The sequence below is a fragment of the Paramisgurnus dabryanus genome, chromosome 15 (assembly GCF_030506205.2).
Source record: "Paramisgurnus dabryanus chromosome 15, PD_genome_1.1, whole genome shotgun sequence".
Lineage (NCBI taxonomy): Eukaryota > Metazoa > Chordata > Actinopteri > Cypriniformes > Cobitidae > Paramisgurnus > Paramisgurnus dabryanus.
Window position 1 is genome coordinate 28590451 of NC_133351.1, and position 72089 is coordinate 28662539.

Below are 72089 nucleotides of genomic sequence, written 5' to 3' on the forward strand. Positions count from 1 at the left end.
TGGGCTGCGTTCCAGTTCTTTTTATTATGACCTTCACTCGCTAACTTTGTCTCGTTGACTCGGATGTACGTCATTGCTTACGTTGTATGAGTGCCCCCTACTGGTGGAACACTTGAAGTGGGTTTAAATGAAATGCCCTAACTTACAGGTGTGATCTACTTTTCCCTCCACCATGAACTGTGCAAAGTGCGAGTGACGTGACAGTGAGCTGCTGAAGTGACATCACAATCATGTTGCATTGTGGTATATGGAGCTGCCTGAAGTGTACATATGAAGGGTCTGTCCATATAAACTTCTCTCGTCCACTTGACGAATGGAACCCCCTTAAAATTGGTGACAGGGATTCCCCCGAGGGGAAGAGTTTAGGGAAGTCCGCGAGTGTGAGTCTTAAACTGGAGTGGAACCGTTCAGCCCCGACAAAACTTTGCACAACGTTTTTTAAACAGAAACAGTGATGATTTGAACACCCTGTTTTGATGACGCAAGAGTTGCAACTACAGTAGCTAAAAAGGCTTTACTTTGTGTTCTTTTTTAAATGTTTCCAGAGCCCGATGAAATCTTTATAAATACGTGTTTAATACTGTATAATACACTTGATGTTACAGTCATTGCCCTTGCCGTCCAGAATGAAAGAAAACTTTCCAACTTGGACCCACTGGTCTCTTTAGTACCACGTGGTTTATTTACATCTTGCTGTTGATTGGACTGCAGTTCTGACACACCCACCAAACAAGAGAAAATGTATCTCAAACCCAGTTGCACACTGGTGCACACCGTTTCCAGAAAACATGTCATTCAACCTGGAAAGTAGCAAAACATTGCCCACCGGTTTGAACTTGAACATGCCCCTGATATCATAAACAAGACTTACTGGACAACATGCAGGACTTGAACACACCAATGTCGCTCCAGTATAGTAGGTACTGATTTAGAGTTAGTAAAAACTTAACAAGCCTATAAAAGTATGTGTGTAGTATGAATAAAATCCAGACATACTGTACTCACAATGCTTTCATTGTCATTTGACCTACCAACGTCAGTTGCATCACGTCGTCTCCATTCACAAATACACTCCCATAGCCTTATCATGGGATATTAAATTGCATTGAATGCACACTTCAGAATCCAGCCTGAAAAAGTACTATGAATCTAGACATACTTTTGTTACTTTTGTTACTAGACATACTTTAAGACCCCTACTGTATCCGTTAGTTTTCTTTTTTTTATTATTATTATTATTCCTCCACCATTGCGGTCTATGGCAGCCCATAGAACCGTACGTAGGAAAGTTATGAAATTTGGCACACTGATAGAGGAGAGTCCAAAGAATTTTCACAGCAAATTTGGTGTCTCTATCTGAAACACACTGTTCTCACATATACTATATAGTAGGAAAGTATGCGGTTTCGGATACAGCCAATGTGTATAAATACCCCAGTGTTTTATTATTAGTCCCTTGTTGTTCTCTTTGTCCATGCTCTTTGTCCAGCCTGATCTCACAAGAAATGGTACGTTTTTAACAAGTTGACTAATTCGTATGATTTCGTACAAAGTAAATTGTACAAAAACATAAGATTATCATGCAAAACAATGATAAAATCCCACCCCTAACCCTAACATCACAGGGGCAAAAGCAAATCGTAAAACAATGTTCAAATGTGGTCGTCCGAATAAGCCACCTCGTAAAATACATATTAATTACTATGAGTTAAAGTTGCATTGTCAGGTTTACGTTTTGTAATCTAGTTTACCATTTGGATTAATAAACCTTAGTTTATCTACTAATATATATAGTAATACTTGATTCTTGTCATGGGATTTTGATCTTTAGGCCTGACCCTGAATGTCGGATGGCAGGAGCTACACAACAATTCATCAAAGTTTCTTTCACAAACAGCACAAGGGTTTGGATGAGTAAATAATAATTTTATATAGTTTTTCTGCCCTCAGTGGTCAGTGCTTCTGTAAACAATTGAAACAAGCAAGCAATGAATGTTCATCTGAGAGAGAAAGAGAGGAGCAGTGTTACTGAAACAGTGACATAGTCATACACTTTAGCAGTCTGAATGAATCACAGATCTCACTGTCTCAACCTCCTACAATCAGTTTCTTTCACATCTCTCTCTCTCTCTCTCTCTCTCTCTCTCTCTCCCTAACTCTGTGTGTGTTTGTTTTAACACAGTCTCACCCCATGTCGTCAATATTTGACGACACTTGACCATTCGTCATATGTTGACGCGAAGGGTATACCTTTCGCGTCATTTTTTGACGAACTGGGGACTTCAATACTATTACGTCCGTTGCATTCTCTTTCCTATTTTCTTACCATTTCCGCGTCGGTTTAGGGTTAGATTTACATAATGACATTCCTACCCAAACCTAACTCTAACCCCAACGCCAGGTGACAACTGTTTAATTTCGCGTACACTGTTTAATTTTGCGTAATCTAACCCTAAACCGATGCGAAAATTGTAAGAAAATAGGAAAGAGAATGCAACGGACGTAATAGTATTGAAGTCCCCAGTTCGTCAAAAAATGACGCGAAAGGTATACCCTTCGCGTCAACATATGACGAATGGTCAAGTGTCGTCAAATATTGACGACATCTGCTACTGTACTTCAGTCCTACCAGCTGAAATGAATTTTTTTTTCTCAAAAAGCCTGATCAGAATATTATCATCATAGGAAATGCTACTAGATGTTGGTTTTAGACAAACTGCAACTAGCACCCTAAAATGATGTTATATACTAAAAACAGTGAGGCTTACCATATACAGTGAGGCAACTTGTGGCGCTCTTGGTCCCATCTGGGTAAGTGTGAAACTCGCAGGTGTAGCAGCCTTCATCTTCAGTTTTGACCGGCCATAACGTAAGCTGTGTGTCAGATAGTGAAGGGCTCAGACTCAGACGGTCCATGTACTCTTTTTCAATTACGGGGTCACTCTGCTTGGCAAAAAATGCAACCTCACGGGTTTCAGCCTTGTTCACGATCTTCTTCCAAAATAACTGCTTGACTTTCTCTGGCAGACCGTACCGACAGCCCAGAGATGCTTCTTTACCACCCACAGCCGTCTTATTACCACCTGATATCACTGTTGCTGTAGAGATGAAAAAGACTATAATAAGGCTTTTTCAAAGTAGGCTATATTGTTTTATACTATACTACGACCTTATGATTTATAGGTAATACACTATGTCATATTACAGTATGTTATCTATTAGAGGGAGTAAAGGACAGTTGTCCCAACTGCATCCTCTCCAGATATGACTAACAGGTATACAGAACCACTAATGTGGTGTACTGTAATTCACTTTGGATAAAAGTATCTACCACCAAATGCATAAATGTAAAGTTTCCTTTATTACATGATGTGACTCACCTGTGACAGTAAGGCAGGTCTGTCCCTCCCGTGAACCCTTGGAAAAAATATCAAAGATACAAGTGTAACAGCCCTCATCTCTGTAGCTGACTCTTTTGATGTTGATGGCGCTGGCATCACGCGAAGGGGCGGCGAGCTCCACATGCTGTTGACCGCTCACACTGTCCGGCTGACCAGGCTGGTAGCTGATCAAGGTCTGGTTCTGTGCATCCATCCAGCGGATCTGATGAACCGTTTCTCCTTTAGACTTGACAAGTGTGCAGCTTAAAGTGAAGGGCTGGTCAACTTTAGCCTCAAGGCGTGCTGGAGTTGAGACCCTGCCTAAGACAGCAATATTGAAACCAGTGAAAATGCAAAGCTTAAAAGCAAACAAAAATAAAAGTACTGCAAAGAACACACCTTGTAGTCTGGACACCATTAGCAAAGACACACACATCTGTAGACATCTCGACAAGGAGACCACAAACATCTTCGCCTAGTAGAAAGGAAATGTTATAAAATGTCTCATTGACTTTAATATCAGGAGGGGTTCAATAACAGAGATGTCCCCATGGTTCGAGGCAAGTGTCACTTCAGACTATATGATGAAATATATGTCTTTTGCAAATTTGTTAGTTACAGTGTGTAAAAAAAAGCGAGTACCCTGTATATTGAGAGGGCATTTAACTTTCCAGGTCAGTCTTGACGTGATGATTTTTGTCAATTAGTGTTGCTTCCAACATCTTACTGAAGGGCCGCCATCTGTGTATTATAGACAAACAAAAATACACAAACATTAAAGTAAAAATAAAATATAAAGATATCTGGTCTGAAAGTTCAACATTTTTTATTTTAAATAACACATCTCACATGAAAAAAATACAGTTGTATATTGTATTATTTACTATAGTGAACTGTAGTAAATTCCTAGATTTTATAGCATTTTTAAGCTTACCACAGTAAATATTATATGACAGTTGGTATTACTACATAATACTTTTATATACATTAAGCAAGTGTGGTAGGCCTTATTATTACTATACTATACCACAGTATACTGCAATTCCCTACAATTTATTATAAAAAGTAACTTTAAAAGTATTTTTCATGATTGAAATAAAAGCTAGATATTGACTTAATTTCTAGTTGACGACAAAATCTAGCATTTATTAATAATTAAAACAACAACATATAGATAAAATAAGTAAATAAATTATAAAATCATTTGACATCTGGAGAAAATTATAAGAACAATGTTTAATATTAAAGTAGACTCAAGTAACTGAGTGTAACTCAGTCAAACTCTTAACGATACTTATTAACACAGTTTTCAAAATTAATGGTGGATTATAACATACCTCTGGGGTGTAGATTTCCTCTGGTCACAGCTGTAGATACAACAACACATTCATCTACAAGCAACTGAACTGGAGGAGAATGAATCCTTTCTCCGCCTATCACATTTCAAGGGACATACCGACGTTAAGCACACGGTGGCGCTGCATAGACGCACAGTGCTGTTCATAGATTCCTTTTATTGAACATTTATATAATCTACAAACTCAGCAATAATACACAAATGAAAATATAACAAACTGATTTGTATTTAAATCTTTAGTAGTTTATTTACCACTTGTGTATAGACTCATAATAATAAACTTTATTTTGTATAGCACCTTTAAGGTTATTCTCAAAGTGCTTTACAGAGTACAAAGTTAAAACAGATAAAATAATAACAACATATAAAAGAGCAGAAATAAATATCTAAATAATCAAATAAAAGTTTGAATGATGTTAAGTCATAAGTTTGAGTGATGTTAAAGTAAATATAAAACATACAATCAATACAACAATATCAAAGAGGGTAAGTTAGGAGGGAAAATTATTACATCTTAAATATAAAGGGGTTTATATAACTTCACAATTCAGAAAGGTATTGGAAAATGAGTATTGTGTCCGGTTATTCTACTTGCTTTATGTATATGATTTTTACCCATTATAAAAATAATGTTAGTTTAGGGACGTGTGTCCAAGTGTGCCACACACATTCTGAAATGTAAAGTCTAATGCTATCTGGTGGTAAAAGCAGCACAGGCAGATTGGGTCTGGATATACAGGCTACTACATCTACAGCTGATGTCCAAACCTCCAGTTTAGGCAGTTTGCTGAATTTTGGTAGTTCAAACAGCATATAGGCCAACATATGTGCTTCCTCCTTATGGTCATCTCAAGTAATAACACAGCATCATGTCAGCCAGAGTCGTCATGCATTCAAACTGAGGGTACACGTGGCCCATTAGATTTTGATTCAAGTGGATCTTGCATGCAACCTTAAAATCTACGAAGCATCTATTCATCTGCTACTTGCTTTTATCGGCAAAATATTTTCATTTCTTAATTCTTCCCTTCTCTAAGATTTTTTGCCATTTTAATCATGTTCTTCATTATGGACGCTATTAAGGGAGAGCATGTTAAAGGCGTCATGCCCATTCAAACTGAGGGGGCAGTTGCCCAAATGGATTTTGCATGCAACCTCAAAATCAAAGAAGCGTCCTTTAATTTGTTACTTGTCTTTTAATCTGTTTAATGGGCAAAATATTATTAATTCTGTGCTGCATTCTTGTCACTTCTCAGAGATTTTTGCCATTTTGATAGTGTTTTGATCGTGTTACTTTATTCTGGCGGCAGGCGCCGCAGTCAGCGCAGTCGCAGACGTCATCAGCATCTTAACGTGCTCAAGCTCTTGCTGTTGCTGCTGCATTTTGCTATCTGAGGAATTAAACGTGTAAGAAATGCTCACAACATTTCCAAACCCCAGTATGGTAATGTGCAGTTAACCTCCTCTGTGTGGAAAATGTATGGTTTAAAATGTGACTGTCTCGACGTTATATTAGTAGAGATTTCTAGATTCTTCTCCTTGGTACAACGGCAAAGTTCGTCAGAGTTCACGGGGGCGCGGAATCACACATGCTCACATATGAGGTAAAATTGAATGCAAAAATCCGTTCCTCTAATAATTTTATCTAAACTTTTCTTAATTATTATTGAACATTAAACTCAATCACGTGGCTATTAGCTTATGTCATTTTCATTGTTTATATAGCCTACTTTATGGATTTTAAATTACATTAATTTTATAGGAAAATGCAGTTGTTGTGCAAATTGCATTAATGACACAATTAAACAAGTCATTAAACAAAACATAAAATAAACAAAACATGCCGTTTCAGATATGATGCCAATATGTCATTATTCCGATTGAATAGTGATATGAAAGTTAGTCAACACTTTTATTTTGAGGTTTTTGCATGAAGGCAGGGGCGCTCAAAATAGTGCCATGGAAAAGACTGAAAGCTCTATAATACTTCGTTTGATGTCTGTGTATGCACAAATATCCGTGAGCTGTGCACACTTTGTCCCCTTACAAAAAATTGATGCATGACGCCCCTGATAGACAGATATATTTTTGCTGTGGTGAATAACTCACCATTGTGGTCTATCAATACAAGGTGAAATTTTGAACAAATGTAAAATGACTTTCACTTTGAACATAAGTAGCACATTGTTACAACAGAACAATATAGATTTTTGTGTTACACCTGTTTTTAGTAAATATACATGACCTTGTTAATATGTAATTGCAAACATATTTTGTCGTTTATCTTTGCAAAAAAATACTGAAATTACATTTTCATTTTAAATTTCAGTTTCATCAAATGTTTCAAAAGCAACCCGACAGTACACACTTAAAAAAATGAACAGAATAAAGCTGTCATAGTTTGAAATGCAAATGTAGTCATGGCTCTGAGAAAATAGCTTTGTTACTTTCGGCAGGGTTCTCCCCTAGCGCTAGCACCATTATCTGTTTGCCGCATCTTCTGTTACTAAGCATTAATGTTTCTTGATTTGTCAATTAGTTCATTATATTGACAGATAACAATTTAATAGATAGATTGAAATTTAACAGATGACAAGTTGACACATCACTTCGTCCTCACTCTCACCAGCTCTGCCCCACATTTCAACTGGTTAGGGTTCTGCCTTAGGCCTCCTGTCCAGGGGTGTCAGCCATTCATGGGTATTCATATTTTTATTCGTCCATTTGGCTCCACCTGGGTTTTCACCATTCCTGACTCCACCTTGGTAAGCCTGTCCCCATCGCTGAGGCTTTACCTTGGCTGCTCCCAAGCTCTGTCAGCTCCCTCCACCTGCTCTTCATCGCTCTCTCCCTCCTCCAAAACACATGACCCCCCTTCCCTTTATCCCAGACACGCCAGGGCGCAGTAACACCATCAGGTGCTGTTAGTGGAGAGGGTGACAATTCCCTAATTAAAATAAACAAGAGTTAAGGGTTAAAGTTAATCTTTATCAAAACATTTTGAATAATTTTTGATGCTATAATGTGATAACCAATATGTTATTATATGTTATATGTATGAATGTTTAAAAAATGACGTTTAGGAAAAGAACGTGTGAAAGTGAAAGTGAATATCCATATGTGGGTTACAACGTTAATAAAAAAGTTGATCCCTTCTCTTTTTACAAGTAAGGCAGACATTAAATAATAAAGCATGTTTTCTGAAAAGGGGATGTCCATGTCACAACTCATTTTAAGTGATACTATTTTAGCATCAGTTTTTTAGCTCTAGTCTACATCACATATTTAAGTTAAGTCCCCAGGTTCACTGCGTCTCAAACACCTATTTCACTAATTCATAAAAGAGGAATCACTGTGGGGTCATCTCAGGTTTTGATATGGAGATAAAGGTTATAGTGGTGGTATTTTGGGTAATTCTACAGCACACTGTGAGTGTATAATAGTATTGTCTGTGTTTGTTTTGGCCATCTGATAGAGCGTTTGGACCGGGAAGTGGTGTCAGACTTTTCAAAAGAATGAGGTCAGTTAATCTATGTACCACAGAGCCACTATTACCAGCAATGTGACATAGATTTGCAAGGTTTATAGACCTATATAATTGTGTTTGTGTGTGAGGTTGCTAAGGTTAGTTTGCTCTTGTTTCAGTGGAAACTTTAAAGACAGGAAACTTCGCAATGTTAACTGTTGCAGAATTTCCGCTAGACTTAGTCAGACACTCCTGAATTAGACATTTCCCTCTTTTAAACTTCATTCTACAAATACATCTGCACACACAGAAGATTCACTTTAAACTCCCAACAAACTCATCAGTATGCATTCAACAAAAATATAATTTTATTCGGGCATCCAAAAGGCAAAGCGTATTATATTCAACAGTGAAAATAGGTGAGATCTGCAAAAAATATTTAATAAAATAATTAAGGAAAGTTTTTGTAAGATTGCTATATACTGTACATAAAATAGGTGGAAATCAATAATGGGGGTCCAAGTCAACAGGTTATTATGTGCACAGAATTTGCACACTAAATTCTGCTGTGTTATTTTTTACCCAATGCTGGGTAAATATTAGACAGAACACATGTTGGGTTATAAACCTATGATGGGTTGTTGTTAATATGATACAACCAAGCATTGCATTTAAACATCCAACCATAGATTTATTTATTTACCTAACATGTGTTCTGTCCAATATTTACCCAGCATTGGGTTAAAAATAACCCAGCAAAATTTAGAGTGTGGGTTGCATAACTTATCACACTCTTCCCACCTGTGATCTTTTATTTCCTTGACTTATGAACAGCTGCTTTGTTGATATAGATGGGTTCTTCTGAAAAGCAAATGAAAATATTCATGTAAAATAGTAGGATTTTTTTATGTGTACATCCAGATTATGCATTACAAAAAAGTCTTATTCCACTGGCAGGTTTTTTTGTTGTTTTAAGCACAAATACGCTTAAATTTGATATGTTTTGTTTAAAAATTAGACTTATATTATATTATTTATATTATTCTTAGGTCATTTGCTCATCAAGAAAATACATCTTGATTTAAGAATTTTTTGATATTTCTACTGAAATCAAGACAAAAATACTAAGTAAGAAAGTCATTTTTTTGCAGTGTAATGGAAGAGCGCGAGATCAATCTCCAGAAAAAAGTAAAACTGTAACTAGACGTTGTCTATCTGAGGTAAAGACACAAAATCCATTGACAATAGAGTTTGCATTAATCTGCCTTCATGCGTTTATTACACAAGATGGTTTTAGATACACAATGTCATGAGTTTCAATTCAGATTTTTACTAATATTTTTTTACATTTTTTAACACCAGTCACCACTGGTTAAAATAACCCAGCATTTTGGGTTGAAACAATTCAGCATGGGTTAAATTACAACCCAGCAGGCTGTGCTCATCTCTTTTTGCCCAGTGCTGGGTTAAAAATTACCCAGCATTTTTTGTGTAAGAAACAGCTACTTAAAATATATAATATGGGAACCTGCCTGTATAATTCACTCTATAATCCACTCTTATAATATCTTATCTTAAAATACTAATTTTGATCAAAATCTTGAAATCTCACTCATTGATTTAATTTTATTTATGTTTTCATTGGCAGGGTCTCATATTACAAGTTAAGAACAATGCAATCACTAACCTGAAGTGTAAGAACACTTCTTTGCACACATGAAGATGATAATGACCACAATAACACATACAAGTGCGAGCACTGAGCATAAGATTATTACAGTCGGCATAGGAACACGAGGCTCTATGAGGAAAGACAACAAGAAATATAAGTCAATGTACAATGTTTAGTACACATAGGGGCAGTTTCCTGGACAGGGTTTAGATTAATTCAGGACAAGGCCTTAGTGATATAAAGACATTTGAGAAGTTTTTACAAACATATCTTACAAAAACAACACTGGTGTGCATCTTGAGACAAAACAATGGCACTGATATGTATAGGGCAAGATGTTATTAAAATAAAAGCAGCTCAAACATGGATATGCCCTGTCTGGAAAACCGCTCCATAATGTAATCAACACCTTTCTGGCATTTTTGGATAGCAATTAAGTTTCAGGCAACAGAATAAAAATGCTATGCAAATTTAAATAATATGAAGAGTATGTAGTGGTACCTGCTGGTTTAGTTGAGTTGTGCACAGGACTGCGTTCAGGGTCTTGAGTTGGTAAAAAATCTGAAATAATTAAGGACACTATGATATGTGATCCTGCCTTAAAAGTAAAACCAAACTTTGATGTCACCATTAGATTATGAGAATTGGATTTCAAAGGCAGGGTCACATTTTGCTATTGACTAGACATAACAACTTTATAATAAGAAATCATGAATTTGTAAAAGAATCATAAGACAAAAGGTACCATTAAGTACTTGGAGATAAAACGGTTGTTTTTTTGTTGTGTGATTATAAAAAACGATAGTGCAAGAGTAGTTCCCAGAATCCTCATCATTAATATCTTCCATGCGAAGCATCCCGTTCTCCATTATGTACATGCCAGTCCTTTTACTGTAAATTTTGGAGTCATTCTTCTGGTCATTGTTTAGAAAGATCCTGGCCAGCAGTTTGGTTTCATTGCTTGTATGACGTTTCCATTCAATCTCGCTAATGTAATCCGTCTCTGGAATCCCTAGTAGAAGAAATGTAAAAGTCTGTCCCTTCTTTAAAGTTGTTTGCACACCTTGATAAGAGAGAAAATCAGGTTAATAATTAGGGTAGGACTGTACTGTACACTGTCGGAAAAGAAATGGATGAAAATATGTACCCCAGATGTCACTGGGGTGGTACCCTTTCAAAAAGTACAGCTTTAGACCTAAATAGGTGGTTTCCCTGACAAGGCTTATCTTAGTCCCTAGACTATGATGCATGTTTGAGCTGCTTTAATTTAAAAACAGCTTGTATTGACAAATCCTAACATAAATCACTGCCGTTGTTTGGTCTCAAGATGCACACCAGTATTGTTTGTTGTAAGGTTTGTTTGTAAAACCTACTTAAATGTTAGGGGTGTGCATTGGCACTGTCCTCACAATTCGATTCAATTACGAAAACATCAAAAGCAACAAGTAATGGGATATTTTCTACCCTGATTTTGAGAAATGCTCCATTTGATGGGCGGACCACATTGAAGAACTGGACGTAAACGCCCACTGCTATGATTGGATTCAATGGAATCATTCTTTGTCATTACATGTGGGGAACTGTTTTGAAAACCTTAAAACGAACACATATATGTTCGAGTCACAAAAGCTTCTGAGTGCTAGAGATGATACACATAAATGAAAATGCGTATGGTGAAGTAGCAACAAAACTTTAAACCTGACGTAAGGATCAGAATCTAAATCGTGGCGAGTAAGTCCTTATCATTAAAGGAATAGTCTATCCATTTTCCATTTTAAACTATGTTATTACCTTGACTAAGAAGAGTTGATACATCCCTCTATCATCTGTGTGCTTGCACGTAAGCGCTGGAGCGCACTGCGACACTTCGATAGCATTTAGCTTAGCCCCATTCATTCTATGGTACCAAACAGAGATAAAGTTAGAAGTGACCAAACACATCAACGTTTTTCCTATTTAAGACGAGTAGTTATACGACCAAGTTTGGTGGTACAAAATAAAACGTAGCGCTTTTCTAAGCGGATTTAAAAGAAGAACTATGTTTAATGGCGGAATAGCACATTTGGGGGTACTTCAACTCGCCTGAAAAATCCGCTCCCCTTCTCCCTCTCATAATGGGAGAGGGAGGGTGTTACTGCGCCGAGTCGAAGTACTCCCAAAAGTGCTATTACGCCATAAAATATAGTTCCTCTTTTAAATCCGCTTAGAAAAGCGCTACGTTTTATTTTGTACCACCATACTTGCTCGTATAACTACTCGTCTTAAATAGGAAAAACGTTGATGTGTTTGGTCACTTCTAACTTTATCTCTGTTTGGTACCATTGAATGAATGGGGTTAAGCTAAATGCTATCGAAGTGTCGCAGCTCGCCCCAGCGCGTACGTGCACGCACTAAGATGATAGAGGTATGTATCAACTCTTCTTAGTTAAGGTAATAACATATTTTAATATGGAAAATGGATAGACTATTCCTTTAACTTTGTATATTTCTAATGTGCTTGTGAGGTTGCTTTTATGAACACGTAAAGTTAAATACCACAGTACAAAAGCTTTGTTTGTTAAGTGTTGGACTTTTCAAACGCAACTTATTTTAATGTTGATGACACAACCATCTTGAGCCTCATCTCTGATTAGCTTAGTACACTTTCAAATGAATATATGAGGAGTTCGGATGCAAAACCCTCTAAGGGGGTGTGCACACCAAAGCTTTTAAATGTGGCTGAAAACGCCAGGTGGACGTTTTTTTTTTGCTGTGATACTGTTGTACGATGCGCCAGCTGGTTGTTGTAATATTTATCCCAACCCCCCTCCACTGTGATTGGACGGCCATGTGAGAACTGACATTGACGAGCTGAGTTTTTCACCCAAAGTTGAATATATTTGTAACTCTCAGAGCTGGAAAAACTGCAGAGCGCTGGCTTTTAGCGTGGAAAAACGCCATTGGAAACAATTGAAAACATAAGCCAGCCGACGGCGTAAAAGCTTTGGTGTGCATGCCCCCTAAGTGTGTCTGACATGTTTTCTTGTAAATTAGCATTTTTATCTGACTCTAATGTTTAATTTCAGTAATTTCACTTAAATGAAATACACATAATTCACATAAATAATACCTGCAAAATAATAAAGCTCAAAATTCAATGCCAGGCAATATATTTTCTTTAATAGAATTCACTTTTCAAAGCCTACAGCGAATGGCCTGTTTGGACTACAGCCCTCTACTTCCCGGTTGAATGACGTCAATATAAGAGTTTTTGACTAATTTCCGCCCACAGGAATATGTCAGTCACCAGCTAAGCTCAAACTGCTCTTGCTAAGCTAAGCTGCTGTCGAATCACAACACACTTAACAAACTACACAATCAGAACTCGTAACATATTTCAATCTTTCATCTTTCCTGCACCTAGAGGCCAAGGCATTTAGCGGTTTCTGGCAACAAAACGATGTGGCGTTTAATGGATTCTGATAACAGAGCGCTATTTCTGAATGGCCTGAGGCTCGTATTAAGCGTATTTGAAACGTTTTGGATCAATATATAATACATGCAGAGAGCATTCAGTCAATACATCGGTTTCCCGTTTACAAACATTACAGGGTGTGTGTGCATCCTGCAGACAGAAAGCCCGATCGGTGACCTGGTCCACTACTGCAACAACCTTAAGTATTGAAGCTTTCTTTGTTGTTTGTATAAAACGTCTCGGTTACGGATGTAACCCTCGTTCCCTGAAGGAGGGAACAGAGACGTCACGTCGTGACCGACAAATTGGGAACTCGCTTAGAGAGACCAATCTGCTTCGAATACTACTAAAACACCAATGAACTTGGCATTGAGATATTTGCATAATGCTGGCGCCGCCCCGCCAGGTGCGTATATAAGCAGCAGGTGCAAATAGGGAAATATCCTTCTTTTTCGCTGAGAAAGACGGAAAGTGTGACCGGCCGTAACAGCAGGTGGCAGCACCTGTGGCGACGGGACGTGACGTCTCCGTTCCCTCCTTCAGGGAACGAGGGTTACATCCGTAACCGAGACGTTCCCTTTCAGTCGGTCACTACGACGTCACGTCGTGACCGACGAATTGTGAATCCCTACCAAAACGCCACTAGGGGCTGACCTCTTCCAGTGTCTGCGTAAAAGCCCTCCGGTTCCACTTAAGGAGGAGGAGATAGGTTTTAGGGCAGAAGGCCGGGCACTAGATGTTCCTTTAACCCCACAGAAGTGCCAGCGACTGGGAAGCGCCCTACCTGAGCGGGATAGGAACGCTGCGGAAGCCACCGCCCGTCTTAAGGGCTAATGGTGGGCGAAAGTCAACCGTAGTTGAGGAATAAAGACAGCCGTGGCTGTGTAAGCAAAGCAGTGCTCTGCTAAGGGAAACGTGGGCTGGTAGGATTAACCCCACGGAAAAATACTCACAAAGGAACCCGGTGGGACACAATGTGGAGCCCGAGCCAACACGTAGGTTCGCGAGGATACAGCTAGTGAAGGCTGACAGCCAATGCACCGCAACAAAGGCTGCCAAGGCAGCGGAGGAAGAACAATTCAAACCATTACGCATTTTTGCTCTGAAGGCCTTCCATACTGACACAGTTATGAAGCATCAGTTGGAGGCTGCAAGCTGACCTGCGAGACTGCTCTCCGTGCTCCCCCTGGTGAGGAAAGAACACGAGAGGATACAGGCTCGATACGAACACTGTAGAATCTAATGAACGTATTAGGTGTCGCCCAACCAGCAGCTCTGCAGATTCTGTCAGCGAGGAACCACGAGCGAGAGCCCAAGATGAGGCAACACTCCGTGTGGAGTGCGCTCTCAAATTAAAGGGGCAAGGAATACCCTGAAGATTATAACCCAGGGCGATAGTATCAACTATCCAATGAGACATCCTCTGCTTGGTGACAGCCTTCCCTTTCTGCTGGCCACCATAACAAACAAAGAGCTGGTCTGAGGTCCTGAGGCTTTGCGTGCGGTCCACGTAGAATCGCAGTGCACGTACGGGGCACAACAAAGCCATGGTTGGGTCTGCCTCCTCCGGGGGCAGCGCTTGCAACCTCACTACTTGATCTCTGAAAGGAGTGGTGGGAACTTTGGGCACGTAGCCTGGTCTGGGCCTCAATGTTACGCTCGAGGCAGCAGGACCAAACTGAAGGCACGAATCGTCAACAGAGAATGCATGTAAATCCCCTACTCTCTTCACTGAAGCCAATGCTAGCAGGGTCAGAGCTTTCATTGATAAAAGCTTCAGACTCGCAGACTTCAAAGGCTCGAACGGGGGGGCCTGAAGGGCTTTCAGCACCATGGACAGGTCCCAGGGAGGAATAGAAGGAGGGCGCGAGGGGTTTAGCCTACGAGCGCCTCTTAAAAATCTAATAACCAAATCATGCTGGCCAACTGATCTGCCGTTGATAAGTGAGTGATGAGCAGAAATAGCAGCGATATCAACTTTAATGGTGGAGGGTGACAGCCTACCGTCTAACCTATGTTGAAGATATAAAAGCACGATGTTAATAGGGCATTCTCTGGGGTCCTCGCGTTGCGAAGAGCACCAGGTGACGAAAAGGTTCCATTTAAACGCGTAAGCCCGTCTTGTGGACGGACCTCGTGCCGCGTCGATTGTATTAGATACCGCTTGCGGTAAATCACCTAAACCTTGCGTGCGCTCAACGACCACACATGGAGATCCCACAGGTCGGGGCACGGGTGCCATAATGTGCCCCCTCCTTGAGAAAGAAGGTCCTTCCTCAGGGGAATCCGCCAGGGAGGGGCTGTCGCGAGGAGCATTAACTCTGGAAACCAATTCTTGCTCGTCCAATATGGGGCGATCAGTAAAAGGCTCTCCTCGTCCTGCCTGACTTTGCACAGTGTCTGTGCAATTAAGCTCACTGGGGGGAATGCGTATTTGCGCATCCCCCGAGGCCAGCTGTGTGCCAAAGCGTCCACGCCGAGGCTGCCCTCGGTTAGTGAATAAAATAGGCGACAGTGGGTATCGTCCGGCGACGCAAACAGGTCTATCTGCGCACGACCGAACTTCTTCCAAATTAGCTGGACCGTCTGGGGGTGGAGTCGCCATTCGCCGGGGCGCGCAGCTCAAGAAAGCGCGTCTGCTGCTGTATTGAGCGAGCCCGGAATGTGAATGGCACGAAGGGACCTCAGATGCTTCTGACTCCAAAGGAGGAGATGACGAGCGAGATGCGACAGGTGACGGGAGCGCAAACCGCCTTGACGGTTGATATACGCAACGGTCGCAGTGTTGTCGGTGCGTACTAGTACATCCTTCCCTCGCAGCTCCGTAGCGAAGCGTACAAGTCCCAGATATACTGCCCACAACTCTCGGCAATTGATATGCCAGTGCAACTGGGGTGCTGTCCACACCCCTGAAGCTGTAAGCTCGTCGTACGTGGCACCCCAGCCCGTGTCGGACGCATCTGTATGTACAACAGCATGCCGAGCGATCTGTCTCATGGACACACCGGACCTGAGAAACGCGGGGTCCGACCACGGGGGGAATGTTAGGCGACACGCAGGTGTAATAGTTACACGATGGATGCCGGCGCGCCACGCTCTCCTCGGGACTCGATCGTGAAGCCAACGCTGAAGCGGTCTCATATGGAGCAGCCCGAGCGGTGTCACAGCCGCTGCTGCTGCCATATGCCCCAGGAGCTTTTCAAATTGTTTCAGCGGGACCGCATTCTTCCCTCGAAATGAACCGAGGCAAGTCAGAATTGACTGGACGCGCTCTTCTGTCAAACGCGCCGATAAATCGATCGAGTCCAGTTCCATCCCGAGAAAAGAGATCCTCTGCGTGGGACAGAGTTTGCTCTTTTCCCAGTTGACCCGAAGACCCAAACGGGCGAGATGCCAAAGCGTTAAATCTCTGTGCTCGCAAAGCGTCTGCCGAGAATGCGCTATTATAAGCCAATCGTCGAGGTAAGCTAAAATGCGAACACCGCTGTCTCTGAGGGGTTTTAACGCCGCCTCCACTACTTTCGTGAACACACGGGGAGAGAGAGACAGCCCGAACGGTAAAACTTTGTACTGGTATGCCCGTCCCTCGAACACAAACCGGAGAAACGGTCTGTGACGAGGGAGAATGGACACATGAAAGTACGCGTCTTTCAGGTCTATTGCCGCAAACCAATCTTGGGGGCGAATTGAATTGAATATTTGCTTCGGTGTTATCATCCTGAAAGACCTCCTCTGCAGAGATTTGTTCAGAACGCGCAAATCCAAGATCGGTCGCAACCCCCCGCCCTTTTTGGGTACTATAAAATACGGGCTGTAGAAGCCCGACCTCATCTCGGTTGGAGGGACCGGCTCGATCGCGTCCTTCGCCAGCAGGACTTCGACCTCTGCACGCAGTACATGTGCATCGAACGCTTTCACCGTGGTGAAATGAATGCCCGAGAATTTGGGTGTGTGCCGGCTGAATTGTATTTCGTAAACGAGGCAGACAGTGCGTAAAACCCAACGAGACGGGCTGGGAAGCTGAAGCCAAGCCCCCAGGGACCGTACGAGGGGAATTAACGGCACTACCGGGGTACCCGCGGGGGGGCGGCGGAGCGGGACAGGTGGTACTGCCGGTACGTCTGCTGAGACAGCATAAGTATCTACATTATGTGTGTGTGTGACACTGACCTGAGCCCACTGAGGGTGACGGTCGTCTGGTCTCCTCAGCGGAGAGCACAGACTCCGATGAGGGTGCTGGTGGTCCCGTCTCCTCAGCGGAGAGCTGGGACTCCTCAGGACACCCGCTGGCGATAGAGGAGAGGGAGGAAGAGCATGTGAATGCCCGCTCACATCTCTCTCGATCCTCTGAAGACCTGGAGAAGGAATAGGAATGCACTCTTTTTGTGGTTTTGTGGGTGCCGGCTGAGAAGCCGGCGGAACAGAAACAAAACGAAACCAAAGATTCTCCACCCGGCCCTCTACCGGTGGAGGGAGCGATGCCGTCACCGTCTCCCGAAGAGTGATCCCATCCAAATCCAGGTCGCCCGTCTCAGGGCCGCTTCGATTTCCGTTTACCACGGGAAGCGGGTGGGGCGGGCAGGGCGGGCTGCCGACGGCTGTTCCCCCTCCGTGGCCTGGAAGATGTTCTAGTGGGGGGGGTGGAGGCAGCCGCCGCAGGGCGCCCTTGGCGAGGAGCAGACGGGCCCGCCGGCGCTGGAGGGCGAGATGCAGGTCGCTTGCGCCGGGGCATGATCTGAGCGATCGCCTCCGTCTGCTTCTGGGCGGCGGAGAACTGCTGGGCGAAGGACTCCACCGACTCACCGAAGAGGCCAGCCTGGGACACTGGAGCGTCCAAGAACTTATTCTTCTCCGCATCCGACATGTCCGCCAGACATAGCCATAAGTGGCGTTCCTGGACCACCATCGTGGACATGGCACGACCAATCGCCTGCGCTGTCACCTTCGTAGCGCGAAGAGCCAGGTCAGTGGCAGCCCGGAGCTCCGAAAGGACAGGCGAGTCGTATCCTCCCTCGTGCAGATCCCTCAAGGCCTTCGCTTGGTTAACCTGCAGCAACGCCATTGCGTGCAGGGCTGAAGCCGCCTCTCCACATGCCTGGTGGGCAGCGCCCGTTAAACCGGAGGACTGTCTGCAGGCACGAGAGGGGAGGGTTGGGCAGTCCTTCCAAGAGGGAGCGTTAGCCGGACACAGCTGCATCGCGACCGCGCGCTCCACGGGAGGGATCCCCGTATAACCCTTAGCGGCTCCGCCGGTGAGGGAGGTGAGGGGGGAGGGCTGAAACGGCCGTAATCTGGTAGAAAACGGCGACTTCCAGGTTCTAGTCAGCTCCTCGTGCACCTCGGGGAAGAAAGGCACCGGTGGAGAGGGTTGTGACACCCGGGCAGCTCCCAAGAACCAATCATCCAGGCGGGACGGCTCGGGCTGAGGGGGGGAACCCACTCTAACCCTACGGTCTCCGCCGCTCGAGCGAGCACGGCCACCATCTCTGGATCGAACTCCGGCGTCCCAACCCGACCAGAGGGAGGAAGGGCGTCGGGGTCCACGTCAGGGGGAGGAGGCCCACCCTCGGATGCTGCGGCGTCGGTGGACCCGGAGGGAGGCACGATGGATTCTAGAGACATCGTAGAACATGACGCTGAAGTCTCCATCGGCACATCAACCGGCTGTGGATGAGGAGGCTGAGAGCATGAGGACGAATCCCCCGACCGGCTCAGCACAGTGATGCGCAGGTCGTCCCTTGAGAGCTTCACAGCCGCACCGTGGCGGCGTTCAGCACTCGCACGACGAGGGTTGTGCTTTTCCCGGAGGAAAGACAACCGTCTACGCAAATCCACAAGGGACATGTTCTCGCAGTGAGAACACTTACCCCCAGCGAACGCTGCCTCTGCGTGCTCGATGCCCAAACACGAAAGACAACGCTCGTGACCGTCCTTCGGACCCATATATTTGCCGCACCCAAGATCGCACCGACGAAAAGCCATCCTGAAAAGGACGCTGATGTCCGGATATACGAGAGAGTGGCTGCCTTTAACAAGGCACAAAGCTCTCTCGTATCACTCTTTTAGGGAAATTCACTCAGATGCTCAGTTGATGATGCGCACAGGGAAGGCAACACACACACTAAACTCAAAACAACAAACAGGTGTAGAGCCGTGGAATTAAGCGAAGCGTCCGCTGTGGTACTGCTAGTCCAACCAACTTCAGCAATCAAATCCCAACAGAGTAAAGTAGCTTCTCAGTAGCAGATACTGCCGGCTTTCGAAGCGATAAAAAGCTAATTTCCCTATTTGCACCTGCTGCTTATATACGCACCTGGCGGGGGCGGCGCCAGCATTATGCAAATATCTCAATGCCAAGTTCATTGGCGTTTTAGTAGTATTCGAAGCAGATTGGTCTCTCTAAGCGAGTTCCCAATTCGTCGGTCACGACGTGACGTCGTAGTGACCGACTGAAAGGGAACTGCTGACTAAATAAAACGTGATTTTGGTTGGATCTGTTTTTCTGTCTTTAATTTTGCAGTGTTACTGTTATACATGTATGAATTATCATGTTAGGCTAGTAACAGTAATAGCCGCATCTACTGGTATGTTAACATCAGGTACCCAGCACTGGCTCTGTTGGTACTATTATCCACGCAACAACTCCTTGGCATTTTGACTTACAGACAACACTACTAGCCTACAACACGAGACACGTTTCTTATTTCTGCCTCTCGGTTGCGTACGCAAGCAGTGATGACTCATTTTTGATGGAGTTGGCGTTTAGCGGCTTTTGTATCTGAGCTTTTCACTTCTATCTGTATGGAGCTAGTTTTTCATGAACTTCCAATACAATATATTTTGCATTTTAAAGCAAATCTGTTACAGATACCTTATGTTTTTAAATCACACATGTTATATTTTGCACTGTAAACACAATCAAAGCTTCAAAAAGAACGGGACCTTTAAATATAGTTTTCATGTCACTAATATGTCATTGAGGCTGTTTAACCAAATCCTTTAGATGCCTGGGAAAAGTAGAGAACTTTAAAAAAGCATATTCAATAAAATGAAAAGGTACGGAAGAGGATTAGGGCCACTGGTGAAAAAAATGTGAATTCTGACTTTATTCTCAGAATTCTGACTTTAATCTCAGAATTCTGAGAATAAAGTCAGAATTCAAAAAAAATTTCACCAGTGGCTCTAATCCTCTTCTGTATAAAGGCAACCATTGCATTTCATTATGGCAAAGGCACATGTGACCCTGGACCACAAAACCAGTCATGATTAGCACAGGTATGTGAAGTAATAGCCTGGAAATACATTTTATGCCAAAAAACATTAGGATATTAAGGAAAGATCCATGTTCCATTAAGATATTTTGTGAATTTCCTTCAGTAAATATCTAAAATATTTATTTATCATTAGTAATATGTGTTGCAAAAGGACTTCATTTGGACACATTAAATGCAATTTTCTCAGTATTTTGATCACAAAATATTCCTATCACAAATAATGCATCAATGTAAAGCTTATTTATTCAGATTTCAGATTATGTATAAATCTTAATTTCAAATCAATTTTCAAAATTCAATCAAATCTCAATTCCATGTCAACACAAGTTACTGTTAATTCATAAATAAACCTTTGTTCTTTGTTATTATTGCTGTTTGCATTAACCAATGTTTAATTATGTTGCTTGTAAATGTAAATATAAATGTAAATAATGTATTACTTTTACAAATTAACATTAAGATTTATGAATAGTAATTTATAATATTAATATTTGCTAATTCATGTTATTTCACTGTATTTAACATAAACCATTGAACCATGTGACTGTAAGTGTAAACAGCTTCAAAACATTTTTTGACAAACTGTCAAACTGAGAACTAAGCCAAGTTAAAGTTTTTAAGTCTCACCTAAAGTCAGCTGCAAGATGGTTAAAAAGATGATGTAGTGACTGTTATTCATTCCTCCTGAAATCCACCATAAAATCTCTGTGTTTCAGTTTGGCTCTTCTGCACGATTTTTGAAACAAACCTTTACATTGCTTTATACACCAAACTGCTGCTGACAAAAGAAGAAGTGATGCTAGACAGGATCTAAAAGTACACAGTGACTGTGATGACCCCTTCCACACTTCTTTATCTTTTAAATCAAGTGACAAGATCACCTACATATATACTTAATTTAAGTTATGATTTTACACCATTGTACTGCCCTCTACAGTACTAAAGATGACATTGCATGCATGTAATATTACTCTTCAATGAGCAAACCTTCAGCCTCTTAAAGTTACTAATGAAGTCAATGCCAAATCATTTTAATATTTGCTATTGTCACACAATACATACTTGGATTCCAGCATTAGATTGTCAATAACATTTAAAATTTTAGCCTAACATAGACAACCTATCAAGAAACATGATGGAAGAGTAATGTTTGTGGTCTTGAAGGAAATGCTCAACTTCCTGCCCCACGAGCAGAAACTGCCAGAGCCCTACAGTAAATTAGTCAGAACATGCGTCAAACATTTGAGTAACTCTTTACTAACTTTTCAGTTACTGACTGTGGTCTACTTCAGAACGGCATAACTTGTTTTCCAACAGCATAATGTCTGAAATATATGTGTTGTTAGTGTGCTTTATAAAGCAGAAGTAAACATAAGCACATATATTATTTTTAGAAAGATGTTATCTCTGCATCTCTGCAACGTTTTCCTGGTAGATATGGTAGATGTTTGCACATAAATCATGTAAAAATCTCATATAAAACATAGGAAATGAATGTGTGCTGAAACAAAAATGAGATGTATGTTAACAAAACCAGTAGGACCGATCATATAGCTGTCGAGGAATTACTCAAAACAAACCTAGAATAGTAAGCAGAACATAAGGCAAATAGGGGTTATGCACAAGCACATGCATTAAAATTAGCATGCACTAAGAGGCAAATGAAAACCACAGAATACAGGAAATACAGACGAAATACAAGCTCACTGTTGTTCGGCTGAACATTGAACTTTATCCTCTTCTGCATCTGTAGGCTTGTGTCTTACAGTCTGATAGACAGGTTTAAAACCTTGTGTTCAGCATCGTACAGAACTACACTATAATCTGTGAATATAGGTCTAAGATTTTCTTCACAGACAAACAATTTAAATCTTGTTGAAATTATGGGAAATTGTTTAACGCGATGCTCATCTACAGAGAAAAGGTACGTACTGGAGACATAATCAAACAATAATCTATTTGTCTGTATATGTGCATGTATGCACCTCTATGTATGTATACATATGTTGTCATATGTCCTGATCAGTAATAGTGGATTTTAAATGTATAAAATGGTTAATTATGTGTGCTTTCTATGATTTAAATGACATCTTTTTTTCTTCAGCAAAATGAAAGAGGAAACTGGTAAGATAATTATTTTGTTTATAAACATTGAAAGATTTGTGAAAAGCGTGAATGCATTTTTTATGACTGTATAACTTTCTTTTTAATTCATTTGTCTTGTCAATGTTCATGTCACACTTGGACAGTTTTTCTCTTTTCATGCACACACTTCTGTAACTTATTGAATATGAATAGTTCCTTACATTGTTTATTTCCATTCAGTAATGCTCTGTTCTGTTTATTTTATCTAGCTGATAATGAGGACCAGAGTGACACAAACAAAAAGGTAAGAAGGTATTCTGCTAAACAGTCACATTAAAGAGAGATTTATCATTGTGATTTTTTTGGTTACACCTTATTTTACCACACATTACACTCGAAAAAATGCTGGCCGTTGGGTGACGGCCGAATTTGTCTCTTTCTGATCAAATGTTGGGTTGAAAATAACCCAGCATCCTTTATAGTATGCAATTACACTACAAATTGTATTAACTGCTAAATTACTAATAACATAAATGATGTGTTATTTCATGCAGTTAACCATAAACCAAACCCTACATGTTGTAAATCATTATTATTCAATAATTAAATGTTTAAAATAACAGTTACACCTTAAAATAAAGTGTAACCACTTTATCTGTATTTATCAGATTGTCTGTTAAAATGAGACTTTCTTCTTTATTTGCAAACATTTGGTTACGGCTTTATCCAAAGCAACTTACATTGCATTCAATCAATCTATTTGTCAGTATATGTGTTCCCTAGAATTAAAGAAATTACCTTTGCATTGTCAAAATGAAGACAATACAAAATAAAGGCTTAACAAAGATGATTAAATTAATGAGTATAATCAGCTTTGTGTCTTTGGGCCCTAATTTAAATATGTTATATAATGTGTAAACTTTATCATGGTTGTTCTTGATCTTCCGCCTAAACTGGTGACTCAACAGCATTTTATGTGTTTGCTTGTTTTGCATTTTATGGCATCAAATCTGCTATGAATAAGTCTGTTGAATGCAATATGCAAATGACAAACTGTATTTAGTCACAGTAGCCTGTTTGTTTAAATGTCAGGATGATACTATAATAAGATATCAATGAAGCGTTAGATAACACAGGGTTGGAAATGTCAAGTTTACACAAAATGCTTCAGATACTTTACTGTACAAGAATACACAGACAGGTGCATTAACTACAGATATGCACAGTAAGAAACATGTCCTCCAACCCATACGATTGCTGTGGTCGTTTGTCCATTTCACCAAATACGACCAACAGAAGCGTTTACTAAATTAGCGCCTTTACTGGCAGCACGTGAAACTTAATATATTAGAGTAAAACATTATATTTTGGAGAATAATTTTGCTATTATGACTTTTACTGGAATATGATTTTCAATTAAACCACCAGGATTAATTGTATTTTATTACACATTAATCAGGCATCTAGGGCAAATAACATACCCATTTATTCATAATATGATATAAACACAGAATACAAATCAGTCACAACTTGTTTTCAAAAAGTACTTAAAATATTCCAAGGGTACCAAGGTCAAACGATCTATTTATTTGAAGAAAAGATGCAAAAGTTATGACAATCCGCTGTAAATATCATGATCTGGTGTACTCGTTCAAAGAAGTGATGATACCATTGGCTCTCGTGTGTCTCGTGTCCAAGCGCTTTTGTCTCTTGTGGCAGATTGCGTCATGCTCTAATGTTCCCGTTTATGTGTGAATGAGATCTGACTGTGCATTGATGTTCATATAAAGTAATCATTTGGCTTCAGTTCGCAACGTTTGCAACGCAAATTGTTTGTAATACTGTTATACTGTGACTGTACCTTTACTTTTGGTTGAGAAGCGATTGGGTTGGGGGTAAGGTTGGGGTTAGATGCTCCTAAATATCTTTTAAATCATAAATGTTTATGAAACCATTTTAACGTTTTCAAATGAATAAAATTTGTATATTCTGACTTATAACGCAAAAAATACTTAAAACGTAACCCCAGGTTGTATAACATATTTGGGTAACACTTTAGAATACTGTATCTTACTTACTGTATAACTAATAAGGAATTACTGCAGAATTAATCGTTAGTTCTTCATTAACACTCAAGTCACTACTATTAACTACTAAGGAATATGTGTTAACTAATCAGTATGCCATAGCGGTTTTTAATTATGTTAAGTAACTATTAGTTAATCAGTAACTAATCAATTCAGTCATGCCTCCTGAAGAACTACGATTAAGTAACTACTAATTCCGCTTCAGGAGGAATAACTATTAAGTAACTATTAATGAACTGTGATGCTCAGTATCAGGTTATGGCATGTCTTCTTTACTACTAATGTTAGTTGATTTACTTAGATTTATGCCTACTATACTGATCACATTCAGGTTAAAGTTTGAGCGCACACATGTAATATCTGTGAGTTTTGTAATATCTCCCACTTTGAGATGGGACTGGTGGTTACCAACTGTCAGCGGAGAGGTGCATCGCGCTGTCATTTTAACAATGTGCTGTCGACACTTAAACCAAACACAGATACCACATTAATGAACTGTAAAAGTACAAGAAAGTTGCATCTCAAAGCTGCAATAAATGTTTATTCATTTAACGTTATGTTTTTAAAAAGAATTGTGAATTCCTCTTGTTTTTCCTTGTGCTGGACAATTTCCGTGGATGGCGCTTGAGTGTTTTTTTTTTATTCAAGTGTTGTCTGCATTGCAACCAGAAAATCAGGATGGAGCCATGACCTGCCAATACCTCAGGTAGCCTATGTTTATGGCCATATATATATTTTGTGTGTGTTTTTAATCAAGATATTTAATAAATCACTATTATAAAGTGATGACAATTGAATTCTGTATTCAAGGCAATCATCACAGAATTACCACATCATTCTCAAAGAATTACGATGAACCCATTGATAATTAATAAAGAATTACCACATCATTATCAAGGAATTACTAAGAACCTGGAACAGTATTCTAAAGTGAAAACAATGGGAACCCTTTGATAATTATTGTAGAATTACCACATAATTCTCAAATAATTACTTTATTAATTAACTCATTTGCACCTGATTCTGCGCGTCGAAACATAACATTTAATGCTGCTGCACGCAGGATCAGGTGCAAATGGTAAATAGTGGGTAATTATTTGAGAATTATGTGGTAATTCTTAATTGTCAATGGGTTCCCATTGTTTTCACTTTAGAATACTGTTCCAGGTTCTTAGTAATTCCTTGATAATGATGTGGTAGTTCTACATTAATTTTCAATGGGTTCAAAGTAATTATTTTATAATTTCCTTAAATACAGAATTCTTTGTCATCACTTTATAATAGTGATGTGAAATATCACACAAAATATATAAGGCCATAAACGTACCTGAGGTATTGGCAGGTCATGGCTCCATCTAAGTAAATCAACTAACATTAGTAGTAAAGAAGACATGCCATAACCTGATACTGAGCATCACTGTTCATTAATAGTTACTAAATAGTTATTCCTCCTGAAGCAGAATTAGTAGTTACTTAATCGTAGTTCTTCAGGAGGCATGACTGAATTGATTAGTTACTGATTAACTAATAGTTACTTAACATAATTAAAAACCGCTATGACATACTGATTAATTAACACATATTCCTTAGTAGTTAATAATAGTGACTTGAGTGTTAATAAAGAACTAACGATTAATTCTGCAGTAATTCCTTATTAGTTATACAGTAAGTATGATACAGTATTCTAAAGTGTTACCCATATTTGCAAAAGAGGGCACTATTCCCTTAATACATAACTTAAGGTCATAATAACGTGCTTGCACAAACGACCTATGAGATCATTATTATTGGAGGACAGTCTGGCAGTAAATGTTAAACAAAGATTTTATTAAACCAATACGTTTAAAAATATAAATCCTATACAACTAAATATTATACATTAGGCTTGTTGCGATAGTCGGTGAAACGGTGGTTACCGGTGCTTCAGCCTCTCACCGGTTAGATCACTTGCCCACCGCGACACCGTCTTTCACCATCGTTTTGATATTTTCTTGTAATTAAATCATTTAGTTTCGTTAGAGAGAGCAAACACTTACAACTGAATGTGTCTGCTGCCTGAATTCAGCGGAGCTCAACACGCGTCACGTCACAAAGCAGCAGGTGTCAGATTTGATTTATTCCTGTCAGACTGCGGCGAGCTTATTGACCAGACGATCATGGCAGAAGCCGCGTGCTTACTCGGTTTTGTTATAACATACATATATGATGTTAAATATAAGTGAGATTGTTTTGTTGTTGTGTTTTTCATTAAGAATAATAATAAACCCATCATTCAAGCAGCGCTTTATGGAGGAATAGCCGGTTGATCTGCTTGGGACTGGTGGTTTCTGTCAGAAGTACCTGCGCACATTGACTCAAGCACTTAAACCAGCTGTTGCACTCGCGATTGCACCCAAATTCATAAACGATTTAACGCAGCGTACGCAAGCACTGCATTTAAACAACAGTTGCATTTAATTCTAATTCAAAAGTGAAAGTAAAATGCGCACGTCTGCATGTGCATTTATAAGCCCCTCCCACCCGGTGAAACCGGTATATCACCGGGTTTGTCACGCGCTGATTAACCGGTGGGAAAATTCTTTCACCGCAACAACCCTATTATACATTTCTTTCTTAAGGATGTCGATCATACACTGTCAGACAAAATGTCAAAAAATGGTCCCTAGCTGTGTTGGTACCCTTTATCAAAGTACTCCTTGAGTGCACCTAAAGAGTTCATGTTAGTTCCTCACAGGTACATATTGGTACCAAATGTGTACATATAAGGACCTTTTTAAAGGGTACTGGCCCAGTGACTGTCACGATTCTGTCATGTGTTCATTGTTCTGTTCATTGTTCATGTTTTTTATTTTGAAAGTGTTCACTGCCATGTGTGTCTCTTGTTTCCTTATTCCCTGATGTGTCATGTTCTGATTGGTTCTTTACCTGTATATATATATATAGCCCTCATGTTCCTATTATCTTTGTCAAGCTTTGTTTAACGTTATGTTAATGTGATGTTCTGCTGTAGCGAGTTTTTCTGTCATGTCATGCCTTAGTTTGTTCTTGTTCTTATTTTATGTTTGATTAAACTGCACTCTGGTCTCTTTACGCTCACCTCTCAGTGGATTATTACATTGACAGCTTGGTAGATTTTTTACCATTTTTGTTCTGACAGTGTATATACTGTAATGCATAAATTGGTGACTTACATGATTCTTTGGTTGTGTATTTGAATGGATTGATAGCTTCATTCATGAAAGATTTATGTTGCAATTTGATGTAGCAATAGAAATTGCTTTTATACTAAAGTTAAATTGCTGTAAATGTATGAACTGACACACAGTTGAACCAATAAGCTGAAGGTCTTTTAGACACGATGGATTCAGATTTTTCATGGGTTCTTCCGAAGGGTCATTAGTTTGATTCTCACGACTGGCAGGAAGTGACTAAGGTGCTCTTGATCAAGGACCTTTCCTCCAGTTGCTCCCCGAGCACTGCACTGAATGGCTAACGCTGCTCTGTGTGTGTTTGTGTTTACTAGCCACTGAGATGGGTTAAATGCTGAAGTTACATATCGAGTATGGGTTACCACACTTGACGGTCAATTCACTTTAAAAAAAATCTTCTTGCAGTACAACTACTGCAAGACAGAATAGTACCGTTATAGATTAGGCTATATATGGCACAGTGAGAATAATGGATCAGTCATGATTATAACACAGTTTTCAGCCTAGATTTTTAACCACTAAAGCCAAAGAAAAAAAAAACTAGCAAATGTAAATGAATGGTTAAATAGAACAGTGGTTCTTAACGTTATTCCTGGAGGCCCACTGCCCTGCACATTTTGTATGTCTCCCTTATTTAACACACCTGATTCAAATCATCAGCTCATTAGAAGAGATCTCAATGAACTGAACTGAGTCTGCCAGATAAAAGAGACATACAAAACATGCAGGGCAGTGGGCCTCCAGGAATAACGTTAAGAACCACTGAAATAGAACATGCTCAAGAGTCTGAATCATGCAGAAATTCACAGTGCCGCTTCTGTGACAATACACCATTGTTGTACAACACCTTATGAGAATCATTGCTATGGCCTCATGGAACTAAGACTAATGTAACCTAAACCAAATGTTCATGCCAGTTCATGTAATACAAATGTCTGATATAATTCACATTTGAATTGTTTTTCTCTTCAACTCACAGACATCGGGTAATGAAGACATCCTATATGCATCAATTGACCACAACAATCCCAAATCAGAAAAACAACAGAGAGACGTGGAGGAAAATGATTGTGATTATGCAATTGTAAAGATGCCTGATAAGACAAAAGACAGACACAAAAGCAATGAGGACTGTTCAGATGATTATGTGCTCATGGCCTGAAGTCACTGCAATCTGCTGGATGGACAATCTGAGATAAAGTACATCAACCAAACCGTAAAGACCTTTGTAAAGGTTTTAATGACTTTAAGCTGTTTTATATTTATTTGTCGATTTTGCATTTCTTACCATTTGCAGGTTACGTTGTTATTTAAATATGTCGCTGCATCTATACCACATTGAGATTTAGTCAAACACTTTTGTATATTTTGATATATCAGGGCACTTAAAATATGTTAAATAACTTCGCCAATGTGTACAGTGAATAAAATGAATATTGTGAAAACTGTGCCCTGTGTTTTTGTACTCTGTTATTTTATGTATGTGTTAGGATTACATTGTACATTGTAGTTCACAGAAGGATTCACAAAAGAATGAATGACTGTACAGTTACAGGAAACTACAATGCGTTGTGCTGGAAAATCCTTCAGAGCCGCTCACATCCAGGACACTTTCTGTTTCAGAATTATATAGAGGGGCTTTTGTTTTCAGCTATTTTTAATATATATATTCATATTTGATCACATTATATTTTATCTAAGCTTTAGTTAGAAATGCATTCAACCAAATATGCAATGGATTGAAAGTGACTCATTTTATTATATTATATTTTTTGTGTTGTTTTTATAGTACATCAGTTCATTTTTATTAGTTGCAATTCAATATACTGTAATACTTTTACAGCACTTATTTATCTTTTACATTTTATACATTTTCATGTTTCAAGTTGTACAAGTTAAAGGTGTAATATGTAGAATTTGCGGCTAGCGGGCGCCAAAACAATAACAATGACGTAGATTAATGACGCTCTGAAGCAGTGTGGAACTATGGGATTTGTTGTCTTTAAGTCAATCGCTGATGGCCAAAAATCAGACAGGAACGAGAAATAATGTTGACGGATAAGGTAATTAAGTCTTATAAATGTTGCGTTTGATGACATTGTTTTGTTTCATTATGTAAGGTTTCATGTAATGTTTTGTTAGTCATAGATAATTAATAGGCTATATCTTATTTCCTGGTCCCAAGCATAACACTTAATGGGCTCTATCTTACACCCGGCGCAATGTGGCGCAATGCAGCGCAATGCGCGACGCAAGTGTCTTTTGTTAGTTTCAACCCTGCGCAATTATCATTTTCACGTTTAGCGCCACGTTGTTCAAATAGCAAATGCATTTGCGCCCCCTTTTGCGCCCATGGGCGTTCTGGTCTGAAAACGAGGTGTGTTCAGGCACATTGTTGGTGTGTTGCTATTTTGAGGCAACTAAAATAGACTACGCCATTGACCAACAAAAACCTGATCTAAAGTCTAAAGTCAATGGCGCAATATGTTTTTTTTTTGTTATTTAAGGAGCGCATTAGTAATATACGCCTATAAACGGGACGACAATGCGGGTTTGCTTAACACATGAATGCGCAGCAGCACAAAAACACTTTTAAATATGAAAGATTAAAGGATTGAATGTAAAAGATTATTACTGAGTCTCTTGGACATAAATGAGGATTAATTATGAGACGTTAGAAGGCACAAAGAGCTGCTTCACCTGCAGCCTGGTAAATAAATAAATGCTTTCCTTAAAACAAATGCATCTGTTTTTAAATGTTTTTTTTAATGCTACCTCACGGATTTATTGTATATGATGAGTCTGTACCTGTGGATATGGTGAGATGAGAAACATTTTTAAGTAATGCTTAAAAAAACTGACGCTGTCCAAGTGCTGAAACATGCGGACAGCCGTTTGTAAATTCTTTATCTCCTGTTTGTTACAAATAAAGTATTTTTAAAGTACAAACCTTTTCTTACATACTTGTAAATTATTTTTTTGATGATATTGGATAGCCATACATTTTAAGCAATTAAAAGCCTGCTGTTTTACTTCCATGACTAAAAGAAAACGGGTTTTAAAGGTTTTAACTAAAAAATAACAATTTCAATACAAGTGAAAAACAACACAATTATTTAACATTAATCTTAAACTGTGGATCTTCTTCCTCTGCTTAGTTTTTCAGTTTACAAAGTCCTCACTATATTTTCCTCATTTGATGACATTGAAAGTCATGAAACATTCAATGTTTAATTTATTTTAATTATTCTTGATATATATTAAATTAATAAAAAACTGTGTAGGGGGCACAACAACCCGTTTGGGGGGCACGACCCGCGAATGCCCCCCCTTGACGCCGGCTGATGCTCCTGATCTCATAATTAGATTAAGAGACTCTTCCCATGACTCATGGACTCAGGGAAAAAGTCCCATGGGAATTTTTATGTATTTTTTAAGATTCAGACCCTGATTGGTTCATGTTGTGCTGTGGTGCAGTATATATAAAAAGTGAAACTATGACAGATGCTGAAGGTTAAAACACTGGGAGACTGCAGCAGCATCACTGGACCTCATCTTTTTTTATTGTTGTGTCCATTATACTCTTTTAGAAAATTTAATCCAAAAACGGCATTTAAAAGGTGAGAATAATTTTTATACTTACACCTTACTCATGTGATAAAAGTCACTAGAGATGCCTTTTTTAATAGTGCATATGGGAAATGGTAATTATATTAAATGCATTTACATACTAAAACACATTACTGTTTTAAATGTATGCCTAACTGAGTACTAACTGCACTTATTTCGGATTTTGTTCTATTTCTATACATTTTAGTTTTACTTATACTTCTTTTTATTTTAAATTGTTATGTATCTTTAGCCATTATTGTGGTTTTAAAGATTTTTTTAAATACCTTGATTTGTATCAATTAATATGCTTTATCTTGCCTAAATAATAAAAAAGAAATAAAAAATATAGATGTGCATATATACTTCAGAATTAAAGAATCACTTAAACCAGCACAAGGGAGTTTCCCTTTGCAGTGTTGGAGATCACTGACATACTAACAAGGGGGGTTTCAGATATACAAACACGCACACAAAAAAAATCTCCATATTGTGTCAAGACTATTATCTATCCTTAAATACCAACTTAGAAATATTTGAGAATAAGATTCATGCAGCTAAATTCTCTGTGTTAAACTAACATTAGGTTCATATTGTTAACTAAAACTGAAACTAAAACTTTTCCAAAAATAACCAGAATGACAATGAAAGACAGATCACCTCAATTCTGGAGACATTGGTTGTTGTTTTGTTTTTTACACAAAAAGTTATTTTGTTTACAGCCTTGCTTAACCAAAATTATAGACAATAGTGCAAAAAATAGTTTAGGGGAGAGCGGAGTACAATTTTACAGAAAACTTTAACCCATATGGTGCCTAAAATGGCTTCACTAAGAAATGTTTATTTAATTTTTTTTGTAGTTGTTGTGGTTCTGTCTTTTAGTTTTTTTCTCTCCTTGTTTATCTTTTCACCATCTTTCACCATCTTGGCCATCTTGGTCAACCGGCAGAGGGCATCTTTGACTTACAGTACATTCAAAAATCATGATGTAAATTCACCTGCTTTACAGCGTATCAGTCACACAATATTTAGTTTTAGGATATGTGTACATAAAGTAATAGTTAATTCTGATGTTATTTGCAATGTTTATGTTTTAATTAGGCAGGATAAGGGATTTATAGAAAACGTTAAGGTGAGTATGTCTTCTGCATTCTGTTAACGACACAGGTGTAAATAAAATTTTATTTTATTAAAGTTTAAGTAACTTGTAAAGTAAAGAAAACAATAAGTTTACTCATGTAACCCTGGTTCCCTGAAATAACGGGAACGAGCATTGCGTCAGTAGAGAAACTCCTGTTTACTCTGCGATTGAAGCCTTTTAATGGCTGTAAAATTACAGACAAATGGCATAAGAGTCCGCAAAAGTGGCGGGGCTTAAGTCTGGAGAGAACGCTATAGCTTACCATTATTCGACTGAAGCGCGCAGTCTAACATTCGCTGTGTGACGTTTTAAGCACTGCAAGCTACGCAATGCTTGTTTCCATTATTTCAGGGAACCAGTTACGTGAGTAACCCTATCGTTCCTTTTCAATATGGTTCACTTCGCATTGCTTCAGTAGCTATGGTGGAACATTTTCCCATAACGCCGTGCATATAACGGACTGAAGTGCTTAAAAGGGATACTCCATCCTTTTGTCAAACCAAATTGGTTGCACAAAATAAAATGTGGCCTTTTAAAAGCGGGTTAAAAAGAGTAACTATAATGTATGGCGGAATAGCACTTTTGGGAGTACTTCGACTTGGTGCAGTAAAACTCTCCCTCTCATTATTAGTCGAAGTTCTCCTAAAAGTGCTATTATAAAATGGGCAGTTCTCGTTCTTCATTCTGATTGGTTGAAACGCGTTCTAAGCCGTGATAAAATACCCCGGTAAACCCACAGTTCAGACCGCATTACATAAGTATCACTGCGCCACTGTTGCTGTATACTGATTTATGAAAATAAACACCACACTCTTTAATCATATTTTTAATCTGTATACAATTGCGCAATTATGGTGATATCTACACTGTTAACGATTTCCCTGTATTTTTACAGTACGGTACTGGCAGCACGGTTGCCAGTAAGTTACTGTATTTTGGTTTTACAGTACTGTACTGTAATACCATTTTACAGTACACAAACTAGTACTGTATAGTTACAAAGCAGTACTGTACTGTAATTTTACAATATTTTATTACAGTAGTCTATTTTTACAGTAATTTACTGTAATGTCTATATTGACCCATAAATACTATTTATTACTTATTACAGTTAATACAATAATATTATATATAATAGCTAGATATTTAGGTTTAAATATATAGTTATTAATATGGTAAAAATGCTACATTAAAACATAATGAATTAAAAGGCAATCCAAGCAATGTATGTATCAAAATTTTATTTAAAAAAACATTTAATTGAAACAAACATATTTAAAACAAGATTTTAAACAATAATAAACATATAAACAAGTTAAATAAAATAAAATCAACAAGTATAAACAAGTTTGGAGACCCCTGCTGTAACATATTTAACTCTGGCAAATAGAACACTGGTCCATAGTTTGAAGTTTTCAGTTTAAAGTCCATCATCGACTAAAAGGTAACATTTCACTGTGGTAAAAACAACACTGGCCCATAGTTTTAAATATTCTACTTGAATTTCATTGAACACTAAAAATAAATTAAAAATTAAACTGTGGCAGACAGACCACAGTGGCCTTTACTTTGAAGTCGTCCATTCGAACTCAATCAGGGACTGCATGAAGCTGTTCACAGGGGTTAATGGCCACAGCTTTTCTCTGCACCAAGTTCCTTGTCTTTTTGCTTGCTCCTTGTCTGGATGTGCACTTTTCCCATCTTTGGAATTAATTATATTCAGAAACCTGTTAGAAATATCATAAACATTAAGTCAACAAATATAAGATAGAAAAAGATTCTTAAAAAACTAAACTCAGCCTTGAATTTACTCCTATTCTGAAACCTTTTGCTCTTATTCTACTGTTCCACACCTAATTACATTAAAATACAGAAGATTCACTTACCTCGGAACAAACTCTTTCCTCAATGGACAGCATCCACCTGGATCCTGTCATGATTGAATGTCCTGAACAGAAAGTACAATTGTTACTGATTTGGACACAACTTTTTATTCTGAAAACAAAATCTTTTGTCAATAAAGTCCAGGGACACCTCTGCTAAATAAATACAATTATTAAATTAAATTTCTTAAAAACCAAAGTCTGAATATTTCTGTTTGTATATTTCTACATGGCAAACTAAGACAATTGTGTACATGTTGTGTATGGTCGTGTTACAGTGTTGTGTGTGGGAATTGTGAATGAGTGTATACATGCTTGGGTGTGTCTGGTGTCACCTGTTGTGCCTCCACATCTGCCTTAACTCCTGAAAAGTGCAAGGACACTTAGGTAAACTACAAATAAAAAGTGATTAGCCACATTCCCTTTGTACTTTTACATGTGACGTGAAAGCATTTAATATTGCAGTCAAAAAAATACATGACTTGTAACTGTACATCATGTACTTGCCTGGTTCCTTTAAAGATGATCCATCTTACCCAATCCAGCTTACAAGCAATGGTAAGACTGTAAAAAAGACAAATGTTACAAAATCTGTTAGCCATAGAAATAAGTAGACATTGTGAAGGAAATGGTAAAAAAAATTTAGTAACACTTTACTACAATAATTTATTCCTTAACATTTGGTAATGCCTTAGCTAATATGAACCAAAAATGAACAATATATTTTACAACATTAATAATATTTGATAATGTTCATTGTGCAGAGACAAAGTGATTGATTTAAAAATGTATTAAGTGTTTAAATCTAATATCATGCTATGCTAACAAATAAAACCTTTCTGTAAGTGTTTAGTCAGTTGTAAAACAAATATATATATATATATATATATATATATATATATATATATATATATATATTAGTTGTTATATTATATATTACATATAAATATCTAAATAAGTCTTTTTTATTATTATTCTATAACATCTTGTCTACAGAAAATCTCTGAAAATGTCTCGTTTAGTGCAGAAAATAGCGATTTATAGTGACAAGGAAAAAGACTGCCCCTAATGTTTAACCCGGACCGGCTGCGGTGTAACACGCTATTTCACGCAAAGTTTTTTAACTAAGTTAGTAGCTAGCGGGCTGCTCACTTTAAAGATAAACATGATCGCCTAAATCTGAGCAATCCTGGTGATGCCAGTTTCCTACACGATGTTATATTGGACTATTTTACATCCAGAGATGAAGGATCAGATGACAGAGACGAGAAGACAAAGGTACGTAAATGCGGAGCCCATTCTCTTTTCGTGCATTGATTTGATGCGTTTTGGAAACTTATATATACTGCATGTAATGCATCTGAAGTGGTGGAAACAATATGCCATAAAAATGTATTGGACAACTTACTGGACGTGTAAAACGCTTAAGAGAAGATATTCTCTGCTTTTGCTGATATACCGTAATATAATAACAACAACAATAAGCGCGGCAATCCCTTTCGTTCATCTGATATTAAGATGAGCCCAGGTCTGAATGATATTTGGTCGAAGTTAAAGCTGCGATGAAATCGATGCATGTATCCAGTTAAATATGAGGTTTCTTGTTTTCACTTCTGTGGAGGAGGACTGCGGTACTACAGTATGATGTGTACGGCGTGTCAAGTCCTGTCTGTTTACAACCACGAGTCAGCCTTGCCAAACAGTCGAACTTAATACTTTTCTCTGACGCTAACTGAACGGATGAAACGCCGAGATAAACGACCATTATGCTGGGACCGCAAGACCGCGCTGGCGGGTTGTCTTTGTCCATTTCGTTAAAAATAGTTTCATTGTCACCACACTTTCAACACAATATAAACTCACCAAAACCCTCATAATTTAGTTAAAACAACCCTATATTCATTAATAAAGGTGTAAAGTGAGTAAAAGCAGCGGTAGACATCTGTGTGTAACGTTAGCTTACTTTCTGAGGGAGATTGAAACTTTGTTGGCGACCGTTTTTCTCTCTCATTGCACGTTTAAAACAATATTGTGACAATCTATTGACAACATTCTTAAACTAAAAATTAAGTTTTCATGAAACAGAAATATTTCAAACTTACCGAACTGCCAGAAATCAATCGTCCTCCTTCAGCTGCAGCCAGGAGTTGTGCTCTCTCTCCCTCTGTGTGATTTCACGTTGGCGCACTTTCTCTGATTGCAAGTACACCTGGCACATTACAGCAATGGCTACAGCAAGGTTACATCAAGACCAAAAGATACTGTAAAATGTTCCCGCTCAAACAAATTTACCCAGAATCCATTATGAACTGCAGTACTGTACTGTAATGTACACATACAGTATAGTACTGTGGATTTTTACAGTAATGTACTGCTAAATCTACAGCGACATCTAACAGTGTAGATACATTTCAATAAATATTGTTGAGTCATCCAGGGGCGTTGTAAAGGGGGGGTAAACAATGACATATACTGTTAAATAAGGCCGTAGGCATCACGTATACCTGCATGGCTGGTCATGGCATGGGCAGCCGTTCAGGCGGTGATCTGAGTGGCTCACAGAACAGGCTGCCTTAATGGTGTTAATGTCAGGCTCTGACTTGTGCATGCAGAGGAGGAGCTTGGCGTGAGGCCCCACGATATTGCCATTAAGTAAAGGGCAGAAAAAACTGAATATATAATTAATATACCAAGATCCAGCGCCCTCATGTAGGATGGGACTAAATAAAGGGACATATTCGGGCTTCAGCATAAACTATAATCAGCATAAAGAGCATGTTATGCTCTTTGGGGCGGGGCCGCACCGCTCGAGCTGGGAAGAGACGTGGGGCTCCGTAGGTATCTGTGGATGCTCGTCACGGCTCCGCCTCTGATTCAGTCTCAGCTAGAGAGTGAACGTCAGGGCAGCACAAGCGCAGTGAGAGCAGTCAAATTCATATGAGGTGTACCGAAGTGAGGCAGACCCAGGCCGGCTATTATTATAAAGCTATTATAACAGCGTGTTGGCTCTACCGAGATCGCGCCACTCAAGGAAATGGGAGGGGCGTAGGATCTGTGAGCACTGAGCACAAAATGGCTGCACTATAGCGGCAATGAGCCAGTGTGGCTCAGTCCCTTGGTACGTTTTGGCCCGAAAGGTACATTAAGGAAGCACAAGTACAGTGAGCTTTCTCAGCGTGGGGTGGACCCAAGCCAACGAAGTGCTCGGAGAAGTGGTATAGGCGCCGTTGTAACAGTGTGCTAGCTCTTCCGAGCTTCTGAATGAGACCGCGCCGCTCAAATGGGGAGTGGAGTGGGACTCTGTGAGCGTAGAGCACAAATGGCTGTGTTGTGGCAGAGAGATGGAGCACAGTGGGTATGAACCCATGTGTGCGTGTCTATGCATACATGTTTAGTCTCACAGCTCTGCTGCTTTGCCCATCTCAGCAAGAGGGGAAACAGCAGGGGGAGCACGCAACACAGATGGAACAGCCATGCTTCGTGTGAGTGGTCTCGGCGTGGGACGTGCAGGCCGACAACGCACTCAGAAGGATATTCAGATGGGCAGAGGGCCTCACTATTACAACAGCGCCCATACTCTGTCCGCTGCATAGGGCTCGTTCCACAGCAAGCAGGGAAGACACAGAGCGTCAATTCCACTGCAGGGCTTAGATCGACGGTGAGTCGTAAGGCTTCTTCTTCGGGGCAGCAAGACGTTCACACTAATGCGGCTTTCACATAGGACGCGGTGCGTGCTGCGCTATGAAACCCATTCATTTCAATGGCTTGCGCCACGCGAGGGAGGTTTGTTGTTGCGTCGAGCAAAGCCCGAGTGCAGCGGAGCGCAGCTTGCGCTCACGCCGCGGTCAAAGTTCAAAATAGTTTAACTTTTGCGCTGCGCTCTGTGACGATTACCCGCGCGGCCAATAGAAACGGGCCATTCAAACAAAATGGACGAAGAGCTTATACTCAGAATTCCCGGAGCTTCTACAGAGACATCGGAAGGAAAACCTGTGTCATGGAAACACGTAGCAATTCAAGTTGGCATGTCAGGTGTGCTTTAAGTCAAGTAGTGCGTTGTAGGTAGGCAGCTTAAAGTTACGTGAAATGGAGACGGGCAACACACTATTTAACCCAAATATAAACACTGTAGTAATTTATTGAAAACCCTGCCTACTTTGGTCTGGTCAGCAGAGCACAAATCACTTGGCTGCGCTGAACCCAGCGGCGAGCGCAGGGCACACAGCTTCCTATGTGAAAGCTATGGCGTTCTCTCTGGACTTATATAAGGCGTAAGCCCCGCCACTTTCGCGGGCTTGAACGCCATTTGTCTGTAATTTTACAGACGTTAACCAATAAGCTTCCCAATAGCGTCAGCTACTGACGCAATGCGATGTGAACTGTATTGAAAAATCTATTGATTTTTATAAGCACAGCAGTATAGAAATTGGGTGTTGTTTTTACATTTACATATCAAGCTGATATTGCCAAGAATAATGCACTCTCTATTTTCTATTCATCTACTTCAAAAACAGTAAAAAACATATAATATTCTTAACAGTAATTAATAAAAAAAATCAATACTCTGTGCTGTATTGTTCCTGTATACAGATGTCAATCATGATGGCTTTTCATCTGACTCTTCTGCTCATGATTCAAGGTGAGTTACAATACTATCTATCTATCTGTCTATCTATCTGTCTATCTATCTATCTATCTATCTATCTATCTATCTATCTATCTATCTATCTATCTATCTATCTATCTATCTATCTATCTATCTATCTATCATTCATTAACTGTTCTTAGCTGTTCTTATTATCATTTTGTTTTATTTTGTGTTGTGTTGTCAGATCTTCAGGTGGAGTCTTCGGGTAAGAGATTGACAGAGGGACATTCAGTGACTCTGACATGTAAAAGCAGATGCAGCCTGACTTACAGATCAACATTCATCTGGTTTAAAGACACACTAGTTGCACAGGAAGTAGATGTGTTGAGAGTGATGCAGCACCCCCTAGTTTGACAGGATTGTATATGCAACTGTATATGCAACACAAATTCTGGCTTAATATTAATTTTATGGGAGTGTCGACAAAGTAAGTGCAAATAGTATCCTATCTTGGCAAACGCTGTAGTTCCGCCCACCACTGTTGTGATAACCCTGGTTTGAATCCGACCCTACTCTTCTCCCTTTTCCTATCAGATTAAAAAGCCATTTATTTTTAATAAAAGTCTAGAAAATATTAGAAAAGTTATTACATAAAGTGCACAAAGAGTGTTTATTAAGATGAAATAATTTAGGGTTGATGTTGGGAGGGCTTTCATTCTCCAAATAATGCAGCACTCATTTTATAATTTTAATGAATATTATCTTGTACATGTTATTATTGTATCCTGTATACTGAAGTACAAATAGCATATGCCAATTTAGGGGTGGTTTTCTAGACAGGGTTTAGATTAGACCTTAAGGTAGACATTATGTATATATTAGGATATTTCAGTAGTTTATTACAAACATACTTGAACAAAAACATTACTAATGTGCACAAAACAATACCACTGATATATTTATATGTCAGTGCAAGGTGATTTCAGTTAGGACAACTCAAACAAGCATTTTAGTCTCGGAGTAGACCAGGAAACCATTATAAAGCTTGGAACTCCAAGGACATTTTCTAATTTAACTCCGATTGTATTTGTCTGGATCGTCTAAATCGTAATTTAATTTTTTGGCTGAACTATCTCTTTAAGAACTTGAGAATACAGATTGACTATGAATTTTTCTCTAGATCCTCCAAAAGAGACTCATGTGGTAATGAATCCATCTGGTGTAATAATGGAGGGTGATTCAGTGAATCTGACCTGCAGCAGTGAATCAAATCCACCTGTTCAGAACTACAGCTGGTTTAAAGTGAATGAAACATCACCTGTTGGATCTGGACAGACATACAGCATTACTAACATTAACTCCAGTCACAGTGGATGGTTTTACTGTGAGGCTCAGAATGAAGTCGGATTTCAGAGATCTGCAGCTGTATCAGTCATTGGTAAGGGTTTTATTAATGGTTAATTTGAGCAACCTCATCTTCAGTGTGCAAAGTAAATCTTGATATTCTTCCTCTTTTAGTGAATCATAGCCCTGATTATAAACTACTGTTTGGAATCGCAGGGGCATGTGCAGGATTTATCATCATCACCACAATTATCACGCTTATAATGTACATGTAAGTCTTTGACTGAAGAAAATTACATTTTATACATGTCTGAAGTCATAATTGGCATGAAATTATACATTTATGTTTCCCTTTATTTGACAGTAAAAGGAGGCAAATGATAACTAGGAAAAGATCTGCTGTTAATGAGTATGAGGTGAGATAAGCAAAGTAGCCAATTTCTGAACAAAATCAAAAAGTTTTTTTCCCTCACAGTACAGGTAAAGTACAATATCTGTAATTACATAATGAAAGATGTAATGAAATAATCAATTCTCTCTCTCTCTATTTTTCCACACAGACTGTTCATTACAAAAGTCCCGAAGACACATACACAGCTCAAAGCTGCACTTTTGTACAAGAGAATCTATCAGCAGATTTCAGAACCACAGGTGATAACAATACAATCACTTATAAATAACAGTCAATCCTTCTATCTATATCACCTACAGTAATAAAACAACTTAATTATATTAAGTATATATAATTAATATTAATAAATTATATCAGTTATGACTCTTGTCCTACAGCGTAGCCGCAACGGCGTAGGTTCCGCGTCGGTTTTCATTTATACTTTTGCGTCGTCGTCCGCGTTGTAGTGCAAACACATGCGCAGACCGCTGGTAGGCAGTAACCACGCGTGTAACAACAGTAGCAGCGCAAACGTCAAAGTGGAAGAAGCTTAGTTAACCCACAAACGAAGAAGAAACAGCAACTTGTTGTGTATAATTTGAGAAGACCAGCAATGATGGAAGTAAATAAACAACGACTTTTGATGCAGTTTGAGTTAAATCACTCTTCAACTTGGCTCATCTTTGTTTTCACAGTCACAGAGGCCGATGTTCCCGATAAACAGGAGGACGACAGAAAGGTTTCAGATGAAGAGGAGGCCGATGTTCCCGATAAACAGGAGGACGACAGAAAGGTTTCAGATGAAGAGGAGGCCGATGTTCCCGATAAACAGGAGGACGACAGAAAGGTTTCAGATGAAGAGGAGGCCGATGTTCCCGATAAACAGGAGGACGACAGAAAGGTTTCAGATGAAGAGGAGGCCGATGTTCCCGATAAACAGGAGGACGACAGAAAGGTTTCAGATGAAGAGGAGGCCGATGTTCCCGATAAACAGGAGGACGACAGAAAGGTTTCAGATGAAGAGGAGGCCGATGTTCCAGATAAACAGGAGGACGACACAGAGGTTTCAGATGAAGAGGAGGCCGGTGTTCCCGATAAACAGGAGGACGACAGAAAGGTTTCAGATGAAGAGGAGGCCGATGTTCTCGATAAACAGGAGGACGACAGAAAGGTTTCAGATGAAGAGGAGGCCGATGTTCCCGATAAACAGGAGGACGACAAAAAGGTTTCAGATGAAGAGGAGGCCGATGTTCCCGATAAACAGGAGGACGACAGAAAGGTTTCAGATGAAGAGGAGGCCGATGTTCCCGATAAACAGGAGGACGACAGAAAGGTTTCAGATGAAGAGGAGGCCGATGTTCTCGATAAACAGGAGGACGACAGAAAGGTTTCAGATGAAGAGGAGGCCGATGTTCCCGATAAACAGGAGGACGACAAAAAGGTTTCAGATGAAGAGGAGGCCGATGTTCCCGATAAACAGGAGGACGACAGAAAGGTTTCAGATGAAGAGGAGGCCGATGTTCCCGATAAACAGGAGGACGACAGAAAGGTTTCAGATGAAGAGGAGGCCGATGTTCCCGATAAACAGGAGGACGACAGAAAGGTTTCAGATGAAGAGGAGGCCGATGTTCCCGATAAACAGGAGGACGACAGAAAGGTTTCAGATGAAGAGGAGGCCGATGTTCCAGATAAACAAGAGGACGCCAAAAAGGTTTCAGATGAAGAGGAGGCCGATGTTCCCGATAAACAGGAGGACGCCAAAAAGGTTTCAGATGAAGAGGAGGCCGATGTTCACGATAAACAGGAGGACGACAAAAAGGTTTCAGATGAAGAGGAGGCCGATGTTCCAGATAAACAGGAGGACGCCAAAAAGGTTTCAGATGAAGAGGAGGCCGATGTTCACGATAAACAGGAGGACGACAAAAAGGTTTCAGATGAAGAGGAGGCCGATGTTCCCGATAAACAGGAGGACGCCAAAAAGGTTTCAGATGAAGAGGAGGCCGATGTTCACGATAAACAGGAGGACGCCAAAAAGGTTTCAGATGAAGAGGAGGCCGATGTTCACGATACACAGGAGGACGACAAAAAGGTTTCAGATGAAGAGGAGGCCGATGTTCCCGATAAACAGGAGGACGCCAAAAAGGTTTCAGATGAAGAGGAGGCCGATGTTCACGATAAACAGGAGGACGCCAAAAAGGTTTCAGATGAAGAGGAGGCCGATGTTCACGATACACAGGAGGACGACAAAAAGGTTTCAGATGAAGAGGAGGCCGATGTTCCAGATAAACAGGAGGCCGACAATGTTTTTGACAAAGAAAAGAAAAATACAAGAAAGCCAATTGTGCAACTTGCTTCAGGTAATATAGTGGATATCACAAAAGTCATTGACACGTTTGACAGACCAGGAATAGCCAACACCAGGGGTGTCCACTCCTGCTCCTGGAGGGTCGGTGTCTCTGCATAGTTTTATTCCAACCCTAATCAAAGACACCTGATCCAGCTAATCAAGGTCTTACAAAGCAGACTAGATACTTTGAGGCAGGTGTGTTGAGGGAAGTTTTAGCTAAACTCTGCAGGACACAGGCCCTCCAGGACCGACTTTGGACACCCCTGGCCAACACAGAAGGCAAATTTGTTCAATGTGGAAGATATAAAACAGGTTTAATAGACAAGCCAATGGAAAGAATTCCCAAGATTGGTGTTTATGCAGAAGCAGGAGTTGGCCGAGCTCATGCTGAATTCAGTTTATTAGAGGCAGAAGCCAAAGGACCAAATGCCTCGGCCGGTGCTGAAGCAAGTGTGGTTAATGTTGTAGCCATGGCTCGGGCTGAAGTTGGCAGTGCATCAGCCAAAGCTGGTCCAATTGGTCTGAAGCTGGGGCTTGGATTCGATACTGGTGCATCTATTGGTTTGAATGGTTTGGAGGTAAAAGTCCTGGGAACTGGAGTCTCAATTGGTCCAAAAACCAGCGTTTCTCTTTTTAATTCAGAAGTGTCGTGTTCAATTATGTAGTCACATAGATATTGTACAGTACATACATTTCCTGTATTTTAGCCCATGACCCTGGTGTTGTCAGTACTATTGTATGTCCTACCAATTCAGTCTTTTGTTTTCATTATGAATACACATGGAAAGTTTATGAAACAGTAGAGCTGTAGCGCTGGCAATTTCAGTGAACAGCATTTAACAAACCAAATGTTTTTGCAAAGTGTAAAAGAAAACAGAAACAAGTCATTAGTATGTCACATACACAACTGCAAAGGCAGCAAAAGATTTATGTGTGTATTAAGTACTAGCATGCAGTAAATGTGATGTGGTTTTGCATGAGGTCTATATAGTAGATCTTATGAGATGAGTTCCAGTGTTTCATGTTATATGATATCATACAATATTCTCTTCTGTCACACCCCTGCGGTTTGGTCAGTTTACATTGGGGACTCGAGATGAAGACAAGATGATGCAGTGTTTCCGCTATATACATTCAACCGTGGCGGCCCGCCACTCCTAAAACATCCCCGCCACGCCTGCGGTTGTGGATAGAAGGGATACAGCAAACGAAATCTCGTTGGATGAGCACTGTTTTATCCTAATCCTTTAACCAAACCCAACTCTAAACCCAAAATTTCACACGATTGTAGGATGTATTTGTATCCAATTTAGCCAGAGCCGCTGTTTTCATCCTAATAATCCTACCTCCAAATCTAATCCTTAACTTTTCGGCATTTGCTGTATCCCTTCTAGACAAAACTCACAGCGTCAGCTCGCAAAAAGCTACCGAAATGTCCGCTCTGCGAGACTGGCTGTCTAGAAATAAATTCCTTTCTGGATTTGCGTTGTTCACTCATTTATAAATAAGTCTCCTAAAATATCATAATTTCCTCCATGGGTTTAGTTTCATGCACAAAGAGATTTAAATCAACAGAGGATTATTAAGCTACGTTTCTGTTTTGAGAAATAATAATAAAATAAATAAGCCTATACGAAATATTTTGCACTTAAATAATTATTAAATTGACAAAACGAATAAAAAAGTATTTGAGTTTCTGTTCTTTTTTTGCGACGCGCTCTAAAACCAAACCAGCAGAAAGCACGTCATGTTTTTAATGATTATAAATAAGCACAAGGTTTTCTCCTTATTGTGAGTTTACACAAATAAAAATACATCATTTGAAGTTTCGAATGTTGTTTTACTTTTATCTTTATGACTATAAATTTAGGGTAATTTAAGCTGCAAGGTCATATCACGCATATGATGTTCACCGGCGCATATCTACACCAACACAGCGCAGGGCTGCGAGAAAAGACATTATTAAACTTTTGATTTAACATATTACGAGTTTTTTGGACATTCATTTGGAATCACTGTACTCATATTATCAACTTATCTGGCCATTAGTTATTCAGTATAGGCTATAAGCGCAGCGCGTTGCTGACCGCTCAGCTGTCAGTCAATCGTCTGTGCTTTAGATCGACACTCACAAAGTTTCACATTAAATGATAAGATATTTGTCCAAAAACAAAAGGCTAAATACTGAATACTACTTATATGCGACTGCAAGACATTAATAGTCGAATCTGTTTGTAAGGAAACTTACATTATTCCCGTGGAAGAGAAGAACGTTGGTAATAGAAACTTGAGGCAGACGGTGAGACTGTTTTATCTGTTTTCAGACGAAACAGCAGGGTCGGGGTACCCGCGGGTGAACCGCATAATATTTGATCTAACGGGTGTAATAGGCTATTTGCGTGTCATTTGTGTTGTAGATGCAGGTCGGGACTCAATAGACAAGAGTAAAATGCGGGTCTAATATCCAAGACCAAAATTCGACTCGTTTTTAAATGTCCCGTGCTTATTTGTGTTTAAGATCTGTCTGAAGACCGGTAAAGGTTTATATTTAACTGCGCGATTTGCGGTGTGACCGGCTCGGGGTCACAGTCTTTATGTCAAATGGTGCGGGTGTGAAATAAAATTGCTGCTGATGTCGGATAACTGGTCGGTTGTTCTGTCAATCACAGCGGTGCGGATTATCAAACAGGACTGCATGACTTTGTAACAGCTCTGTACGCTAAACACGAGGACGAACTTGCAATGCACACTACATTAAAACTACAATGAAGTATCCGAACTACGTACGTAGCTGTGTTACGTTTTTTTAAGAAAATACAGTTTAGATCAAACATAGAAAAGCAATATGCTATAAATATAAGGAAAAGTAAATGACAGCGTGAAAATTATAAAAAATACATGTTAGTTTACTGTAGCCTATATTCTACAATAAATTTTTTTTACATTTATAATCCTCATGGGCGCCCCCTGCCGCCACAGCTGAAAAAAATCCTAGAGGAAACACTGTGATGGTCACAACATTGGTGGGTTCGCAGCTCCTCTCAGATCAGGACAAATTCTGAGAACAACTTTTAAGGTGTTTGCTCACACATACAATACAGCAATAATTATACTCCAACAGAGATCAGTTAACTATAAGTCATTACTTCAAGTTTTATAATTCTGATTAGCATAGCATATTGACATTGTTTTCAGAATAACCGCAAATGGTTCAACTCAATTTCCAATTCAAGTATGTGTGTGTGTGTGTGTGTGTAACTGGTAATTATCACGGTGTGGGGACAAGATAGCAATACCAGTATTTTTGTGACCTTGTGGGGAGATTTTGAGGTCTCCATGAGGAAAGAAGCTTATACATCAAAAAGAATTATGTTTCTTGAAAATCTGAAGTAGCAGAAAGTTTGCTGTGATGCTTAGAATTATGGTTTGGGTTAGGGGACAGGAATAGATATACAGTTTGTACCGTATAAAATGAATTACGTCTATGGAATGTCCCCACAAAACATGGAAACCAGAATGTGTGTGTGTGTGTGTGCATGTGTATGTATATATATACTGTATATATTCATGTTTTTCTGTGTTAAAATGTTTTCTGTAAACTACTATAATAATTCCAACCAAAAGCTCAAAGAAAGACAAAAATTAGCACAGCACCTTCCACCTCCATGATGAAGATGATGAGTACAATGAAGAAGGGCTATATTAAAACAGTAGACCCTTACATCTTTGTCTATTTCTTTACTTTTCACTGAAATCTGAAGTGCGAGTCTAGTGGTTTATTTAAGGACAACACTCACAGAGAGAAGCATACACCTGCTTTCCTGTATCACTCTTTAAACCAACAAGAGAAAAAAGTAAGTAAGAAGGACCAAAGTGATCGATCATCTCATTATAAAAAAAATTAAAATATGTCTAATCTACCTTTACCCAGATTCATACCACCAACACTGCAGCATCTGCCAACTGTTAAGAGAAAGAGATTTCAGAAGCCATGGTTTACATGTTTTCATAATTTCTGGAATGTCTGTTAATACAGGTGCATCTCAATAAATTGGAATGTTGTGGAAAAGTTCATTTATTTCAGTAATTCACCTACCACACACAGACATGTAGAGGAATACAGTTGTCGTATTCCTCTTGTTAAGCCACCCCTGAACCACAGACAATGTCAGAGGCGTCTTACCTGGGCTAAGGAGAAGAACTGGACTGTTGCCCAGTGGTCCAAAGTTAGATGAGAGCAAGTTTTGTATTTCATTTGAAAACCAAGGTCCAAGGAAGGGTGGAGATGCTCACAGCCCAAGTTGCTTAAAGTCCCGTGTTAAGTTTCAACAGTATGTGATGATTTGGCATGTGTATGTGCAAGGTCATCTGCTTGTATTGGTAACCACTATATTTTAAAAAAGCAAAGTCACTGCTTTTCAGAGAAGCTGATTTCATTTTCCAGCAAGATATGGCACCTGCCCACACTGCCAAAAACACCAAAATTAAGTTAAATGACCATGGTTTTGGTGTACTATACTCACCAGACCTGAACCCATAGAAAATCTATACACCTGTTATTTGGTTGCATAAAAATAAGCTTATATTATAAAAAACTTTTATGATAAAGATAAATAAATTAAACTTTTTAAAATAAAGTGCCCTGATTTCCAAAAGGAATTAAGTGGAGGTCATCTGCTGTCTGCCATGAGAAATAAACTTCAGCTTTCCTTCTGCCATCATATCTTTTAAAAAATATATTAAAGCAAAATATCTTGCATCCCATGCAAAATATTCTCACAATTACAGTAGCGATACAGGTTGTAGATTTAAAGTGTGCCTTGTTTGGAGGTATAACTCATCACATTCATATTAGTTGTTTGTTTATTAGTTTTAGAGATGCAGTTCTGTATCAGTCTGGTTATATACGTAAACTGTGGTAAATTCAACACGTTTATAAGTGTTTCCTCCTTAGAAACAAACAAACAAACAAAAAAACACATTTAACTCATAATGATCACCATTTGAACATGTACAACTGAATGTCTTCTGTAACAACTTTATTTTCTGTGAAACCGAAAAGTAGCAGAAATCACACCGCGGTTGGAAAAATGAAAGTGATAATCATGTGATGAGACGTTGAACTTCTGGACACCATCTTTTCTTTTCTTACACACTGGTTGTTCTAGCTCGGACTTTGCAGTTGTAAAAAGGGGTAAGATAAGCATTTTCTTCCTGTTTTCACATTCCACACACTATTATATCTGATGTAACTAACAGTTTTTTTATTCATTAGATCATTTTGCAAATTTTGTCTGAAAATTGTTATACATGTAACTTTTAAATAAAAATAAACTTTTATATAACCATTTAAAATTAACAAGTGAAAGGAAAAACAGCAATGATAATAAGGAAAAAAAACTTAACCAATTACAGCACCTACAACATAAAACCTGAAATCTGTCCCTAGATGGACTATATTTAATTTTGGTATTTTTTGGCTTTGAAATGGTTGATAATGCATCATATTTAAAGATATTGTTATTCATTATTCTGTTTATAGGGACGGTAAAAAAGTTGTCAAATGCCTTCTCCTCTTCTTCTTCTGATTTTTCTGTTCATAATTCAAGGTGAGTTATGATTTTGTCACATCGCACCACTTTAATACTTTAACGTAGGGGTGTGCCGGTTTCAGAATTGGTGATGACGGTTATGACGTGAGTCAAATGTGACGGTTCATCACATAACCGTCTGTGGGGGGCGTTTTGCTCGTTTAAATGCTCGTGGATTGACGGGAAAGTGTCATTTTACCATAAAATCATGAATGTGATGCCAAGTGTGTTTTAAACAGTAATAACTTTGAACAATTTAACAGAAAGCAATGAAATATTAAAAAAACACACTGTTGCCAGAAGACTGCGCTGTCACTCTCTGCCCAGCATAAATTAATCCTCTATCTATCATCTATTTTAATAATCTTCAGAGAAACAGATTTGTGCATTGGGCTTTTATGTCTGTAATTGTGTCTATATCTGTCATTACATGGACCAGAACAGCACGAAAACAATGTGGATTAAAAGCGTATTGAAGAGGTTTTGCTCATAAATGCGCAGGTAAAAGAAAGTAATATGAACTTGAGATTGTTATTAAACGCAGCCGGTGTAAAAGCACAATGGCCACGCGCAGCAAACACTCTCCGCAGACGCGCTGCACAGTGCTCACCCAGCGTTTGAATAAACTAGACACTGATTAGCTACTTGCTCTACGTTTCTTTAAAATTAACAGCAAGACAACTAGCAGTGAATGTGCGTTCAAGAGAGTTAGTAGATTAGCATGGGAGGATTTGAACTTGAAAAGCGGAGTGTACTGACGCCTTTCCGCGGTTAAAACAACATTCCTTTTCATGGTCATTCATGTTTATTTGATGCTATAAATTAACTAGAAGGAAGAGATGATTGGAAAGGTGAGACTTTGTTTAATATGTTAAATCTCAAAAGTAACCGAAAAGTAACCTGGTCTGTCCTGTATGTCAGCGCGTTGTCAGTGTCTGCTCCGCTCTGTATTTTTCACTGCGTGAGAACGTGAGGGGGCGTGTAACACAGACTGTTAACAATTGTTTTAAATAGTATTTAAAAATTCTTTATGATAAAAAATGTTTTAAAAAATATTTTAATAACACGGTTTTGGCGGTTATAGAGTTCTAATGACGGTGTTCAACTATAACCGTCGGTCTCACGGTTATATAATGACCGTCACACCCCTACTTTAACGTGAACTGTTTTTATCATGTACGGTACATTACATCTGCAGCATGTATCATTGAGGAAGTTTTTCTGTGCCTGCAGTCACATTTGTTAATTTCTGCTTTTCTTCAAAACTACAGCGACAACCGCAAAAAAAAAAAAACTTTTTAGCAATAATTTGCATTTGGAGAAATTGCTGCTTGTTTTGTGTTTCAGGAGTTTATAGTGTTCATGGGGATTGGGGTGTAAATTACAGCTCTTCAAACATCTGTGCACTAAAGGGCTCAACAGTGATGATAAACTGCACTTATAAATACCCTACTGGACATAAGATCGACAGAGTGTTCTGGACTAAGATTAACAGTGCTTATCCTCCAGAACTGTCTAAGGACTCTGAATACAGTCAGAGGATTCAATATCTGGGAGATAAACATCACAACTGCACCATCAGACTGATTGTTATAAAACAAACAGATTCACATGAGTACTATTTCAGATTCATTACTGATCAAAACAAATGGCTTGGTACTCCTGGAGTGACTCTTAAAATCACAGGTAAGTAAATCACTCAGTGATGATAAAAATTGCTATTGAAGATGTGAAGTATCACTGATGTGTTGTGTTGTCAGATCTTCAGTTGGAGTCTTCACCAGGTGAAAGAGTTACAGAGGGACATTCAGTGACTCTGACGTGTAAAAGCAGTTGCATTCTGACTGACGGATCAACATTCATCTGGTTTAAAAACACACAGAAATTAAGTGAGAAAACAGACGGAAACAATAAACTCGTTCTGCAGCCAGTTAAAAAAGAGGATGCAGGCAACTATAGCTGTGCTGTACAGGGACACAAACTCACATCACCTCATCGATATCTCAAGGTTATCTGTAAGTTCATATTTCATTTTTTTTAAAGCCTTCACTTTCTACTTTATTAGGTCAGATCATCTACTACTAACTAAGCAGTACATAATATGTATTTTATTTCATTAGACGCTCCAAATAAACCTGTTATCTCCATCAAACCTGCTGGTGAAATAATAGAGGGTGATTCAGTGAATCTGACCTGCAGCCAGGGGCGTAGCAAGCTTTTTAAAAGTGTGGGGGATGGATGTATATCATTTTAAATTTGATATAAATGCAACAGAAACACGCGTATGTGCACCTGAGATGGAATTAAGCACCACACATGACACAAACACACCCTCTCTTCCTTCTTAGACCTCTTTCACAAACTGTAACATTCATTTTTCATTGCTCACCTGTGAAACTTTCTGTCTCTCTCTCTCTTTAAACTGATGCCTCCAGCAACCTCATCTCCTAAACAAGGTGATAAAGGAATAAGGCTGTGGTACTAGCAAACCTTATTGAAACTTGAAAAGTAATATATTAAATTAATGCCAAAATATATAATGGTAAAAGGCTACTGTTGTTTAATGTCAACATTTATCAACGTCCAGCTTTCAACTTCACTTACAGGATTTCTCTTGAAAAAGGTGTCAATCTTCTCCTGCCTCTTTCTTTTCTGTATCTTATTGATACTGCGTGACAAAAAGATAATGGTAACCTCGATACTGACATGGGTCTGACAGGACTGTTACTGCTAAATTTTGCTACTTGTGCCCTGAAAAGCTTTTTCTCTGGTGGTCTAAATGATGTAACAATTTACCGTTTTTACATTTAAATAATATAGGCTACACTTTTCTTTCATTGTTTGCATAAGTTACCTGTTGAAGAACTATATCATCATTTCTCATTTTTTTCTCCTCAACAAGTACAATCATACACAACAGGTAGTATTAACAAAGTATTCAGCTAATCAACAAACAATGCTCAAAATATCAAATCGATTGCAATTTGTCGCTCATCCTCGTCAATTCCCTGCCTTCTTCATCACAGGTTATACATTGCATGCCACATTGTCTACATGACCGAATTTAGCCAGCTGCTGAACAATAACGCAATTAGCATTATTCCCAAACACATATCAAGCTTATTCAAAAACCTCAAAAGCATAGAGTTGATTAAAGTGTTTAATAAAGTTTTTTAAACACTAATTCAAAGTAGCCTACCTGAAAAAGGGAGATGTAAATAAACAAAGTTCCCGCCTCCTCAGCGCGAGCTGACCGATCAATCTAACCCACCAAGAGAGGCGGGACTTAATGCAGAACAGCCAATCATCAGCCGGTAACACTCAAAGCCGGCGTCATGTTTGAGAGGGGAGGGGGAGAGAATGCAGCGCAGCGCAGCAGACAGAGAGCGGCCAGAGAAACGGAGGAGCGACTTTAATAAGGCGTTCTTGCAAAACTGCATAAAAAGTGTGGGTGTTGAACCCTCTCACCGGGAAAAGTGTGGGTGTTAAAACACCCACATCCCCCACGGGTGCGACGCCCCTGCCTGCAGCAGTGAATCAAATCCACCTGTTCATAACTATAGCTGGTTTAAAGTGAATAAAACATCACCTGTTGGATCTGGACAGACTTACATCATCACTAACATTAACTCCAGTCACAGTGGATGGTTTTACTGTGAGGCTCAGAATGAAGTTGGATCTCAGAGATCTGCTGCTGTTTCAGTCATTGGTAAAGGTATGAAAATGTTCACAAAAAACACAAAAAAACACAAAAAAAAATGAACTGAAATTAATTATTGGCACAGAAAGTCACATCTTAAAATCACGCGCATAAAAAGAGGTATTGAGCGTAGGTTAGCTTTTGCAGGCAGACAACATTTTAAGCATTAACAAAAATGGATTTTGTTGGATTTTTTTATATGGGACCTTGACAGAGACATGATATAAATAAATAAATAAAAAACAGCAGGATTGCGAGGCCCCGTGGTGGCCAGTTCACACAGTCTATGCGACGGCTCTGCTGAGCGTCTCTTTTATCATAAACCTTTCGACGCGTGTGCATCAGGCACGTATTTTGACAAGACGCATGATGTACATGGTTCACAAGACGCAAAAAACACATATTTTGACATGACAAGCAACACACATGACACTCTGAAAACATATTTTGAATTTGCGCCCCTCGGAAGAGAAGTCACCGGCCACCACTGTTGTAATCCCTATGTTAATCAATAAGGTCCCTGCGCATGCAGCGCATATTGCCTTCTGATCACGTCTATGCGGTTTGATGAAGGTAAGTGGTCGCCCAATTGACGTCTCTCCTTTGGAAACGCGCTGTGGTGCGATTTGAGATCACATTGCGCATTCCGCGCCTGAGCCCAAGTGATCCGCGCTCAAGCCCACCTCTGCAAGCTGGCCAGGGAGCAATTAACTAATCCTGCCGGGCGGGGTTTGGTTTGGATAGTGTGTGGCCCTAATATCTTGTCACTTTTTATGTTGTAGGAGGAAAAAACTCAGTTCTTTATGTGGTTGCCGGAGTCTCAGCTGGATTTGGAAGTTTCATTTTCATTCTAATCATTGTGGTTGTGTGGTGAGTTTATTCTGACTGTAAGATAAAGAAAACTTTCACAGTTCTTCTAAAAATTCCATTTCGTCACAATCTTTTTATTTAATGCAGAAAACCAACAGTATTTGGATTAAAACAAAAGCTTAATTTGTGGGTGATCTTGAGTACATACTGATTTGAGTTAATTGTACCAATGTGCCACTATGTTTTTCTGAACTCGTATATTCTTATTCTTTATTACAGGCACTACAAACACAGACCTGATGACATCAGACAAGATGAGGTAAATTTAAACAATTAACTGACTGCAGATCAATTAAACAGATCATACACTGTAAATAAGTAAGTTACATGATTGCCTTTTAGTATTAGTTTTATATTTTTTGAGTTAACTAATATTTTTTGTGAATTCACTTAAAATTTTAAGGCAATCAGGTAACTTCAGAGGTTACGTTTTCATTGTCCGTCATTTTGACAATCTCAGTGTAAAGTGTTACTATTCCAGGTTGTAGTTCAATATTTAGTTTTGTCCCAATATAGGATCATATGTATTCCACCATTACAAAGACTCATAAGAAAGTCTCATCACCTGAATCTGGAAATGATGAGGAGATTATGTATGCAACAGTCCAAATCATCAAAAACCCAAATGCTTCAAAAGAGACTGGAAATGAAGAGATTTCTACTGAGAGGTAACAAAATATTACACATTCATAAAAACAAATCCAGATTTTAACCAGCTTTTATAAGGTGCAGACTTTAATCTCACCCTTACAAATGTATTCTTTAGCTGCTTGTTTATATTACACGTCTGTATTTATTCAACAGATCTGCTGTTGATGTGATGGAGGATCAATTTGTGATTTACAGTGGAGTCAAATGATCAATTCAGGATTTTGTACAAGGGGAAACAAGTTGGCTTAGTTTACAGCTCAAAATGGTTTATTAACAAATATTTTAGCAAAAATCACACATCAAATATGTGGTTTACAGGGCCATGAATAGTGTATAATGACATGTTAACTATGCTAGACTGTAAAAAAAATCCGTAGAATTTGCAGCTGGGTTGCCGGTAATTTACCGTAGATTTAAATTTATGTTATTTACTGGCAACATTTTGTTCAAAGTTAAATGAACATTTAACATTTACAAGTTTTTGTCTTTACAGAGTAAAACTAAAAAAAACAGCATCAAGCAAAACATTCTGGGAAACAAAATCTGAAGCAAAAACCAGAAAAAGTTTGATGATGATTTCTGGTTCCCAGAATGCTTTGCATGAGGCTGTTATTGTATAGTTTTATTCTGTAAAGATAAAGACTTGTTAATATTGAAAATTTATTTAACTTTGAACAAACTCTTGCCAGTAAATAACATAAATTTAAATCTATGGTAAATTACCGGCATCCCAGCTGCAACGACATTGTAATTTCTACGGATTTTTTTTACAGTGTATAAACATGGTTAATGGGGACACATGGGTTAGGGACCGGGTGGTTAGGGGAATAGAATATACAGTTTGTGCAGTATAAAATGCATTGCGTCTATAGAAATGTCACCATAAACCACGTATGCAAACGTGTGTGTGTGTTATTATTTGATTATTAAATACACCAGATGACAATGAGTAGAAGACTTACAGCCACTGTCTTAGATAAAATCGACTAAAAAAAAAGTTACGTATCTCTTATAACTAGTCAGACCGACTTTATTTCTGTTATGTTTCTACACTTGTCTACTTACAGTATGTGAGAATGAATAGAGGTTTAGGTGCTGATGTTGTATTTGAAAGTTTGGTCACTGTTACAATGTTCATTGGGAATTTAGTTGAGTAATTTGATGCTTTTGATTCAATTTGTTGTCTTTATAATCGTTTTTACCAAAACACCCTAATTGTTGCAAAATGTTATAACCAGAGGCTATTAGTTGATATAGCTTCAGTCAAAGAAAATATAACTAAAGAAGAATCAGCACATGAATCACAACCATGGTAACATGTTGCAATGCATAATGGGATCTACTGTATTATAAAACTTATTATGTCATCAATGTTGCGATAAATGTGCTGATTCTTGATATCTGCAGGTGAGGCAAAAAATAACTTCAAACTGAAAAAAGCTAGAGTAAAAACATCCCAAATAAAGACAACACTGATCACCATAATGTATACCAAACAATTTCTAAAAAAAATTGGATTTGTTACTCAAAAAAGACAAATGACAGAAATAAAGTCAATGTATTTTCAGTTGATTTCATTGAAGGCAGTGGCTGATTTTTCGTTTTTCTCTGTGTACACGTCCTTACAAATAGGGCTGCTTGATAAATTGGATGTAATTAAATGCATAGAACCACACATCAAAGCCACCACTGTATTGAGGCCAAGAAGACTATGAACATATACAGGGGAGCTGTGTTTTTTCTCACTAAAAAGCAGGAACATATGTAAATGTTTTTGTGTTTTTTTTGTGAGACATTTTATATAATTATATTTTATAAAGGCTAGTATTCTGTAAAAGTCTTAGGTCACCTGCCAGCTTTGTTGTTTCAGCATGCTTTAATAGCAATGCTTATTTATGTTCCTAGGATACAAACAAAAAAGCATATATGTACACAAATAAAAACATTTTTTAACAAAAAGTCAGTATTTAATGTGAGCTTTCTAGGCACATTTTAAACTTCTTTGAAGAGACAAGTCCTGAAGTCATTTGATTAAAATTTGAAATTTGGATTTCATTATAGCTTTAAGATAATCGCTTGCTAATAATCTAAAACTAAAATATATTAATTACATGCTTTAAACACTTAACATTATTAGTTTACATGGAGGATGTTAGTTTAAATAGTTAACAAGGATGTCAGTGAAGTTACACAACCACTAGAGTGAGCAATATGCTTTTCAGCTTCACTGAGCAGATAAGATAGTGAAACCAAAGTACAAAGCTCCAAGATCTAAATTTAGTTTGAATAAAGCCTCACTGTCAAAATGTTTGGGGAACCTCAAGAAGGTTTTGTCAAAATAAGAAAAGGCCTGTTTAGGTACATGCATTATTTTGAATCAAAAAGTGGTAGATAGTAGTTCACATAAAAACATTTGGGCTGCGTTCCCCGAAACCTTCTTAGCTCTACGTCATTCTTATGTTGTACCTTAAGCTGTACTTTATCGTTAATACGCGTTTCCCGAAATGTTCTTAGTTACGTATCCCTTCTGTAAGTCATTCATTCGGAAGGTTGGTCAGGAGCACTCTTAGCTATACCTTATCCCACTTGACTCCACTAGGGGCCATGACTGTGATAAAGCTTGTGTAGATTGCAGTCTATATAACTAAATATCTGTAAAATAAGTTGAAGTACACTCCGTGTTATAGGCATTTTTTTATTTATTTAAAGAATAAAACATAGACATTATTACACTGTTGGTTGTTAGATTTTTAATATTTTTTCCAAAGGAACATCAGCTTCGAATTATTATTACAGGCTTAAGAAACTATTAAAAAAAGAGTTTGGGTTGAGGAGTTGGTGAAACTATGGCAGGCAGCTAGCTATACAGCAAATCTTATTATTTCATTTGTGCATTTCAAATCCATTAAATCTTTAGTTTAACGGCCTATTTTAGCTGCAATAAAACAAATCAAGTAAAAATCGCATGCCATGGGAGCACATTCATCACGAAATCATAATTGTTGATTTTCCTAAATATTATTATTGATGTTAAGTCTTTTAATGTGTTCTAACTTTAAGGCAGCTGCATGCCATATTCTTTATAAACACTCAAAATAAACTGCTCCACTTGATTATTGCTTGTATAAGGTCAACACATTTTCCACATTAAAACTAATCAAAGCTAAAATCTAAAGCAATCATAATCTATATTTATATATCATATAATATATATTTTTATGTTATATTTAAGGTAAACAGACAGGCGCGGCTCCAGAAATGCATCCATTAAGCGCAATAAACGCGTGAAATAAACAACAGTTTGTTTTTATATATTTTAAGTGTAATGCACAGCCAAGCCAGGTGACTTGCACGACCTTATTTGCCTGTGCAATGCATTTATTGGGAACTCGTAATATAAATTATCCTTTAAAGTGAAGGAATAATGGATGCATTGGAGCAGTTTACTTTTGAACATGAAGTTGCGGGTTTTGCATGGGTTTGATATAAAATAAAATATACAAGGTTTATATTTAGTTGTTTGCAATTTGAAATATTTTTTAACAGATATTCCTAATAAATGTAACTATTTCCGCTCTCTCATAAGGCAGCGAAGTACCTATTACATAAAGTGAACAACTGATTGTCGAGCAATCGATATCAACCTATTCAGCACCATCGCCATGGACAGCACCTGGTAATGTTGTACGTAAGAAGGTATACCTTAAGAAACCCACTAAGGTACAGTTCGGGAAACACTACTAGAAAAGGTATACCTGTAGTTAAGAGACAACGAGAAACGCAGCCCTGATACTTTATGTGATACTTCATAGTTAGAGATCAAAATAGGTTAAAAACACACAAAACTGAAATGTAAAGTTATAATAAAGTTTATTTACCGAAACATTTGAATTTGTATTTAATTTAACACTGTGAAAGAAAAGATATTCATATAAAGCTCAACAGAAAGATATTTGTTTAAATGAACCCAGGCTCTAAAAACCTACAAATCTACAAATCTTTCTACAAATCTACATATTAATACATTTTATAATCACTAAAGATGATAAATGATTCTTTGTCATCACATTTCATCATTTGACTCAATGTGATTTTATCCTCATTCATTCGGTTTGCTTTTGGGATGTACTCTTAAAATGATAGGTTTTCCACTAGTGTTGTTGTCCGTGTGTGTAATTATATGTGTCACTTTCTGTCCTAATTCTTGTTCAGCATGTATCTCTCCTGTATAATCCTATCAGGTCACGTGAACTCTGTGTGTGTGTGTGTGTGTGTGTGTGTGTGTGTGTGTGTGTGTGTGTGTGTGTGTGTGTGTGTGTGTGTGTGTGTGTGTGTGTGTGTGTGTGTGTGTGTGTGTGTGTGTGTGTTCCCTTTTGAGGGAACTCTATGTTGTGTCATGGAATGACACATTGGGAACATGCCAGCAATATGCAATCATGTGAAATATTTGTAGACCTTTTTCAAGGCCATTTCTCAATATGTGTTCTTACGCAATATTGTATTCTGCTGTCCTCAATATACGTCATCATCAGTCGACAAAAGACCAGGGGCCGTATTCACAAAGCATTTTATCTTATCACTAAGAGTACTCCTAAATCGCACTAAAAGATTTTAGCTAGGAGTTTTCTCTTAAAAGTTATTCACAACGCCTTTCAGACCTACTTTTAGTAAGGAAAAATGATAACTCCTAAACTAAGAGTGAGTCTTCGTTGCTACGGATGACGTCAATTCTCATGCACGAGCTGCCTCGCAATGACCACGGTGATTGGTTGTTAGATGACAGGGCTGTCATGCGTAACATAACATAACACAGACACACCAAATCATGGAATTACAACATTGAAATATGTCTGTGTCCTACACAAAATAATAATAGTAATGCCATCGAAATGCATATATTAAAGAAAAGTCGTGAATGAAATGAAATTAAATCAAGGTAGCCTAATACAAATGAAAACCGCCAATTGCCTAATAATAAAAAACGACATTACATTAACACTTGCTTGATTAATTTACATCCTATTAGCCTAAATAGACTACTTAAAGCAAGGAAATGTTGCCCATATTGAAGAATCCTAATGTAATAAATAAATGACGGTGGATTATGAACTCGCCAATAACGGAAAAGAAAGCCCAACTGGATGCAGGATCAGTTACTGCTGCTGTCCCAGTTGGTGCTGGAAAAAAGAAACGTAATAAAAGGGAAATTCGGCACTGAGATATCAAGCAAAACTAAGCGTGAGACATGCGAGACAATGATGCGCGGGTCAATGTACAAAACAACCGGCACCCGACCAACGTTTTCAACTAACCCGCCTGCAAGTCGGACCGCAAAATATCCGCGGGTGACCTCAGGCATCCGCTCATTTCGGATCAACCCGCGCATTACTGATGGGAGAGGTTTCGTTGCAGATCAATGCAGCATTCCCGCTTGTGTCGCGGACCCCGGACGACTGCGAGAGGCGGTGGTATGCATTGCATTACAATCGCAGTAGAGGGTTGAGATTGCAGTCTTTAAACAGACTAGCATGGCAACAGGTATGCCTATAATATTAAATATTTAATTTCATTATTGTTTCGTGTAATTCTAAAAAACTTCCTGCTTGCCATGAATGTAATGAATTATGAAACAAATGTTATAAACAATATGCTTACATACATTAAAGTGTGCTTTTAAGTATGTGCAATGCTTTTGAGTTGGTGAAACTGTCCATGTTAAGGAGGATCAGCACCTAAGACATTTTAAGATCCTTTGTGAATAGGTCTTAGTGAGTTAGGAGTCCTCTCGACTTCTTTTAAGCTGTCCCAGACTTAGGTGCTACTTTTAGGGCTAAAATGCTTTGTGAATTACTCTTAGTGAAAAAAATTAGGAGTCCTAAATTTAGGAGTGACACGCCCAGTATTTTTAGGAGTTGCTCCTAAATTCGCCAGTTAGGAGCTACTTTTAGCCTTAAAATTCTTTGTGAATACGGCCCCAGTTCCAATATTCAAGAACACAAGTAAAGAGAATGCATGGAAGTACCCAGATGTGTACTCTTGATATTAAGGATGCATCGAATGCAGACTTGCGCATTCCTAACCAGCTTGAATTCATATAAGCGGCTAACGAAATGCATGTTTAATAGGCACAGCACATATAATCTAAATGGATTTGCAGCATAATGCCTTCATATTTTTATATTAATAAACTTACTGAGAAGATTGGATTGGTACACTTGCAAAACCCCCATTGAGTGCTAGCATACACCAGCATGACCCACTGCCATGTAAGCTTTGTACACCATGTTAGATGTAACACTGCAAGGATCAATGGGCAGTGTCTGGGATTTTAGAGATGATGCAGATTCTGAAGATAAACAATGAGCAGATGCCTACTTTCCCTGAAAATATGGAAAAAAGTTCCAGGTTCCTGAACAAGGACCTGCCACTAGGGGTGCAATGTTGCGGGGTAATAATTTCGACAGTGGTTGGCCATTCAGCCAGGGGACAGATTGGAACATATGTCTAGGGATGTTAGCTAAATCATGCTCTGATGAAAATAATCAATATGACAGTGGTCTTGTATATAAATCATCAGGGGGGTCTGAGGTCGTGCCCTCTGTGCAGACTGGCACATCAGGTCCTTCTCTGGGCCCAGGGATTTTTCTGTTGCTGAAGACGACACATGTACTATATATGCCTGGAGCAGATATCCTGTCGAGACAGTGGTTGAGAACTGGAGAATGGAGACTCTAACATTGGTAGTGGAGCAGATTTGGGAGAGATATGGTCACGCAGAGGTAGAAGTGTTTGCATCCCAGGAGAAAACACACTGCCAGTAATGTTTTTTTCTGATTCATCCTGCAGTTGAGCCTGGACGCTATGGTACAAGCATGGCCAAGGCGATGCCCGTATGCTTTCACCCGATTTCTCTGCTTCCAGGAGTGGAAAATTCTTCTCAGGAGGGACCTTCTAACTGTGATATTTCACACCCGATCAGGAATGTGGAAACTATGGGTTTGGCATAAGGGAAAAAACTTTTCAACCAGGATCTTTCTACATATGTTGTAGAGACCATTTTAAACTCTCGAGCTCCACCAGGAAACTTTATACATTTAAATGGAGGGTTTTCAATTTTTGGTGTAGTGATAAACATATATTTTTCATGCATGATGCTTTGAGGATGAGGGCTCCATCTGAGTTACGGTCTGGTACTTGGCTGTAGTTTTAGAAAGGCTTTCTTTAGCTCCCTTCGAACATTTACAGTCAACTTTTCGACAAAAATGTATTCTTTAAGCTGACGTTTTTGCTCACCATTACTTCTCAGATGAGGTTAGGCGATTTACAGGCCATTTTTGTCTCCCCATCTTTTTGGAGTTTGTTCTACATTATTCTGATATTAAAGCTGTTCTTTAGCCGAGACCGGGTTATGTAGCCAATGTTCCTACATGTCCAGCTAGGAATCTAGTTCTAAAGGCCTTCCATACTCCTCCACGAGTAAACTGACCAAGAAAGACTTCACCTGCTATGTTAGGGTTTTGCAGCAATATATTAGTAGGTCTTCTTCATGTAGAAAATTAGATCAGTTATTGATATGTTTAGGCTCTACAAATAGAGGATGAAAGCCTCTTAACAATCCATTAGCAAATGGAAAATAGAGGCTATTTTATTGGTTTATGAGGTGCACGGTATGCTTTCACCTCTGCTAATTAGGGCACATTCAACCAGGAGTATGGTAACACTTTAAAATAATGGTCAATACTTAATAGGTAGTTACACAGGAAGTAATGCAGAACAAATGGTTAGTGCTGCATTAACACTGTTATCACTACTGGTAACTAATAAAGAAGAGCGATTAACTAAGCAGTAGTTAATAGCATACTAATGTTTGGGTTAAGTAACAATTAGTTACTTATTACTTATTTAATAGTCACTATTAACTATTACATGTTGAATTCATCCTGGTGAAAAATAAATTAATTAAGACATATTTTTTAAAAACTATAAATTAACTACATATTTACAGTTTCTCTAAATTAATTATGATATGTGTGCGTGCGTGCGTGCGCGTGTATGAGCTATATGATCACATTTTGATCCTTTATGTTATCTATATTGATTCACGATTAAATCAAATCCAGAACGTAGAATTAACGTAAGAATAGAAACGTAAGAATTAACCCCATCTTATTTATTATCAGTTGCTTTTATGGTAAGTATTTAATAAATCCATGTTTGATTTTGAACCCATATGCTGTCACTTTAAGGAGGGGGGAGGTGGATGACGTCATGAGGAAGTCACTCAGACAGCAAGCGCGTGCTGCGAAAAAAAAAACGCGTGCTGCGGCTAATATTAGAGCTGTTGTGTGATTGACTGAACACATAGATTCAACAAGAAATTGGAGTTATCTTTTCACAAACTGCTAAAGCTACAGAGAAGAGAAGCGTAACAGAGAAGAGAAGCGAAACAGAGAAGAGATTTTGCTGCGATGCAAAGAAACAACCAAAGCCAGGCACATGGATTAACAGTTGCCATTTTGTGTTAAATAAGTAACGTTAACTTTAGCCTTTTTGAGTAAAATCTTATATAAAATATGGCACTGACTACTCATAAATTAAATATTTAACATTTAGTAATCTGTGTAACTATTAAGTATTTTTAAAGAATTGATTAAAAATATATACATTATGATGAGTCGTATGTTTCTACATGGATGCAGACGTCCGCTCTACTGTTTGTGTAATTTCTCAGTTTGCATAACCGTACTTTATGCCTTAACAGTACCATTTCTTTTATTTGTAATAGTGTTGTGATAAAAGTACAGGATTGTGTCTTTACTAGGGGGTTACCATGATTTGTACCGTAGAATACAATTTCTTATAATTAATTGTGCTAATTACTAGTACATTACCGTGTTTTTCACTTTAAAATAATGGTCAAGATTTTAAGTAATTTCTTAAGATTTATGTCTTAAGTCCTGAGTAATTACTAATAAGTTACCGTGTTTTTCACTTTAAAATAATGGTCAAGATTTTAAGTAATTTCTTAAGATTTATGTCTTAAGTCCTGAGTAACTACTAATAAGTTACCGTGTTTTTCACTTTAAAATAATGGTCAAGATTTTAAGTAATTTCTTAAGATTTATGTCTTAAGTCCTGAGTAATTACTATTAAGTTACCATGTTTTTCACTTTAAAATAATGGTCAAGATTTTAAGTAATTCATTAAGAACAGCGTGGTAATACTTGAATAATTACTAATGGGTTACCATGATTTTCTTAATATTAAGTCAGTCTTCCACACTTATAAACATCCGTAAGGAGGGATATATCTAACAGAGGTTGAAAACATGGAATCTGTATTTTGTGAGGTAAGTTAGTTAGAGATTAAGAGGTGTATTCCTGAGGTTGTTTATGGTTAAATCAATAAGATAGAAAACAGAATAAAAATGCTAAAAATTAAATGTATATAGTAATATAAGAATTGAATCCTAAAGAGTTACCATATTTTACCCTTTCAGTGATGATAGGTAACATAAGTAATTAAGTAAACATATTTTTTTTTCAGATTGTATTATTTGTAGTTACATGAGCGGTTCTAAAAACAGGGCCCCCAAATTTTATAACATTTTGTAAAGTACATTATCATAAATTCTGTGTAATTAAACCTCAGAAAAAATAAGGCTTACACAAGGCTTACCTTACACAAAGGGGGGCGGCACGTCGAAAAAGTTTACAAGATCATACTTTATTTATTGGTATGTGACTGTTGATATGTATTTAATTCATAGTTACTTGAAATAAGTCTTAGTTAATGGATTGTTCACCAGGATTTTTCAACATTGCAGTAGTTAATATGTAACTAGTTGTTACTTAACCCAAACATTAGTATGCTATACCTACTGATTAGTTAATCGCTCTTCTTTATTAGTTATCAGTAGTGATTTCAGTGTTAATGCAGCACTAATCATTTGTTCTGCATTAGTTCCTGTGTAACTAACTATTAAGTATTGACCATTATTTTAAAGTGTTACCAGGAGTATGGCTTAATCTCAGGTTCTATTGTCTGGGGTATCTATGCTAACTGTATGCAATGTGGCAGGGTGGCCCTAAACCACGTTTACAAAGTTTTAGAGATTATTCTGCCTCTCCATAAGAACTTGGAACTGTTGTACAAATATTTCACATGAGTGCACGCTGCTGGTGTGTTCCCATTTTGTCATGTCAAGACGCTGCGTCTCATTTCTTTCTCAGTGAACCATGGTTACATACACAACTGAGACGTTTTCCTCTTCCCCAGGCATTGAAGATTTCAACTGATGAGTTATAGATGGAGTTGATTCGCTGTATATACAGTAAGTTACATAGGTTTCTACTTCTTCCACATCAGGGAGCTGAAAATGAAAATATGCTTAAGTTTTATGATATAACAAGGTCTTACATTTATGATGTTGTAAACAGACATATACATTTTTTTAAATGAGCAAACTCTGATTCTGATGTCATAAATAAGACACCGTAAAATAGTGTTACCGAACATTTCATATATTTATCCTTTATCAACTTTGTGCTTGTGTGCCCTGTAAAAACAATTGGGTTATTTTTAACCAGCCTTGGATCAAAAAGGGATGAGCCCAAACATTGGATTAAGTTAAACCAGAAAATGTTTATATTTGATCTAACAATGGGTTAAAACAACCCAGTATTTTTGGAGTGTGTTATTCAAGGTTGTTAGTGTTAGGTTCTTTTAGGGATAGATAGACTGTAGCAGATACTTTAAATGTAGGTACGATGTATTAGCACATTTGTATATGTATGTATGTACACAATTACATTGTACACATTTTAAATGGTTAGTAGTTAAAGACAACTAATATTGTATAAAGTGCACTGAAATTCTTTACCTGGGCTAAGCTGTTAAGCTTTCTGCATTGTATGAAAACCACAGTCAGAGATACAAAAATAAAACTAATTGATGCAACCGCAATGGTGTCTGTAAGAGAAGAATATGGAGATTACTAAGGTTCTTTGGTAATTCATTACTTAATAAATGATTTGTTGAATAAATGATAAAAAATATTTTCACTGTGATCTTTACTGACACTTTTGGCTTGGTAATCAAGTACATTAAAGTTTGTTTAAAACTTTTTATTATTAAAGGTCACATTCTTTCTGATCCCATTTTTTAAACTCTAGTTAGTGTGTAATGTTACTAGGGGTGGAACGGTACATGTATTCGTTTCGAACCGAATCGGTACGGGGGTCACGGTTCTGTGCATGAATTTAAACGGAGAATACACGGTATGAAAATAAAAAAAACTTGCATGCAAAATAATTAATGTAATGCAGAACTAATGTTAGATGCGCGGGTTCTTTAGGGACAGCTAATCTGTACCCCTGCTTTAGCTCTGAAGCTCTGATTGGCGCCAATGCAGCTGAGCTCCGCCTATGTATGCGCGTCTATCAGAGCCCGTCTACATTATCTGGCACTCTGCAGTTTTTTGTCAGGTTGACGGTCTAGTGAGTGAGTGAGCAGAGACAGCGAGTATGGCAAATGGTGGTGAGGATCCGCCAGCCTCTTTAAGATCGCAAGTTTAGCAAAACTTCACTTTTCCAGTCAGTTACAGTAGTACAGGCGAGAGAGTGGTGGAAAAGACGAGGACTGTGTGTGGGCGTTTTCAGCAGTTGTTGGTTATCTGAGTGGAAGTACATCTAATCAGGGCTCTAAAGTCTCACGCATTCACCATCATGAGACACACGCATTTCAGTCAGCTCACACGCTCACATGCCACACCTTGTATTTCTCACTCTGAGAAGTAGGAGATACATTGTCCTGCTAATATACAATTAATGGACGAAAGCGCACGCATACGCAGGGCAGTTCTGTCGAGTTCATACGGCCTCCGGAACGTCGAGTCAGGGGCAGTTCGGGCCTCGGCCATGGGGTGGCGCCACCACTCCCGGCCACAGCTTAGTCAACGTCGTCGATTAGGTGGGGGGTGTCATCCCACGTAATGCCTATCATCCCCTTGGTGCGCTTTTGGCAAGGGGCGGCCGCAGTGGCGTGCGGTCGCCACAGGGGGGCGCCCCGCCTCCCGTCCACAGCTTAGGCGACCGATCAGTTTAGGTGACGGCCGGCACGTCCACCGAGCGCCTATCGTCCCCCTTGGTGCGCTTTCGCAATGGCCCGCCCGCAACTTAACTGACGGCCCTGCGTCCCATTCGCCACCTATCGACGCCTTCCCTCCCGCGGAAGGCCTAAACCACCCGCGGGTCGCTTACGGGCATCCCGTGGAAGGCCTTTTCGTCCCCCTGATCGCCTACGCTCTCCCGCGGAAGGCCTATCCGTCCCCCTGACCGCTTAGCTCCCGTCGGCCACCTAAACGACGGCCTTTCGTCCCCCTGACCGCCAGAGACGTGTCCGGCCGTAGCGTATTTTGACCGGGTAAATAAGTTAGGAACGGGATGCTGTTTTGGACTTTGCGTTTTCGTCCGATCCCGTCCGGCCGCAACTTATTCCGCCTGGTCAAAATAGGCTAAGGTCGGGACGTACAGCAACAGCCTTTGTCCGGTCGTAACTTATTCCACGAGTCAAAATAGGCTGCGGCCAGGATGTACAACGACAGCCTAGTTTAGTCGCGTCAAATAGGTTACAGTTGGGATCCATTTTTCAATTTCTATCCCAAACGTAACTTATTTCACACGGTTGATTAGGTTGCCAGTGGTCATCCCGACCGTAACTCATTTGACTAGCAATTTAGGCCACGACCGGGATGCCGTTTTGTCCGGTCACAACTTATTTCACGGGTCAATTTAGGCCATGACCGGGATGCTGTTTTGGACTTGTAGTTTTTTATCCGATCTCGTCCGGTCGTAACTTATTTCAAGGGTCAAAATAGGTTGCGGCCGGGATGTACAGCGACCGCCTATTCGACAACATCAAATAAGTTACGGTCGGGATGATGTTTAACATGTATGTCCCGAATGTAACTTATCTGACATGGTTGAATAGGTTGCCATTGGACATCCCGACTACAACCTATTTGACGCAAAAACTCACAAGCAATTTAAGTTACGACCAGGATTTGTATCCCAAATGCAACTTATTTGACATGGTCGATTAAGTTGCCATTGGACATCCCGATCGTAACCTATTTGACGCGACCGAAATAGGCTGTTGTTGTACATCCCGACTGTAACTCATTTGACGCTACCACATTAGGTTGTCGGTGTACATCCCAGCTGTAACTTATTTACATAGGGCCCAAATAGGCTGTTGATGGACAGTGTTAAATAGAGGGTTAACTCGTCAAAATTCATAATTCCAACTGTGTTTTTTTCGTTCACACTCGTACAGGGAGGCGTGTCTGATGTCATAGGGTAATTTGCATATTTTAATTATGCATAATTAGGCTTAAAACGGCTTGTCAAGCAACAGCCTATTTGGGTCCTGTCAAATAAGTTACAGTCGGGATGTACAATGACAGCTTATGGAACTTAAGCTGAATAAGCTATGACTGGGATGCTGTTTTGGACTTGAAGTTTTTCACCCGATCTTGTCCGGTCGTAACTTATTCCATGGGTCAAAATAAGCTACGTGCGGGATGAACTGAACAAAAACAGTCTCGTATTCCAATGGCCGTAGCTCCGGCACCGTTCACTCCAGCCGATCGGGACCGGCACCCACGGACGCCCCGCCGAGGGACCTTTCCGACGGGCCGTGCCCCATGTCCGTAGCGCCTTCCCCGGCAGAGATACGGCGTCCCTCCCCTGATTTTCCCACGGCCGTAGCTCCCGCCCCGTTCGACCCAGGTCTTCGGGACCGCCACCCATGGACGCCCCGCCGAGGGACCTTTCCGACGAGCCGTGCCCCGTGTCCAATCCCAACTTAATTGACGCAACCAGATTAGGCTGTTGGTGGACACGATCCTGGAGCTCCCTGGTCGGAAGGGCTGGGTGGGTAGAGCCCCCCTGGATCATGGATAAGCTGCCCGTGTCCAACTGCAACTTATTTGACGCGACCAAACTAGGCTGTCGGTGGACACGATCCTGGAGCTCCCTGGTCAGAAGGGCTGGGTGGGTCGAGCTCCCTGGATTATGGACAAGACATGGAAGTGGTGTCCAACTGCAACTTATTTGACGCGACCAGAATAGGCTGTGGTTGGGCACCATTGTATGGAAACCCCGACCGTTGGTCAACCCGACACGATCCCCGACCGTTGGTCAACCCCCGACTTAGGTTTTGGAGCATTGGTTGATCCCAGTGACTAATTTGCATATTTTAATTTTGCATAATTGGGCCAAAAACGGCTTGTCCAGTAACAGCCTATTTGGGCCCTGTCAAATAAGCTATGTTTGGGATGTACATCAACAGCCTATTTGGGCCCTGTCAAATAAGTTACAGTCGGGATGTACAATGACAGCCTATTTAGGCCCTTTTGATTAAGTTACAGTCGGGATGTACAATGACAGCTTATGGAACTTAAGCTGAATAAGCTATGACTGGGATGTTAATTTCAAGTAAATTAAGCCATGACTGGGATAGCATTTAAGTTACGACTGGGATGCTGTTTTGGACTTGGAGTTTTTTTTGCACATCATCTACATTTGAAGCTTATTTAAGCCATGACTGGGATGTTTATTTCAAGTAAATTAAGCCATGACTGGGATGGCATTTAAGTTACGACCGGGATGCTGTTTTGGACAGAGTTTTTTAAGTATCATCTCCAATTGTAAAATATTAACCAATAACAAACAGGCTCGGGAAGGGCCAGGAGCCGTGGAACTCTGGGCCCCAAACCGGGGGCCCTCACCGTTACGCCATGCAGAGTTTCGGGCCCCTGCGACCTTCGACCCCTGAGATATAGGCCTGTCCGTCTGCCGCCTAATAAGTTACAAGTGGGACTTCCCGTCGCGCCTGGGGCCCCTACTCTGAGGCTCTAGGCGGTGTGACGTGCCGAGTTCCCGTCATACCCGAGCGCCGGCTCCCTGGGAGCTAGGCGAAAAAATTTTGCCCCTTGCAAAGAAATCTCTTGTGTGCTCTCTTAGCCTAAGGCCTCTAGACCCTTTTGAATGGCATATTTTCTAACATTTTAATTTTTGCCTAAGAGGCAACGACGCAGAGGGCCGAAACTTCAGGGGTCCGTCCGAGAAACAGAGCGTCCAAAAGCAGCCTAAAATATAGGCTGTTGCTGGCTTTTGGGGCCTGACGAACGCTTAACGAACCCAAGGGGACGCGGAACTTCTGAGACGCAGTCGGTGGCTCACGACGAGAAATACGAGCCGTGTTTCGGGCCCCTGCAACCTTCGACCCCTGAAATACGGACGTTTCCCGCCTGCCGCGTATTAAGCTACGGTCGGGATCCGCCCCTGACTTATTTGACGCCGAGCGGGAAGCGGCTCCCGTACGGCCCCCGAGGGCCCGACGGGCCCCAAACGTCGCACGTGTTTGCGTCGCGCGGCCCTCGACGGACGGCAGGCGCGAGAAAGTGTTTTTCGTTATCCGTTCTTACACCTCCACACCACATGGTCTCACTAGCACCATGTGCTCACTGAGCGTTTTTTTTTTTGCCACGAAACGCGCTTCTGAAGGGCCAGGAGACGCGGAACACCGGGCCCCGACCCGTTGTCCCGAGTCGATACGCCGTGTCGAGTTTCGGGCCCCCTGCGACCTTCGACCCCCGAGATATAGAGCTTTCCGTCTGCCGCCTAATAAGTTACGAGCGGGACTTCCTGGAGGGCAAGGAGGCTTTATGCCCAGCTGCAAAATTACTCATGATGGTGTACAAACATAACTCCGGCACACTCTGCGATGTTTTGAATGCATATGTTTTTTTTTCACATTAAAATAGTTTTGTTCTTGTTGTACTTTGTTGAAGTACACCTAATTGTATGGGAGAAAAGGGAAACATTTTGTGAACCGGTCTGAAAGTTTTAAAAGATTGGTATATTCATACAAGTAGCCTTTGTTGCCACCTAGATCATTATATGCAATTAAATTATAGGATGTTACTGTTTTTACACAGTGATATGTTTCAAACGATGCATCTTAAAATTGAGGCATTCAAATTGACAACTGGTCCCTGGAATTTTTTTTATGAATATACTGGTCCCTGGCACAAAAAAAGGTTGGGAACTTCTGTTTTAAATTACTGTGACCTTTATAATTAAGAAAATGAAAACAAAATTCAGGGTTTCCTTTTAAAATCAATTGTACTTACCTGAATTTGTAAGATCATAAGTTGTATTCTGTTGCCCTGACTTATGAGGGTAGATGGCAACACACTTAAAGTCACTGATGGCATTAGGCAAGTACACTCGACTCTCTATAACAGACATATTGCTGATCTTGACATAACTGATATTGGATGAAAAGTTCAAGGCAGGTTCCCATTGAAGGGTGGGTTCAGATTCTTCATATTTGGCTTGACAGATGGCAACTCTCTGACCATTGTTAAACTCCAGCCAACTGGTAAAGTCACTAACTTAAAACAAGGGAATTAAAAATGTTATCAGTATAATTAATTCACTTTAAATTCACTCATATTTTTTTGTCATTATACCACGGGGCTGTTGAATGCTTTATTCTGATTGCTGAGAAATGTTTCATGGGTGTCATTTTTTTGTAAACCGCAAACCTAACCTGTCAAATGTCTTAAAATAACCACCAGAGCAATGTTTGTGGCAACCATGGTATAAAGACTAATTGACTCCGGTCGATTGAATTATATGAAACTAATGCACACCCGCGATGTACTGTAACAGCATGGTGTGCATTATTTTGTTTTAATTCAATTTGTCAATTATTCCTTACATATATATCAATGTAATACCAAAACTGATTTGCCATTTTTTATTTTAATTCATTTAAGAACATAAAATTTTGTTATATTAAAGGTATCGCAGAGGATTTTCTTTTTCCGGGTGGATCATCAAGACTATTGGTCCTCCTACAGTAGTTGTCAATCAGGAGTGTTGTGCAATTGCATTTTTTTAAAAAGTGGAGAAGGCGGTTCTTTTCTAAAATTTGAGAAAATCCTCCGCTACCTTTAAAATGAACTCAATTTAGTTTTAATACTCACAGATTAGGATTCAGTTTTGAAAAAAAGTGAAAGTAAATAAGTTGATTGATGTCTGTAATTAAATGCAACAATAAAAACATTCTCTGTTTTTTTTTCAATAACATACTTACCACTGATATTTATTTTTTTTCTAAAGCTGCCACCTTTATATGATACGTCACATAAGTAAGATCCTTCATCTTTCTTTGAAATCGTTGGAATGAGTAAAGAAAATTCATCTGAAGAGTTGAGCAGCGTCTTTCCATCATTACAGTAGTTTTGGATAGTTTTATTCAGAAATTCAGAGCCAATCCAACATTTTCTGCTTTGCAAGCTAATATTCCAGACAGTGTAAAGGAGTTCATTCCATTTGATCTTAGTACTGCCACATTTTAAAGTGACATTGCTTCCCTCCATAAAAGTTTCAGCTTCGAAAACTGCAATAATGCATAGAAAATTATTAGTCAACTAAAATGTATACATATTGACATGCCAGACTGGTGTTTTCATCACTTCTTTCCCCAACCCTAGACAGCTACTCTGACAATAAATGTCAAACATTTGTGACATAAGAATACACTTTTTGTTTATGCACTAAAAGCACACATTCTATATTTCTGCATTGAGATCTACATAATTATGTTTAGTGTTTACTCACATTATAGTACATTACTGCATCCACAAATCCATCTGTGTTAGTCACTGTATTGTAAATAATTGTATAAATGTACGCTATTCTCTTTAATCTATAAGAAATATAATCTAATAAAAAAACAACATTTGGTTGTAAGCTTGCTGACCTTTACTAAACTAGTAACCTTAAATATAGTAGCATCTATACATTTATATTTCTAGTAAAAAAAAACTCATAAGGTGGACATATATTGATAACATCATTGAAGCAAAAGTAAGCAAAAAGACAATGAAGTAATTACCAAATAAACAAATAAAA

General features: G+C 39.1%; 5 protein-coding genes across 7 annotated transcripts in view; 3 read left to right on the forward strand and 2 right to left on the reverse strand.

Annotated features, from left to right (window-relative positions):
* The window catches only part of LOC135782590 (nectin-3), a 13467-nt gene extending 8471 nt beyond the window's left edge, over nt 1-4996 (reverse strand). For 2 of the 3 annotated variants that reach the window (XR_010545440.2, XM_065292968.2), the window contains exons 1-5: nt 4718-4996; nt 4023-4121; nt 3780-3855; nt 3381-3701; nt 2769-3098 (exon numbers count right to left, since the gene is read on the reverse strand). Coding sequence is in view for 2 of the 3 variants with exons in the window: in XM_065292968.2 (XP_065149040.1) it covers nt 2769-3098; nt 3381-3701; nt 3780-3849 (721 nt within the window). In the remaining variant the exon portion in view is untranslated. The remainder of the gene's footprint in view (nt 1-2768; nt 3099-3380; nt 3702-3779; nt 3856-4022; nt 4122-4717) is intronic. The other variant, XM_065292969.2, reaches the window with a different exon arrangement.
* A 17295-nt stretch (nt 4997-22291) lies between these two features.
* Nucleotides 22292-29433, forward strand: LOC135782837 (uncharacterized). Its single transcript, XM_065293337.1, has 4 exons — nt 22292-22527; nt 22708-22727; nt 22958-22992; nt 28964-29433. The coding sequence occupies exons 1-4, from the start codon at nt 22487-22489 to the stop codon at nt 29144-29146; spliced, it is 279 nt and encodes a 92-aa protein (XP_065149409.1). The 5' UTR covers nt 22292-22486; the 3' UTR covers nt 29147-29433.
* Nucleotides 29434-39200: 9767 nt separating this feature from the next.
* LOC135782838 (uncharacterized) lies at nt 39201-43404 on the forward strand. Its single transcript, XM_065293338.2, has 7 exons — nt 39201-39256; nt 39450-39470; nt 40386-40643; nt 40724-40820; nt 40914-40965; nt 41110-41200; nt 41636-43404. Exons 1-7 carry the CDS (start codon nt 39208-39210, stop codon nt 43402-43404), a joined length of 2337 nt encoding a protein of 778 aa, XP_065149410.2. The 5' UTR covers nt 39201-39207.
* Nucleotides 43405-43559: 155 nt separating this feature from the next.
* LOC135782904 (B-cell receptor CD22-like) lies at nt 43560-51132 on the forward strand. Its single transcript, XM_065293392.1, has 5 exons — nt 43560-48481; nt 48830-48896; nt 50226-50564; nt 50639-50893; nt 50999-51132. Exons 2-5 carry the CDS (start codon nt 48851-48853, stop codon nt 51130-51132), a joined length of 774 nt encoding a protein of 257 aa, XP_065149464.1. The 5' UTR covers nt 43560-48481; nt 48830-48850.
* A 12983-nt stretch (nt 51133-64115) lies between these two features.
* Nucleotides 64116-72089, reverse strand: part of LOC135782839 (cell surface glycoprotein CD200 receptor 2-like) — an 8669-nt gene continuing 695 nt past the window's right edge. The window contains exons 3-6 of the mRNA XM_065293339.1: nt 71269-71574; nt 70298-70561; nt 64982-65070; nt 64116-64471 (exon numbers count right to left, since the gene is read on the reverse strand). Of these exons, the coding sequence (XP_065149411.1) occupies nt 64328-64471; nt 64982-65070; nt 70298-70561; nt 71269-71574 (803 nt within the window). The 3' untranslated portion in view covers nt 64116-64327. The remainder of the gene's footprint in view (nt 64472-64981; nt 65071-70297; nt 70562-71268; nt 71575-72089) is intronic.

What these genes read in the sequence shown, in the direction of transcription:
- LOC135782904 (XM_065293392.1), top strand. Translation starts at nt 48,851, where the DNA reads ATGCCTTCTCCTCTTCTTCTTCTGATTTTTCTGTTCATAATTCAAG. An exon ending in TTTTCTGTTCATAATTCAAG is followed by an intron (nt 48,897 to 50,225) that starts GTGAGTTATGAT and finishes TTTGTGTTTCAG; the next exon opens with GAGTTTATAGTGTTCATGGG. An exon ending in TCGATATCTCAAGGTTATCT is followed by an intron (nt 50,894 to 50,998) that starts GTAAGTTCATAT and finishes TTATTTCATTAG; the next exon opens with ACGCTCCAAATAAACCTGTT.
- LOC135782838 (XM_065293338.2), top strand. Translation starts at nt 39,208, where the DNA reads ATGTCAATCATGATGGCTTTTCATCTGACTCTTCTGCTCATGATTCAA. An exon ending in TGCAGCTGTATCAGTCATTG is followed by an intron (nt 40,644 to 40,723) that starts GTAAGGGTTTTA and finishes TTCCTCTTTTAG; the next exon opens with TGAATCATAGCCCTGATTAT. An exon ending in CTGCTGTTAATGAGTATGAG is followed by an intron (nt 40,966 to 41,109) that starts GTGAGATAAGCA and finishes TTTTCCACACAG; the next exon opens with ACTGTTCATTACAAAAGTCC.
- LOC135782837 (XM_065293337.1), top strand. Translation starts at nt 22,487, where the DNA reads ATGGGAAATTGTTTAACGCGATGCTCATCTACAGAGAAAAG. An exon ending in TGCTCATCTACAGAGAAAAG is followed by an intron (nt 22,528 to 22,707) that starts GTACGTACTGGA and finishes TTTTTTCTTCAG; the next exon opens with CAAAATGAAAGAGGAAACTG. An exon ending in AGAGTGACACAAACAAAAAG is followed by an intron (nt 22,993 to 28,963) that starts GTAAGAAGGTAT and finishes TTCAACTCACAG; the next exon opens with ACATCGGGTAATGAAGACAT.